The sequence below is a fragment of the Sturnira hondurensis genome, unplaced genomic scaffold (assembly GCF_014824575.4).
Source record: "Sturnira hondurensis isolate 20B ecotype Veracruz unplaced genomic scaffold, ASM1482457v3 Scaffold0010128, whole genome shotgun sequence".
Lineage (NCBI taxonomy): Eukaryota > Metazoa > Chordata > Mammalia > Chiroptera > Phyllostomidae > Sturnira > Sturnira hondurensis.
In genome coordinates, this window is record NW_028082759.1 from 16,069,115 (window position 1) to 16,141,203 (window position 72,089).

At 41.7% G+C, this 72,089-nt stretch overlaps 1 pseudogene; it reads left to right on the plus strand.

The window, feature by feature from the left end:
* The first annotated feature begins 29,136 nt into the window (after nt 1-29,136).
* On the plus strand, nt 29,137-46,075 carry LOC118995332 (V-type proton ATPase subunit D-like; annotated as a pseudogene).
* Nucleotides 46,076-72,089: the final 26,014 nt, after the last annotated feature.

Here is a 72,089-nt window from a genome sequence, read left to right on the forward strand (position 1 = left end):
ATGGGCGTGAGCCCTGGTCACTCGGTGAGGCAGCGTCGGTCAGAGCGCCCTGCTGTGAAGTCGGGGCGCTCCAACCCCCCAACTTTCCACGCTGCACTCCTGGGCCGGAGCCCTGGGGGTGGAGGCTTCTCTCCACCTCCTTGAGGGCGGGGTATCCACACACGTTATTTGGAAACCTTCTGCGTGGGAGAACTGTCTTTTCTATGTATTTGTTTACTTATTTATTCATTTATATTAGTGTGGAGTTATGAATATTTATTTTATTCTTTGAATTATAATCCCTACTACTTTGTGAATTTTGTTTCTCAAATTGTTCCAGCTTTGGCCACTGGAAAGTCAATTGGCTCCTGTGTCTTATGTATGTTTCAGGGAGGCCACATTGAGTTTTAGTAGTCCATGACATTTCTCTTTTCATGCAATAACCACGTAAAATAGTTACAGAGAAGAGGATTATGTGGTCAGGGCAGCAATAGGTAGCTTGACCAGGTAGCGACATCTATTTTCTATCCTTGTTTTCATTTTTGACTTAACATTTGGTTAATTATGCGGTCTCAAGAAAAACAAGCTTATGTTTCACAGTTTATTTTAATATATATTTGCCAATTACTTCATGCTCTAAGTAATTTTTTAACCTTCTCAATGTTGGGATGTGTTTAACCTGGGGATGTGGTTGGGGAAGGACCCCCCTCCCCCTCTGCAATTCCCTAGTCTTCCACTGAGAGTTGACTTTTGCTTGATGATAATGTGTTTAAAATGTGGTCTCTTCTGTAGAGAGAGAGGATGTGTGGTCTTTATTTATTTCTGCAACCTGCTTTCTTGTCATTCTTCCCCTTTTGTCCTTGGCACAGTGAGGGGGGAGCACTCCGCCAGGGCAGGGATTCTGTCCCTGTCTCCAGTCATGGCCTGCCCCGCCCCCCCACCCTGCCACCCCCCCTACAGCTCCCCTTCAGCCCAGAGAGGGAAGTCCTTTCCAACCTGGCGTCACCTGGGGAAAGGCTCAGACATTCTTTGGTGAATTTTTCCTCCTTGGGGACGCCATCAAATTGGAGACAGTCTGCTGGTGTGGAGTACAGTGTCTTTTTAGGCTTCACAGAGAAATTGGTACTATGATTTTTAAAGCAGTTACCACTATGTTTTATTTGGTATTAGAATTTCAGTTCGTAATATAAATACTGCCCAAAGACACAAAACGCAGCATCATAAAAGGAAGTGAGAGATAGAGGTAGAGTTGCAGTCACTTTGTGCTTTTATTGAAAGTAGGACCCATTTTACAATTTTATATTGTAAAATACTGATTTAGTATTCATTTATTTTGCTGTTGCCAATGTAATCACTTAAAATGAAACTTTTTATTAGCTGGGATTTATAATCTATGTAACTAGAAAGCATTGCCAACTTCTTTTATATGTTACTGTTGATTTCTTTATCTTTTTTACTGCCAGTGACAAGGAATCGAGCAGAGCTCAAATCAATGACACAAAGCACCATTACCTCGCTTAGTAACATGGTGGGGGGCGGGACGGAAAGACATGACGAAATTGCTGTCAGAGAAACACTGTCTTACAGTCACTGCATTAACCCAGCGGACGCCCCCCCAGGTAAACTCCTGTTCATCTGGATAGTGTAGCTCCCTGTGATGACTTGTCTGGAGAGGTTTTTCCTGGAAGACCCCACTGGCATTTTCTTCGTCTTGTATCCAATGAAAGGTGAGGAATGACAGAGCAGGTTGCCATGAGACTGTTCAGAAAAAGGTGCGAATTTCCATTCTGAAACGACAGTGCTTATGAAGGGTTGATAAGGTTTCAGGGGATTGTGGTATTAGCTTTTCTCATTACTGTCTTGGTACATGCACAGCTCATGTGTCAACTCTTCTTGCTGGAGACATTAAAAAGGCTTGTGCGGCGCCCGATTGGAGGGGAAGAGACTCCCACCGCGGGGAGACTGGTCTGAAATTTCAGCACTTCGAGGAGTTAGATCGTGCGCCCTGGAGGGGAAGCTGAGGCAGGGGGCCGGATGTTAAACGCCCGGGTGTGCCTTCTGGACGGATGCGTTTGGCGTCGGTCACAGGGAAGCCTTGTAATTTTCGGCGTCTACAAGCTGGATGAGATCCTCCATCTGTGGCTGGTGGGAGGTTCCAGAAGGGCGTGCTTCTAATGGAGGTACTTACACGGGGCTGTCATGCTTCTGCCCCGACCACCTGCCAAGGCCATGGAGCTGAGGAAGTTGGAAATGGGCTATGGGATCTAGAGGTTTCTATTGTGCAAATTATTTTGCTAAAATTGGGTGTTCTGATGTGTTTTCTACCTCATTGCATTATGAATAAGCCTAAATAAAGCACCTGTGAAGTAACATTATTTTTATTTTTCCTCTGTGGTCAGCTAGGTATTTTTAAGCTTTTAGTTATCCATGTTGTTTGCTTCTTAAACTTACACAGTCTGTGTGCGTATTTGTCACCACACATGAAACCGCTTACTGGGTGTTATAAGTTGTGAAGTCATTTAAACTCATCAAATCACGCCAACAATGTCCAAATCATTGGTTGATTTTTAAATAGTGTCCATGCGAAGTTTTGTTGGAGGAGGTTGTCAATAGCTATGATGCTCCTTTCTCAATGGTGACACGGGGAATCGCCTCAGACTTTCCCAGTGACCTCCCCCCCTCCAGGGCCCCCTTGCCGGCACTGCCACACAGCGGGAGGGCAGCAGGCGCCATGGCCTTGGTTCAGAGCAGGATACGCATGTGGCTGTCAGTGATTCCCACAGTGCCTGGACCAGGGAGCCTCCAGGTCAGCACTCTGTCCACAACCTCTCCCCCAGGGCTGCCTGCCCCGCTGTCCACTCCCATACCCTGTCTGTGTTGTACGGCTCTGCGTTGGTGACAGCCACTGCCCATGACTGCACTGTCCTGCCACCCTGCAGTGCACGAGGCATACATGTAGGTGGCCGTCAGGGACACATGCTCACCAACACTGCACCCAGTCCCAGTCCCAGCCTCCACCGCCACTTCTCCACGGCGGTGTTGCTAGGTGACTCCTGATAAGAAGATACACGTAGAATTCAAGAGTTGAATTAGTATTTTAACAAGCAGTGCAGAAAAATGTCAGCATTGTAGACTGGTACTTATATAATACCGTCAATTTTTAAATAGCTAGAAAAGAACTGTCTTCTGTCTGGATCTGTAAAATTAGTAAAAGCAGGAAAAAATACTGTTAGACTAATGTATCTTTGTGGAGTGACAAGTTGTATGTAAGGCGTATTTTTTCTTTTCGGGCCATGGGTCGGATGTATGTATAGGACACACATGATAACAAGAAGGTTTGCCTTAGAAACTTCCCATAGTGACTTTGGGATCACAACGTTAGTGGCAGAATCACACACGAGTGCACCTGCAGCGTGAGTGGCGAGCTTGCAAGGTGGTGAGCTACATGTGGCGAGGAGAGTGAGGGTGCGAGGGAGAGTCCTTTATGATTTCGGTCCATGTTAGTCGTGCTAATTCTACGAAGCCCCTGGTACCCCACTGTACTGAAAATACGATCGTGTGTATTAGCTGTTGCCCCATATCTGAAAGGTTAATCTCACTAGATCACTACTCATGTTTTGGGCAGTGAAATATTTATGTTCTGAATCAATCAATCAATAATATGGTGGATCAAGGTGTTGTTCAGATTATGGATGAAGCTGATACAATAGGAACAGAAATTTATGTGTGCATACATAGTGAACAAATGTGAAACGTATTATTTTATAATTAATTGGTAAGTGACAGCACTATGAGTAAGTGGTTTGATGATACATTCTTTTTTTTTAAAGATTTCATTTATTTATCTTTTAGAGGGGAAGGAGAGAAGGAGAGAAGGAGAGAAGTATCAATGTATGGTTGCCTCTCCTGAGTCCCCTGCTGGAAACTGGCCTGCAACCCAGGCATGTGCCCTGACTGGGAATCGAACCGAGATAGTGTGGTTTGCAGGCCCATGCTCAATCCACTGAGCTACACCAGCCAGGGCTATACATTCTTTTTTTAAAATTTGTTTTTGTGTTATATGGGTTTTAGAAAATGCATAAGGTCATAAATCCACTATTATAGTAATATACAGAATAGTTTAATCATCCTAAAAATCCTATGTACCTTATCTATTTATCCCTCTCTGTCCCCTTCTGAACTCCTGACAACCACTGATTTTTAAAAATATCTCTAGCTCTGCCTTTTCCAGAATATCAAATAATTGAAGTCATATAGTATGTAGCCTTTTGGGTGGCTTCTTCCCCTTCGCGTATGCACTCACTGTGTTTTTAGCAGTTTATGGCTCCCGTAGCTTTCCTCTAGGTAGACTGTTCTTGGCTGTGATTTTCTGTATTTATAGATCCTGGGGCAGTGATTTGCCCTGAAACCTCATTTCTCTGATCAGCCTAAGAATAGTTGTTGATCTCTAGTTTTTAAAGCCTTTTCCTTGCTCTAAGCCTGTGTGCCACGACTTGTAGGCTCTTTAGATACAGGAGCTAAACCCAAAATTTCTGGCATTTTTCTTGCCTTAGATTCTTATTTTTTTAGGAAATAATTTATCTCTTGTTCTTCATAGACCAGTGATGCTCCTTGACCAGCTGTCCACCATGCCCTTCCTCTCTCCGCACTCCGCATTGACTGCTTACCAACCAGACCCTAGCGCCTTCGGGTGCCGAGCCCGCCTTAGTGAGAAAGTCGTAGGGAGGCTGGGAGAAAGCCAGTAACTTGCTACAGTTTCTAGTCTTGCTAATAATGCTTATTTTCTATCACTTTAATGTTTTTCAGAGTATACAAAGGATTCTAAATTTTTGTTTATCATAATGCCAGTGTAGCAAAATATGGTGTCTAAAAATTAAACTTCCATAAGCGAGGCATAAAAAAATGAAACTGGAAATGAAAAGCTGAGAACAGGGGAGAGGAAGCCAGGTCAGTAAAAATGGTCTCTCCATGGTGCTTCAGTCCTTCCTCTGACATAAATATTGCTAATATGGAAGATATCCAATTTCATTGAAAATGCCATTGCTTTAGAAGTGGTTAGCAAGACAAAAAGGAGAAATATGTCATTCCAGCTGAAACTGACTTGCAAGTCAAGTACGGTCTTCCTTTAGTAATTCGATAAAGTACAATATTAAATTCTTATTGTGAATGCTTATTTTCTCATGGGAAGTTTGTTTTCATTATGTTTTCTTTTGTTTTATTGTTACATTTGTTATGTTTAAAGTTGTAGTGCCAATGGTACCCACCTTAAATGAAGACTTACATCCTAATTTATAAAGATTCATTCTCACTGAACCTATGGATTCTTTGCTCTCTTGCAAAGTCTTCCATCCAATCTGATTTTTCATCTTTGATTTGCTTTATATGTCTCAAATTTAATTAACTCATACACGGGAAATGTGATCTAATCTAACCACAGCCATCTAGTACCTATTTGCCTCTTATCCTGGGTGTTTCTGGTGAAACACCAGAAAAGTGATTTTCATGAAAATCACTTTCTTGGAAGATGACTCACTCCATGTTGAATGGAGTTGTACAGACCCTGGCTGTACAGAGATTTCTTCACATGATGACTGAAAGCTGTGGCCTCCCGATCATTAGCTATGCAGAGCGAGGGTCTGTTCACAGCTGGGCAACCACTGGCGAGGAGCCCAGCCTACCTGTGGGAGTAACATCAACAGCAGGAGGGTGACTCATTGGCAGCGGGGAACTCTTGACGGACAGGCGGAGTGCAGGTCCTTTTTCTCTGATTGGAAGCAGAAGTTCTGACCTAAATCCCCTAATTTATCCCTGTAGGATAATCTCTGAAAACACAGCCTCAACACCCCCTGCTTCCCTAACAACCCCTTTTACACCAATTCCCAGTCCCACCACAGTCCTGTCGAAAACCTGCCCCTGGGGGAGGGAGGTAGAGGAGGGGAGGAAGATATAGGGGGCATAAATGGTGATGGATGGAGACTTGACTTGGGTGATGAATGCACAGTACAGTGTACAGATGATGGGTTGTAGAATTGAGCACCTGAAACCTGTATAGTTTTGTTAACCAGTGTCACCCCAATAAATTCAATACAAAAGAAAATCTGCCAAGCTTTAAGACTGTCTCACATGCACCTAAGAATCACAGCAATGATACTGTGCATTTTTAAAAGCACTTTTTAGCTCACAAATTCAGTGAGAATTATGAGATTGATTTCTCTGAATCCTCTAAGGTCTTTAGATAAATGAGCTCATAGGCACCCTCTCCAGTCTCATTAATTTTATATTCACAACCGAAAAAGAAACCATGGTCCGGCTTCTGACACCTTTATGAGAAGTACATTAGGATCAGGTTCAGTCTAGACAGAATTGAATTTTGGTTTAAGGCGAAAATTGTTTTTCGAGTTTATTAATGCCTTGATTCCTCAGTGCTCAATGTATGTGCCCTCAGCATGTATAGAGTCAAATGTAACTTTGCGTTTCGGCCCTGTTTCCATCACTGTTTTGTGATTGGTGTATGTCCTGTTGATTCTACCCTGAAAATGTATCTGATCCACCTCCGTCTCTCAGTTCCCTCTGATACTCAGCCTCCTTGGAACTGTGGTCATCGCTCTTCTGGAATTTTGTCGAGGGTCAAGGATGAGAAACCGTACTGGATTTTGTCCTATGAGAAGACGCAGACACTTAGCTCTGTGGAATTGACATGAATAAACTGTGAAAATAATGTGCGCTTAAAGAAAAGATGTACTTCTCTGTAAATTGAACCTGAACTTACTTGTCACTGAGGTGCCAGAAGTTGTCCTCTTCTTCCTTCCTGTGCTGTGACTAGAAAGCTGGGGAGTCTTATTTAATAAACATGAGCTCCTCTGAGGAGCGCCGTGAGCTGTGGGCTCCTGCTGCCGGCTGCGCGCCTGGCTCTGCGCCCCCAGGGCCCAGCTCTTCTGCTTTGCCCCCATTGGCACTGTCTGCCCCGGGACCCAAGACATCATATAGTTTTAATGGTGTTCTAACTTTCTTTTTATACTTTCTGCTTTCCTTCTCTAAAGTTTTTTTAAAATTATCCTCATCCGAGGGTATGTTTATTAATTTTAGAGAGTGGGGAAGAAGAGAGAGAAACACATCAATTCGTTGCCATACGCACCCCAACCAGGTTATGTTCCCTGACCAGGGACTGAACCCACAGCCTTTTGGTGTGTGGGCTTTGCTCCGCCCAACTGAGCCACCTGGCCGGGACCCTTCTTTCCTTCTTTTCCTTTATTTGTTCATTTTTAGCTTACTATAGTCAAAGTCTACTTCGATTCTTTTTTTAGGTTTTATTTATTTATCTTTAGAGAGGAAGGGAAGGAGAGAAGGAGAGAAATATCAATGTATGGTTGCTTCTTGTGTGTCCCCTGCTGGGAACTAGCCTGCAACCCAGGCATGTGCCCTGACTGGGAATTGAACCACGATAGTGTGGTTTGCAGGCCCGCACTCAATCCACTGAGCTACACCAGCCAGGGTACTTCGATTCTTTAAAAGCCAACTATAGCCTCCTGATCTCTTTCTTAGATGGAACGTGGCGCAGTCTCTCATGGTTTCAGCCACCACTTTTTGTTCCGTGAACACGGAACATAGGGAAAGAGGGAGGGATGACACACCGAAATAGACGTCGGTGTGAGTATTGGTATAATATGATGATGATAATAGAATTGCTGGGAATCCCAGATGAATCAGCATAGAAAGAAAAGGTTCCTGCTATGATAGTAAACATATCGCTAAGGCATCATTTTCTTTTTTTTTTTGCAGCCTTCTTTGGTCTGTATTGTTGATGGTTTTAAATGTTATAGATTCACATAAATCCCAAATGAGGTGGAGTTCGTATTCCAAAAGTTTGTTTGTAAATGACTTGCTTGGGAACTTCAGAAGTTAAACACTTTCCAATGTGTAGTGCTTGGTTAGCCCACCAAATACCCTTGAATACATTATAATAAATCTGTCACAATTTCAATAATGTCAGTTTTGATAACTGGCATTAACAAAATTGTTTCTGGGAAAAAATTCTGAATTTCATCTTAAGATGCCAGGGACAGTCGGCTGTGATCCTGTTAGTTACTGAGTAGGGATGGGCTATTGCAGTGGTCACCTAGGAATAGGGCATAGTAACTCTGCTTGTGCATATAGGAAGTTACCTTTCCTGTTCACATAACCTAAAATAAGTTGGTAATTCAGCTTACTTCTCCGGAGCTGCACTAGTTCTCATACTCATGGGGGTGAGCAAGTTTGAATGCCCTGAATTCAGACCTTCCATCATCTTTTTGTGTGTATGAAAAGATCTCTCATTCAATATTAAAGTCATATGTTGCCTGGAGAAAAATTTACATGATGGAGAGGTCAGGGAATTGCAATTTGTGAAAAGCTGCAGATTCATGAAAAATGATACAGAAAAAAAACATAACCCTGTCTATCCCTAGAAGGCAAACTGTGTGGAAATTTTTTTCTACAATGAGATTTTGAACCAAGTGATGGTGATGAGTTTTATACTTGCCTTGTCAGAATCACCAGAGTCTTTTTCAGTCTATTTACCTGTTTGAATTCTTTTTTTTTTAAAGATTTTATTCATTTATCTTCAGAGGGGAAGGGAAGGAGAGAGGGAGAGAAACATCAATGTATGGTTGCCTCTCATGTGTCCCCCGCTGGAAACTGGCCTGCAACCCAGGCATGTGCCCTGACTGGGAATCGAACCTCGATCGTGTGGTTCGCAGGCCTGTGCTCAATGCACTGAGCTACACCCAGCCAGGGCCTGTTTGAATTCTTATAGCTCCTCCTTCTACCCTAACGCTTAACCCAGCTGAGAATCTCCATTGTGACATCTCTAACACGGGGCAGAGGGCACCATATTGCTGGGGAATACTAGATGGGAGCGAGCTCTCTAAATACTGGGTTATCAGAGAAGGGTAGTGAGATGACAAAGATCTATTTTTTTAAATGTTCACATTTCCACATCTGTGCTCTAAGTCCTTATGTATCATGCCAATTTTTAAAAATAATAAAGCAGGAAGAAGGATCTGAAAACAAGTAACGAGTCCCCAAAGAAATCATCACCTGTTGGTTTTACCTGTGAGCAGTGTGTCTTTGGACAACTATTCTCTGTGTTTGGAGAAAAAAACAATAAGAAGGATGTGTATGTGTTTGAGGCTGATGGTTCAATTATAAGCAGACCCAAAGGAAGGTTAAAAACAGCGAGAATTCATGGAGTCCCTAAACTAGACCAGAATCTACACATACACACACTTCACACACACACATTTCACGCTGTTATGTGCTGCCATGACTGCACGCCATTTTCTGCAGATGAGCACAGTGAGGCTCACTTTAAACAATTTGCTCGAGGCATGTCTAATGTAGTGGGAAGACCGAGCTAGGAACAGAATCCTGTTTTTAGATGCGCCCAGTGCTTGGTTTAATGCTCTGCGATCACCATCCTTAACTCTTTGAACAGTTTGAAGTGGGCCTCACCTTTTCATTTTGCACTAGATCTTAAGAATTACTTGGCCAGTCTCTCTCATAGGCTATGCCAGTGTCTCCCATGGAGGTCCCTAAAGACATACACGGAGACTCCTAGGCCCAGAAAGACAGACTAAGAGGAGAGGGAGGTAGCTCCAGGGGCTTGGATCGTAGGGACTTTGTGTTCTGGAATCAGGATATTAGGCCTGGGGGACATGCCTCCCTCCAAAGGAGTATTGTTACCTCGTTTCGGGTGCCAATGTAGCCTGATGCTTTATATCAGGTTTCTGTTGCTGTGTAACAAATTACTAATGACTTAGTGGATTAAGTCAACACACATTATTATAATATAGTTTCTGTGGGTCAGAAACCGGGGCATGGCTTGGGTTGGGTCCTCTGCTCATTGTTACCAAGGAGCTGGCAGGCCTGTATCTGGACCTCAGGGTTCTCTTCTGAGCTCATGTAGTTGTTGGCAGAATTCAGTTCCTTGGGATTGTAGAACTGAGGCCCTAAAGACTGTACTAGACTTGGTCTCCAAGAGGTCCCTGCAGTTCCTTGACATGTGACTTCTTCTTCAAAGCCAGTAGGTGGAGCTTATCTGTAATCACTATAGTCCTGGGAGTGCATTCTGTTACCTTTGCCACATTCTATTGACTAGAAGCAAGTTACAAGTGGAGCAATTTACACAAAGCTCTTACCACTAGGAGGTGAGGAATATTTGGGGTCATTATAGGGTCTGCCCACCAAATATAAACGTCCACTGTTGTAGAACACTGCTTAGGGGGGCCTCTTTCTCAGATTTCTAGGCCACCAAGCTTTAGATGTATATCTACCAGGTGTAAGGAAAGCAAAGTAGATACTCATTCTTGTCTATACTTCTAGCAATTTTTTTACATTGCTATTTGGTATTTTTGGAATAAGTCAGATTAAAAGTAGCTTTGGACTGAGTTCCAGTCATTATTCATGATCGTCGTCAAACCCAGGCCAGAATCTGTTTGCCCCAGTTCACTAGTAACTGGCAGATCTGAGTTTGTGTGGCTCTGAACTTCCTTCTCTTCCCTGGGATATATTCGGGTCTACTGGCTATGAAATGTATGTGTTTTAGGGGGGGGCCCAGTTTGAATACGACAATACAAAATAATAATTTATAAGATTAGATGCACGTGGAATATTTAGAATGGGAGAAGTTACAACAAATTACTCAAACCTCAGAGACCCAGCTCTCTTTTTTCCTGAGGTCTCTATGTAGTTTGCCACAAATGCTTATCTATAGAAATGCTTTCTAATTGCAGCCTCATTGCCTCTCATTCACCTGGAATATTCTGTAGCTCCTGGCAACTTCAAGGACCAAATGATGGTTCTCAAGCTTCATTAGCTTCCCAGGAAAACTGCCTTTGCTTCTCACTGTATTCTTACTATTCAACAAATGGTTGAGGGGCCAAGAGCAGCGCCACCTGAGGGAGCTTGTTAAAATGCAGAATCTCATGCCCCATCTACACCTTCTGAAGCAAATCCTGCATTTTAGCGAGATCCTGGGTAATTTATAAGCCCATTAGTGTTTGAGAAGCACCACAGTATACCACACACCAAGCGGTGTTGCTTCTCTAGGGCCTATTCCAAACTTATTTATTTATTTATTTTGGCCAGAGAAAGTCCACTAGACCTTAGCCCACAGCTGGTAAGAATCTTGACAAGAGCCCTGGCTGGTGTAGCTCAGTGGATTGAGCTCGGGCCTTCGAACCACACAATCACATTTCGATTCCCAGTCAGGACACATTCCTGGGTTGCAGGCCAGTTCCCAGCAGAGGACTCAGGAGAGGCAATCACACATTGATATTTCTCTCCTTCTCTCCTTCCCTTCCCCTCTAAAGATAAGTAAATAAATTCTTTTAAAAAAAAAGAATCTTGACAAGAAATAGCAAGAGCACGTCAAACTGCTTTAAATTAATACAAGTCTCCAGGGTCAGACAAATTATATCCTTGGGGCACAGAAAACAATTTGTAGCTGTGATCAGAGAAGCTCTGACAGTAACCTGTGAAGAATCACAGGGAACTGGAGAGGTGCCTGCCTTTCCAAAGAAACAAAAAGATAAATTCTGAAAACTACCAGGTAGTGAGTCTGACAGCAATTTCCTACAAGATTCTGGAAGGAGTTGCTAAACAGGTAACTTGTCACCTTTTAGAAAGAAAATGATAATCACCAGAATTCATGCCAAATTAACTTTGTTTTTTTTCCTTATAATGTGTTTCTAAGACAGAGAGGCCCAGGTAAAACTGTACGCATGATGGTTTTGATTTTAGGTATTTACACATCTTCAAATGACCTTCTTGCGGGCCAAATGCAGAAATGTGACCAATAAGAGCCAAATGAACTCATGGTTGGTCCGATGATGCTCTCCTTCAAGCCGAATCACAAGTAGTAAGAGGAAAGGTGTTCATGGTGGGTCCCTACATCAATCAGGATTCAGTTGTAAAGCAGAGCCCCGGCAGTAACATGAAATAGGGGACTGATTGTGTAATTGCGGAAGCTGGTTTAAAGTGTTTATGTATGGCTGCTGCTTTTGCTGGGGCTGAAGTCAGCACAGCAGAACACCAGGAAGGAGAGGTGGATGTGAAGGGGGATTGCAGGGACAAACTGCAACAAGGATGGTCTGGATCCTGCTTCAGCCTCCAAGTGTCCGGTTCTAATGATGCAGATATCTGGCAGGAGAAGCCGAGGCCCAGAGCTGCACCTGATGTGGGAGCTGGAGAAGCTGAAGGAGTGTGGCTCTTCCAGGTGCTATGCGCCAGCGAGGACAGCTGCAGAGTCACAACTGATCTGTTTGTAGTTGCTCGGAAGCCTGTGGCCCACTGGCAACCTTTGAAGTATAAACATGGCTGCTGTTTCTTGTTGCTTTTCAGTCTTGCCTCAATTTCTCTTGTGACCAATCTTAGCTCAGAGCCATCAGAGAAAGAAATTCTGGGAAATGTAGTTCCCTCTTAGATGAATCAACACAGTTCTAAGCAAATAAGGTCTGTTCTTGGTCTTGCCCTATTAATTGTTTTTAATAATGCAGAGCTCTGAATGAATGAGAAGACGTGCTGGATGGCAGCTTTCAAAGGAAAAAAATCTCAATACACTGAATTCTCATCCTTCAAGTACCATATTAAATGGGAGAGTCCTCCTCGACCATGCTCAGTGACCTCTCTTACCCTATCTATTGCCAGACCTTGCTCTGTTTTTCCATGGTACTTGTTAGCATCCGTTGTACATTGGGATCGATTTATTTATGCTTTGCCTCCTCCACCAGAATGCATGTCCCGCCACAGCAAGGCCATTGCCCATTTTGCTTAATTCCCAGCACCCTAGAACTGAGTGGCACATAAAATGCACTCAGTAAATATTTGTTGAATGAATATACAGTAAAATTTAATACTAAATGTAACATAGTGAGGAATAAAAGCTCAACTCTGGGAATATAGTGGAAGATCTCTAAATTAAGAATAATTCATGAGGGGGAATAAGTGTGGGGCTTATGCTGATATCAAACAAAAATTTCTAATCCAATTAGAAAGTTAACACATGTTTTATTTATATTAGTGGAAACAAACCCGGTAATATTAACATCATATGCTATGTGGAGGGATGAGAGGTACTATCGGTTTAGAGGACCAGGAGCTACCACATCAACGGGCTGAAGATGAAAAGTTATAGGCCCATATCAACTGATGCAGGAAAAGCATTTGGCAAAATTTGCTACTCATTGATGAGAAAAACGGTAACCAAACTATGAATAGGAAGACTTGCTCAACCTGATAAAGAACACCTGCAAAAACCCTATAGTTAACCTTATTTCTAATGGCGAGAAGCCATTATGTATGCAAGTCTCAAATACATAAGATGTAGGGTTTATTTCAAATACATAAGATAAAGGGTTTATTTAAAAAAAGACAAACAGAAAGTGCAGAAGGCAAAAGTTATAAGTGACTGGCAACCAAGTTATAGATGAAATGGTTAATTAAAAAATAGAGGGGACTGTATTTTGCTGTGTATAAGGCACACCATTGTTTCTGCGCACGTTATACACAGGATTGTTATGCCCATAGTATGCAATCATTGTACCCATGTATAAGGCATGTCCTTACTTTTCCCTAAAAAACTTGGGCAAAAAGTGTGCATTACACACGGCAAAATATGGTAGTTACGAGGGACTTATCATTGAGTAAATGCTTTTGAAGAGGTTGTAACTGGAGCACTTATAATCCCTGCCCTCAAGTAGTTCAAAGGTACCTTGCTCAGTGTGGTGCCCAGTGGTCAAGCAAGAACAAACTGACCAAGTTACGTTGCAGCAGATTTTAACCCAGATTAAAAGAAGAATTTTATGATTATTCAAGGTCTCCAAATATGACTAATCTGCCTTTGGAGGGATAAGAGCACTTGTCACTGATCTTCAAGTACAGGCTAAGAGAATGTCACCGTGAAGAGCAGTTGGGTGAGGATGAGCCTGAAGGCATCTTCATCTTGCATGCAGTGATCACAGGGGTCGCACCCAGCTCCACTGCCATCGCGTTGGTCCAGGTGGCTGCAGGCAGGCCTCAGAAGCTAGTCATTTTCTTATGGTGTCCAGATGGCGAGTTTCTCTCAGATCATCTTGGGATGACACACTCCAGATAGGAAGGGGGAAGTAATCGTTGAGCACGGTGAGGAATGGGTTGAAGAAAAGCCCCTGAGATTGTACGTGTGCACACGTACTCTTCTTTCTTCGTAAAAAAAGAGAACACAAAACACTAAAAAGTTACAAAAAAGCCCAAAATGAAGACATGAACCAAAACCCACAGAGGTTTTCTTCTAGCTATTATCAGCTCAGTTTTAAATACTGTCTGGTATCACGATGCATGAGGCCACCTCCAGCGGGGACGATTAACTTCTTCTGCAGGGCAGGCATCCACCACTGTTATCCTGTAGGACCAGATGTCTCTCACTCTCTGGAAACCCAGGTCAATTTCGGTTTCTGGGGAAGCAGCACAAACAGGCATTTGGATCCCTGCCCTCCCATTTGCTACCCCTGGCAAAAGAATATTTGCTTGCCCGTGTGTTTCCTCTTCACACATCTCTGCTCTGTGATGCTCTGAGAGTGATGGGACCTCAGGAATTCGGAAACGAATATGAAATGGAGGTATCTTCTGTCCTGTCTGCTGGCCAGCAAGTGTATGTACATCAGAGCTCAGGCAAATTTTAGCTCTTCCTGTAAAAAAATAGTTTAGTCAGTAGATCTGAGATGAAGACATATTTCAGCATATCTAATATAGTGAGAGTAACAGTGTATGTTTGTGGGCATACGTGTGTGTAGCTGATGGGATTTTTAATAGTAAACAACATGTAGTCCGTTAGAGAGCTCTGCCACCTTGAAGTACAGATGTATACGTACTAAGTGATAGCCTGTCGTTTGTAGGCTCTGTGTTCCTCTGTGATGGTTTGCATGCAATAGTAAATGCAAATAAGGTAATCTCTTAGTAGGAGGCCCTGACCTTCGGATTTGATGTCTACCGTCAAACCACGCTATTGTTTTGGTTTCTTTGCTGATATTAATTATTGTCAAGTTAATGTTATGGTGCATGACAAAGAGCAAGAGGTAGCACAGATCTGTTTCTTACTGAGAATTTGCAGGCCTAATAGCCTAGTGTGTCTGGTTCACCTCTTTCTTGTGTCTGGTCTGGGAAGAGGCCCTCAGTTTTCTCTCCAGCATCCATTGCTAAGAGGGCCCAGCCCCTGGATTAGGGCCCTACGAGCAAAGGACTAGGTCTTTGAGGCATCAGCTTCCATGGTATCGGTTTGCTCTCAGAGTTCATCCGCACACTTCTCTGACCTCCTTGGGCCATTCCCTTTTATTGTTTGTGAACGCATAGGGTCTCTTTTCATAGGCCTTGTGCTCCTTTCCTCCTGGGGACTGTGTTGTGTTTATTTGTTCATCCCTTCCTGCTCTGTGAAGGTGTTTTGCATTTGCTTTTGCTCCTCTCTGCTATTACCCACACCTGACCCTAGACCCTTTGCCTCTTCATCCACCTATGAGTATCAGCACATTATTTAAGAGTCACCTGAAATGGCATAGCCTCTGAAAACAGATGGTTCAGTTGGAATTAATCACATCTTTCACTGTATTCCCACTCCACTTTGCTTGGGTCTCTTTTGTGGCTATTTCCTCCTGTTGCATATTTCACTGATTTATGTCTCACACCCACCACAGACACACACAGACACACACAGACACACACACACACACACACACTCTGTCATAAGCTCCTTAAAGATGGCCATCCTACTTATCACAGCACAAAGACAAGTATGTGCTGCACACATTGCAGACGCCTCATAAATGTAAGTGGAATGATTCATCTCAGGGTGTTTCGACAGGGTCAGAATTGTCTGTTATATGAGGGCTCACGCATTTCTCTCCCCAACCTGAACCTCCCCCTCTCCTCTCTTCACTTGTATTCCGCATTATCTGCTTCTCCCCAGTTGGATTTCTAGGTGGAATCTCAAACCCAGCCTGACCAGAAAACTCTCCATTCCCTGCCCCCCCCCCCAGGAGTAGTCCCTTCAGTGAAAGCACCGCTTCCAATGCTGCTCAGACCAAACCTNATTTGCTTTTGCTCCTCTCTGCTATTACCCACACCTGACCCTAGACCCTTTGCCTCTTCATCCACCTATGAGTATCAGCACATTATTTAAGAGTCACCTGAAATGGCATAGCCTCTGAAAACAGATGGTTCAGTTGGAATTAATCACATCTTTCACTGTATTCCCACTCCACTTTGCTTGGGTCTCTTTTGTAGCTATTTCCTCCTGTTGCATATTTCACTGATTTATGTCTCACACCCACCACAGACACACACAGACACACACAGACACACACACACAGACACACACACACACACACACTCTGTCATAAGCTCCTTAAAGATGGCCATCCTACTTATCACAGCACAAAGACAAGTATGTGCTGCACACATTGCAGACGCCTCATGAATGTAAGTGGAATGATTCATCTCAGGGTGTTTCGACAGGGTCAGAATTGTCTGTTATATGAGGGCTCACACATTTCTCTCCCCAACCTGAACCTCCCCCTCTCCTCTCTTCACTTGTATTCCCCATTATCTGCTTCTCCCCAGTTGGATTTCTAGGTGGAATCTCAAACCCAGCCTGACCAGAAAACTCTCCATTCCCCGCCACCCCCCCAGGAGTAGTCCCTTCAGTGAAAGCACCGCTTCCAATGCTGCTCAGACCGAACCTGAGAGGGAGCATGGAGCTCCCTCTTCTGCACACTCCGGCTCAGATCCATTCATGCATCCTGCCAGTTCCCCTCCAAACATACCCCAAACCTCAGTCATTGTCACCATCTTCTTATCCGTAGCCCTGTCACCGCCACGTCCTCCCTGGATTAGTGCCACCGTCATGCTTACCTGAACTACAGCCACGGGCTCCTTGGCAGTCTCTGGCCTGCCGTTACTGCTGCTCTCCCGTCAGTTCTCACGCAGGCTCCAGACGGAATGCCCGTGGCCTGCAGCGGACCACACCATTCTCCCTTACAGTTCCCTGGGGGCTGCTACTTACAATTAAATGTCCGTTTCTGACCACATTATCCAGAGGCCCACAGACTCTGATCCCTGAGGAACCTGTGGCTTTTCTTCTTTCTCCCCTTCGTTCACTTTGCTTCAGGGACATTGAGCCCCTCCTAGCCCTCAAACATGGCAAGTTTCAGTTTGGAGCTTCACGCTGTGATTTTCTTCCAGCGCCCCAAGAAGCCTCCCCTGACTGACCACCTTGGTGCATGAGCACCTTCAGTCACCCTCTCTCCTGATTTCATCTTCTTTCGAGCCCTTCCTTGGTGCAGGGCACTTTTGTTCCTCCACATCCCAACTAGAGCGTGGTCTTTAACGTCTGAAAGGGCACCTGCCTTAACAAGTGTCCATTGGCCAACTGCTGGATGGACTAATGCTATCTTGTTGGCAACCCCTCCCTGGTCCTCCAGGTGGTTGGTTCCTTTTCCTGGAGCTGAGGGTTTTTGCCATCTTGTAGTTTTCTCCGCACTGCACAGCTGTTTCCTCATGCTTCGCAGGGAGCCCCTTGGAAGTGGGGCCCATGTTCGTCTCATCACTGCTTCTCAGAGGACCTGGTCCAGGGTAGCACCAAATGGATGAGCGTGTGTGCTTTCCCTTGGCTTCTGTAACCACTTTTTCTTCCCTGATGTTTTTCCTAATGGAATTTCTGGTTCGTTATAGGGAACTTAAACTCCCATTAGAGCCTTTTAAAACCGAGATTGGGGAATTGATGAGGCCTATAATTGGTAGAAGAAACTCTGACCTAAGGTACTTGCCTAATGAAAGAATATGGTAGGAGGGCAGTGGGAATAGTTTCACTTAATAGAGGAGATGAAGATTTGATGCTCGTGGTACCAGCTTATTAGGCAGGAAAACCAATGCTATTCATTCACCGAAGAAATGTCCTGTCAGAAAGTTCGCCCACTCTGTGGGCTGAGAGCCTGGCATAGGGCCCTCACAAAGGACGGCCTTTTTAGTTAGGTTAATATGGTCAAATACAGGTTGATCTTTATCATAAAATTTTAATTTATATAACTTCATATTCTAAACCGCACATTGCTATGGGACCTCGGTGGCTGGCTTCACTTCCAACCAAGGAGATGCTTCAGGTTCCTTGGAAAATCCTCAAGAAACAAGCTGAGTTTCTAAAAACAAACAAACAAACAAACAAACAAACAAACACTGTTATTAGTGTTCTCCAAGCATGAGTTGGTCTGTTTGCAGTGTCTCCACTGTAGTTCACCGACACTGCCGTTCTGCCAGACTTTGTAGGTGGAGCCCAAAGAGCTAAAACAGTGACACTGTACTTTATCTGTTTCCCACGTTCTGTGAACCCCTCCCCAACCCAAGCCCCCTCCCCTCCAGACCGCGGCTCGGCCCCCTGGCGATGACTTGTGATCCCAAAGAAAGACGAGTGTCTCCCCCCGGTCCTCCCCTTCTGTGCTACAAGGGACCCCACTCCTCGGCCCCCACATCAAAGCCCCTACTCCATTCGTGCTTTAAAAAATAAAAAAAATAGATTAACGAAGCAAAACATAGATTTGCCACGAGTAATAGTGCCTCAGTGTGTGGATCCAAAAGTATCTGCACTTTTACAATGAAAAAACTCCCAGAGAGAACAGTATCTTAAGAGTAAAAAATCATCGGTAGTGGAACGTGAGACACAACATTAACCCGCATCGTAGTCTGAGATACCCATCATGCACTTCATGTGTATTCTAATGATGATATAGACAGTTATTGGAGTTAAAAGGGGGTCATATGCAGCTTGTAGTTTACTAAAATATCGGGTTTACTTATTAAGGTCTAGCTTCAGTTTGGGGCCCAGAAAAGTATTGCAAAATGCCCTGCAGAGCGTCATGGGAACCTCTCTGGCCTTCTCACTTCAGCGGGTCCCTCTGGCCGACGTTGCCATGGAAATGCACACAAACTTGGTAGATCCCTTAGAGTCAACAAATCCAAAAGGTACTCATTTTTTCCCTTTCTTTGAGATGTGGTCTCTTCTTTATTTGCTGTCTTGCTTGCACACATTACTAAACAATCAAGTACTTAAGCCAGAAGGAGGTCATTTTAGAAACATTATTTTCCCTCCACTTCCACATGTATCCAGTCACCAAAATGTATACACCCCACCTCTTATCCTCCCTCCCACTCTTCTAGTGTAGCTTTGGTCTCCAGCATCTTTACCATAAATCAGATGAAGTAGCCTCCCCTTGGATACCTGTAAGTATCCAGTGCCGTCCTCCACTGATCATCCCTCCTGGGTACTTCTAACAAGTTCCTAAGACCGGAATCCCGCCATCGTTCCCCATTGCCTGTAGAATGAGTTCCAAACGAAGGCAAGTGTTATCCTTGACCATCATGCCTTGTCTCTTCATGACACAGCTATGCCTCCTGACATGCACCCATGAGATTCTATGCTCCAGCCCCCTTGAGCCCCTGGCTATTCTTTAAGAACTCATGTTTTCTTGACCCTTGATCTGCTTCTGGATATGTTGCTCTCATTACTTGAAATGCTCCTCCAACCCGAGGCCATTCCTACTGATCTGTCGAGATTCTATGCAGATTTCATATCCTCTGTGAGGCCTTTCTGACTGCTGAGGTCTCTAGGCAGAGTGTGCTTCTCCCTGCTGTGTGTAGCAATCAGACTCAATGTACACTTTTATCATAAAATGTGTTGCCTTTTTGACAAATGCCCAAGCCTTTGCTCTCTCCGTTAGACTGTGAAGAGATTGAGGGCTGAGTCTGTGTCATTTATTATCGCTTGTTTTATATCAAATGATACATCTACATGGCATCTGGTAGACACTCAATAAATATTAAAAGAATAATAACCGCAGTTAAATGAATTGATCTCTTATTAAATGCCAGGCTGGTTTTAACCACTTTAACTTAATTTACTTTTTTAAAATCCCTACAGCAATGTTTTGAGGTAAATGACAGAGTCATTGCTTTTAGTGCCTTGTGTCACTCTCCTCGGTGACTCAACCCCGATCAGTCACTGCTGTGGCAGATAGTGTTTTGCAAGCTCAGACTCATGCTGCGTGTCTCACCTCAAACACACTGTGTGTCCACTTGCTTTCTGTCTCAGGCCTTCTCCAAAGCTGTAGGAAGCCACTGGATCCATCTGTGAGTCTGCGGACAAGAGTGAAGATGATTTGATATTTTCAGGGCAACTCTTGGTCAAAGAGCACAAGAGCTTGTGTGTTCATTCTCCAGCTGGTCCTCCTTCACATCAGCAGTTCTGAGAGGCCTTCTGTGTCCTGATGTCAGAGGTCCTGATGACTCAGGCTACCACCCCTTGTAGAAGCAGCTTTGATACTTTACCCTAACATAGCTCAGTCTCATTCTTGCCGTGCCTCATTCCTTCTGGAGGCAGCTTCCAAGTCAACTATTTACACACACAATTTCACCAGGTTCTGTTTCTGGGAAACCAAAATCAGGGCATGTGCTTGTATTATCCCCAGTGGATCAGAAACAGAGGCAGAGAAAAGGCTAAAAGTGTTGTGTGACATCTTGCCCCTGGAGACTGAGGGAGTCTGGGTTTGATCTCAGTCTGTCTGCAGAACCCATTTTCTTCACTATCACGTTATACTAAAGAAAGATTATAACACAGGTAGGGGTCTCAATTGCATGACAGAAGCTACCTGCCCTCATTGTGTTTAAGACTTGTATTTGACAGATTACAATTTGTGTTCCTCCTCCAGGTTTGGAACACAAGGGTAGATCACCTCTTTGAATTTCCCTGCTCTAAATAAATTTCTAATTTTAAGTTATGAAGTGTTCGTTCCAGAGGAAGAACAAGATAGAAGAATGACCGGGGAGACATTAAAGCATTGTAACTTCCCATTCTTAAAAGCTCTATTTTTAAGACTCCACAGTGGAGGCCTCTGAATAGGGGCAATGTGGGAAGAAGAATGAGCATTAGATCATCATCGGAGAGACCAATGTCAGCTAAACTACCAATTGGTTCCATGACTTTGACTTTCGGTGACTCTAGTCTCCAGTTTGGGTCTCAGTTACCTGATGTGTAGAGTAGAGCTTATTCTACATGTGCAGAAAGAACATAGAGAGTAAATCTAATGTGTCAAATAAGTAGGAAGTGGATATTTCTGCTTTCTCTTAGGTTCAGTAAATCACTTAAGAATCTGCTGAAATCTCCATATATCTCCACTGTCTTTCCTTCTCCCCCCAAATGCACATGCACAAGCATATCCATGATTTTTCATGGACCTTCTAGGTTTAAGAACCCATGGACATGATTTCTACATTGCATCCCAACTCTAGGCTTCTATGGTTTTAGGTAAAGAAGCCCTCATTGAATTCTTTCTGCTTAAGATTTTTCTATGAGAAAAGAATTTTTGCCATCTGCTAACTATCAGACTCACTATGAATGAGTTGTTTAATAAAGAGTCAGGTGATTTTTAAATAGACAAGTGAGAAGAAGCAAATGTATATATTTTACTTGCGTATTATGCTGTTATTATTCCATGTTTGGATATCTTTTTAAGCCATGGCAATGGATTATATAAATGATTGACTGATGGGCTATACCCTTTAAATAATGTTTGCTCTACAATATAAATAAAATTAAGAGCATTTGAAATATGGTTAATTAAATGGGTTGTTATTAACATATATATATACACACATATTTGAAATATATCACATTTATATTTCATATTTCCACTACCATTTATCCCCTTATACTCCCCTCCCCTCTGTAATCACCATGTTGCCCACATCTGTGAATATGTATTTCTGTTGCTGATTCCAGTGTCTATAGTTAGGATGTCTATGCAGATGTTAGACTGTTCTGTACTTTTCTATAGGATGCTATATTGATTTAATATCTCTATTTTCTTTAGAGAAAAATATCTTAAATGAGATATTTTTGAGAATCTAATGGGATGGAAAAAACCATCATACCAACTTCAACGAACTAAATATTTATTGAAAAAAATAAAGCCCTCCTTAGCAGGAAAACAATAATAGTTTTGATTTGTATCACATTCTTACTCTATTTTCATAAAACCAGTACCTTTCACTGGCAGTTCCCTGCACATCTTTATGACTTGAAATCCTACCTTACAAAAGAGAGATAACAGTGATTAAAAACGATGCCCAGTTTGAATCCAGGTCACATAAATAAAAGAAGGGTGTTGGCATACTATGCTGTTGTACTGGCTTAGCTAATGCTTCTCTTCAGGACTATGGGAATTCTGATAGCATTAGCAATAAGAGTCCAGTACAGTTTTCTAAATGTAACCAAAAGAAATTGATTTTGAAAATTCTGTTTTGAACCAAACTGGCCCTTGGTGACTGCTTGGAGGAGGGTGAGGAGATCCGTCTATTCCAACCTCAGGGACCGCCTGCCATCTGTCTGCTGGTGCTCTTCCTCCAAACACAAAGTGATCAGTCTAGGCTTACATTCTGTTCTGTGTTTGAAGAGAGTGTTTTGGTGCAACCCATCACTCAGTGAGCCTACGGATTCAGGACATACTTCGGTGACAGTGACTCGTGTTATAATTCACAGCATTGCAGACCCAGGCTTCAGCCCTCTTCCTCCTATATTACCTTGGCTCACAAGCTCCTTGTAGACTTCACTTGCCTTGCTTGTCCCTCAGGACACATGGTTAGTTATTTCAACATTTCCATGTTCTTGCTAATCTGTAATGTTGGATTACCCCATTATCAGCTTTCTTTACCATCTGGCAACCAAGCTTTGTGGCAGAGAGCCATGGAAACTTCTAGACTGACGCCTGTGTAGCATGATGTTCTCTCTTCAGCCATGTTCGCAGTGTGGCTTAAACTCCTATTTATATATGATAACGTTCTAGAATATTGCTGAGAGTCATGGCAACAATTCTTTTTTATTATTTTCAAATGCTTGGTTAGTCACCCACCTCTAGAGTGGATGACTTCCTCTCCTTTGTTGAGAACACATGCTTGCTTTACGGAGTTAGTAGTCCCCTATGGCCTTTCTGACCAAGTGTAGCCTCTTAGCTTCCTATTCAAGAGCCTGTGTGCTCTGGCCCCAACCTCCGTGCTCCTGTGTATGCACCCAAAGGTCTCCAGTTCCTTAAGTTTCCTGAGGAGCTCTTGTTTCACAGTAGATTCCTTTTTAAAAATGTATTTAAAATTTAAAATTTTATTTTTATTGTTGTTCAATTACCGTTGTCCCACCTTTTTCCTTATTGCTCACCGTTGCCCCACTCCACGGCCCCCTGCCACAGTCAATGCCCACCCTGTTGTCCCTGCCCATGAGTCCTCTATTCATGTTCCTTGAAGTGCCCCTTCCCCTTCTTTTCTCATTTTTTCCTTCCCCATCCCCTCTGGCGACTGTCAGTTTGTTCTTTATTTCCATTTCTCCAGTCCTTTTTTGTTTACTTGTTTGTTTTGTTGATTAAGTTCGACTTATAGGTGAGATCATACAGTAGTTGTCTTTCGCCACCAGGCTTATTTCACTTAGCATAATGCTCTCCGGTTCCATTCATGCTATCATGAAAGGTAGGAGTTCCTTCTTTTTGTTGCATAGTATTCCATTGTGTAAATGTCCTATAGTTTTTTTATCCACTCATTTACTGATGGGCACTTAGGCTGTTTCTAGCACTTAACTATAATAAATAATGCTGCTATGAACATAGGGGTGCATAGATTCTTTTGAATTGGTGTTTCAGGGTTCTTAGGATATAATCCCAGCAGTGGAATCATTGAACCAAAAGCCAGTTCCACCTTTAGTTTTTTGAGGAAATTCCATACTGTTTCCACAGTGGCTGTACCAGTCTTCATTCCCACCAACAGTGTACTAGGGTTCTCTTTTCTCTACAACCTCACCAGCACTTGTTTGTTGATTTGTTAATGATGGCCATTCTGACCAGTGTGAAATGGTATCTCATTATGGTTTTAATTTTGCTGAGCATCCTTTCATACATCTCTGGGCCCTTTGTATGTCCTTCTTGGAGAAGTGTCTGTTCAGGTCCTTTGCCCATTTTTTAATTGTGTTGTTTGTCTTCCTGGAATGGAGTCATGTGAGTGCTTTGTATATTTTGGAGATCAAACCCTTGTCTGAGGTATCACTGGCAAATATGTTTTCCCACACAGTTGGTTTCCTTTTAATTTTGTTGATGTTTTCTTAGCCATGCAGAAGGCTTTTTAATTTGATATAGTTCCATTTGTTTATTCTTTCCTTTATATCCCTTGCCCTGTATCATTGAAAATATTGCTGTGTGGAATATCTGAAATTTTCTCGCCTATGTTCTCCTCTAGGATTTTTATGGTGTCACATCTTATATATAAGCCTTTTGTCCATCTTGAGTTTATTTTGATGTATGGTGTAAGTTGGTGGTGTAGTTTCATTTTTTCCATATACTTGTCCAAAGCTCCCAATACCATTTGTTTAAGAGGCTAATTTTATTCCATTTTATGTTCCTGCCTCCTTTGTGAAATATTAGTTGTCCATAGTGACATGGGTTTATTTCTGAGCTCTCTATTCTGTTCCATTGGCCTATGTGTCTGTTTTTATGTCAGTACCAGACTGTTTTGACTACAGTGGCCTTGTAATATAGTTTGATGTCAGGTATTATGATCCCTCCTACTTTGTTCTTCTTTCTAAAAATTGCTATGACTATTTGGGGTCATTTATGGTTCCATATAAATTTTTGAAATATTCGTTCTGTATCTGTGAAATATGTCATTGGCATTTAGATAGGAATTTTGTTGAATCTACAGATTGCTTTGGGTAGTCTGGACATGTTAATGATGTTGAGTCTTCTAATCCATGAACATGGTGTATGTTTCCATTTGTTTGTGTCTTCCTTAACTTTCTTTTTTTTTAATATTTTTATTTATTTATCTTTAGAGGGGAAGGGAAGGAGAGAGGGAAAGAAATATCAATGTATGGTTGCCTCTGCCAAGGACACACAATGTATCATGTGTCCCCTGCCAGGAACTGGCCTGCAACCCAGGCATGTGCCCTGACTGGGAATCGAACTGCGATCCTCTGGTTCGCAGGCCGGTGCTCAATCCACTGAGCTACACCAGCCAGGCCCGTCCGTCTTCCTTAACTTTCTTCAGTGTTCTGTAGTCTTCTGAGTAAAGGTCTTTTACCTCCTTGGTTAAGTTTATTCCTAAGTATTTTATTTGTCTTGTTGCTATACTAAGTGGTATTTTCCCCCTAATTTCTGTTTCTGATATATCATTGTTAGTGTACAACAAATACCATTGATTTCTGAATATTGACTTTGTATCTCTCTGTTTTGCCTAATTCTCTTATTAGGTGGAGTAGTTTTATTCTGATCATCGTCCATGGTGGGAGGTGGCCAGGTGGGAATACAGAGGATGGGTCTGACTTTTGAGGGCTTGCATAATAAAGAAACCCTCAGAGATTTGGGCTGTCTCTCAAGGAACTTTCATAAAAAACAGTGGTCCTCTGGATTCTAATATGCCCCTAGAAGAATCGCTGGTTTGCTCTCTGTTCTTGTCAAAATAAGGTGGTTATGTTTACAGGGCAGCATCCCCACATCATCAGAGCACCAACTAAGTTATTTTTTTTGTTTGTTTGAAGGTGACCAAAAAATCAACAGCTTCTTTGATGTCTGCCCAGTGTGGTGCTATGCCAGCTATTTTCTGACAGTTGCCTTGAATTTTTCATTTCTGTAGAAAGTAAGAAATGACCTCTGAGGGTTTTAGTATCTGTTTGATGTGTGTGTTCTTTCATACACCTTTCAACAACCATTTTAAAAGGGTCAGAATGAACACAATGATTTCAGTAAGAAAAGAGATTTTATTGTTGCTTTTGGTTTATTTGTAAGTTTTTATTTACGAAGTACAGATGAAATGCTGTTTATAGCTTGGATGTAAATTATATATTATATTGCATATACATGCATAATTTTGTCTGACACATTAAATAGGGAAAGAAAATGTCTTGAGGATATGATAAAGCTTTTTTAAGAAAAAATGTATTCTCTCATAAATTAAGTAATAAAATTAGCATTTGTCCTAACATTTTGAACTTGAAATAAAACATCTTAAAATTGGACAAGCTCAAAGAGTTTTAAAGAGCAGATTATAGCATTTAGGAAGCTGTCAATGAATATGTTTAATCATTAATTTCCTCCAGAAATTTGTTTCCTCTTGTAAGAGCTGGAATAATTTTATCTGTCTTGACTGCTTGCTTTTTTCCCCCTCATTTCTGCCCCTCCCATTTTGAATGTTCCTTTTACTAAGCAAAATTTGTTATTGTCTTTGGAAAGTTTCCTAGCTGCAAACAGTATAAGCATAACCACTGGATCTTAGTTAAAATGGGTCTGGCACTACTTTTACCCTGGAGGTATAGCTGGCAGTTTGATTTGTGGTTGCTAGTTTCCCATTTCCTCATGATAGTCTTTATTCTTCCTTTCAAAAAGCAAAGGGTCAAGCTGAATGTATTTATGGTTTCTGGGTTCTTTCTTCAGATGGGATATTATGTTGCGTTGCAGTTCTCAAGCTCAGTTTCCCTTGGCAAGCACATGTCAATTTTTTCGGTGGAAGTCTTCCATCTGCGTTTGCCGGGGCATTATCTTGGTGCTTTGTAATGTATTCTGTTGTTTGTTTCTTGATGTTACATCTTGTTATTGAGGGCTCAATCCAAAAAGGAGGGGTGTTCATATACACTGAGGTACAGTTTCTGTTAAACCTATTTCTGTAAAACCTATAGATTGGACAATTTCTGTGAAATCTATCATTTTTATTTCATAAGTGAAATGTATTAGTAAGTTTTATAAAATTATGAAAGGCTTTCATCATTGCTGACAAGTTAATATATTTGGCAAAAGACTTAGAATATATTTAATTATAAGCTTTTAACCAAAATTCACAGTATTATGTAAGTGTCTATTAAGAATGTAGCTGCAAGCAGGTAGAAATGTATGCTTAGAGAATTTGAATGACTTTTCCGAGGGGACACAGCTAGAGGCTAAGATATTCTTGTTCTGATGTTCTTTCCTCTGGCTCACACCTCTTCAGATGTATGCCCCCCCTCCCCCATATACACTGCATTCAACTCGAATGATTAAAGAGAACATCTTGTTCTCCCTGTGTCTTAGAACAGTTTGCTGCAGTGAATTAGGTCTAGGCTAACCAGACAAGGAAAATGATGGAAAAATGTGGGCTCGCTTGTTGCAAAGTGCTTCCGTGGGATCCCTCCAGTACTGGCAATGTGCTGTAAGCCAGCTTCCCCCACAGGAGGGGTAGCTCAGGGCAAGTAATTTAATTCTTGAGTAAACCTACCTCATCAAATTATGGTGTCTTTCAGAGTTACACTGAGATTTTAAATCACTGAGATGACCTACCTTCTCAAGGTTCGTCTGCGCCTGAACAAAGTCTGTGTGTATGTGTTGGAGGGTGGGTGGGTGGGTGGGGAGAAGACAGCTGGAGAACGGAAGTGTGGGTGATCGTGGATTTCTTTTGCTCAACTCTCATACCAACCAGAGTGTTTTCAGGCTCTAAAATGCTTCCAGAAACCCAGGGGTCACAGAATAAGGGCCAGGGAAGCTCACACAGAAATATGGACTCTATCAGAACAAACAAATGAAAAAAGTGTGGGTGTGCATGTATGCACTTTGTGTGTTGTTACAGACCATGCTTTCTGCATGGAACCCTAATCGGTATTAACCCCTAACCCTCCTTGACCCTTCAAGGGTCAAGTTTTGTGACACATTTTTGTTTAATATTCAGTTGTGTTAGGTTTTCTAGACAATCAGAAATGGTCGTTTTTTGGTTTATAAGCTGCCTTGGGCCAGCCTCCATGTCTACACAGTCGGCTTAGTGATGTTCTCAAAGATTTTGAAATGGTTTATGCTGTACCCTTGGCTAAGACTGTTTTCTTCTCTGAATGATCTGATTCATATTTGAAAGGATAAAAAGTCAGCGCTACCCCATTATCCTAACAGGGAATCCATAATGCAGTTCACTTAACATGATATCTGACAAAACAGGCCGGATAATCTTTCCCCCTCTGTCAATGTGTGAAAAACAAGAAAACAACAAATGCCACAGGTGTTTGGTCAGCTTGACAAAGACTTTCAGGTGAGTTTTCCTAAGATGGAAGAGGCTTCAAAAACCTTTCACAACCCCGATTACTGTGACATTCAGTGGGAACCTTTTTAAACAAATATAAATATAAGATGAATTGAAAATAGATGACCCAGTCACCTGCAGACATTGTTGTGAGTGCCGACAGGGGCACGTTTCTCCATCCTGACCAGGAGCAGTCACGATACGTTTGTTTGGAAAGGCTTTCACGGTCATGGTTTTAAACACAGTTTATGATGTTACCCACCTTCGCTGTTTCCAAAGTGGGAAACCAACATGCAGAAGTATCCAGAGGCTTACGTGCAGAACTCCAATCAGGTTTTCATCTTGTGGAGGGACTGAGAACCCTGCTCCCCAGGCCAGGAGATGAAACGGGGAGTGCTGTAGAGCAAATACAGTGAAAAATGTTCAAGAAGATTTGGGTGCTTTTTTAGCCAATGGCAAAAAGTCACTTCTTTTTGTGACAAGGTATTCATTCATGAAAAACATGTTTTCTCGTATTGCGTTTTTCACAAGATGCTAGATGCTGTGTCCTGGCCCAGGAGGAGCTTCCGGTGTGTGTGGGTGCGTGCGCACGTTGCAAGATGGGGGTGTACAAATAAATAAGACAGGGCAAGACAGCACGATCGATGCTGCATCAGGGGTCTACACGGGGGATGAGGGCTACTCTGAAAGGTAATCATGTCGTCTGCAACCTAAGGAAGGAGCACAGCTCAGGCTTGTGAGAGGGGCCGTGGTGGGCAGTGGCGTCCCCAGATGTGGCCGCACCCTTGGTTGGCCAAAGACAGAAGAGAGAGCATGTGGTAGGCAGGGGACATTTTCTCTCACAAAAACTTATACTTTCAATGGTTTTTGCACCCGCATTATTACAAGGACAGTTGGAATAATGAAAATGATTAAGACTCACTTTTATTGTTTTACGATGAACAGTTATTATACATCGGGCTTCTTTATGGCAGGACTACCTCATTTTTTTTTGAGTCAGCCGTTGAAAAATCTTTCTGCGTAATTGACCGCTGCTCGACAATGTCTGGGCTCTTCGGCGTCCTTTCGTCTCTGGAGCTGACTGGGAAAGCTTTTGCAGATGTCGACGTGAACTTCAGGCGCACTGCTGGTCCTTCATGCACATGGCCAGTTTGCACAAAACGATGACCTTTCAAATAACACGTAGAGCTGTGTTTTTCTACCACGTTCTCTGGCTGTACATTCTTCTCTGCGTGTCTCTTTTGTGAGTTGAAAGACATTGTCTTTTTCACATGTGACATGGCAGAGAAGCTCTTAAAATGATTTATTGATGCTTCTTAATATGATGGCATATTCCAGGTTTAGTATGATGACGTAAGAATTTCCAGCATTTCCCCACTTTGCTTGTTAGAGTTGAGCTCAGCAGATCTTGCCGGGTCTGGCGTGCAGACCGGCTCACTGGCTGTTGACTGTGGGATTTTACAAAATGCTCAAAGCCTGGTCCAACGCTGAAGTGTTCTGACTCACTATATCTGGAGGTGAGCCAGATATTTGCATTCTTAAAAGGACACAGGTGATTTAGATACCTAACTGGGGCTTAAAATTACCTATCTCTAGACACTATACCCAATCGATAAAGGAAGATCTTGTAAGGTGTATCGTGGCCACATAACACTGCTTGTATGTACCAAATTTGGGGATGATGAAGGCCACTAGGACTTGTCTTCAACCCTTTCCTGCATTTTCTAAGACCTGGATCTAAGGCTTCACGTTATTCCTGTTATATCTAACCTTGGCCGTTTGTGGCTCTCATTCTATTGGATAGAATCCCATATTGTTTTCAATCTCATATGCCTTATTCAGATCACCTTTAAGGATTCATTCACTCAGGGTAGGCATTGCAGAGTGACAAATACAGTGAGAGTTTCAGATCCAGGCCTGTTCTTTATTTACCACTAGACTTTTTTGGTGAGTGTTATGAAACGCTCTCACTTTTCCATATTTGACATCTTTGTTATTTTGCCTAATGCTTTGCGTTGCCTGCCCTTTCTAAGTTATAAGAACACATGCCTGTAAGTTGGAAGCCGAGAGAGAACAGACCTCAGAATGGTATGTGATAAGAGCGGAGCCTCTGGCCCAGCCCTGAAGTGAAGCACGTTGTCTAGCCTTTGGCAAGCATCTCATAAAACGATATTGCTGCAGCTTTGTTAGGCTGGTTTGGGCTGCAAGTGTCTTATCGTGTCTTAAACCACAAGGGGGTTCATTATCTGACATAGCAAAAACTCCAGAGGTAGGGCAGCCCTGAGTTTAGTTCGTCCAACAACAGTTTCCTAATGTCATCAAAATCCTGCTTCACGTTTACCTTTTTACCCGGCCACCCCAGCACCTCCTTTCAGGCTGACTTCCTGCAAGGTCCAGGATGGGTGCTGCAGTTTTATCACCACTTGCAGACATGACCACCTCCGAGAGTAGAAGAGGGGCCCCTTCTTCTGCATCTCTTTTTAAAATCCTCTCCATCAGCCTGAGCTAAGTCACATGGCCTAGGATAAGGCGATCCCTAGCAAAGGGGACTGGACAAATTCTGATTCACTCCCTGGACTAGTGCTGGGGCTGGCCCCAGACACAGGGCTGCCCTCACCAAAACCAGTGAAGCATTTGATGCCTGGAGAAAACTGGGGTTTAACGAGGAAGACCTGAGCAAAATTTGGATTCTGTGAGCAAAGAAGAGGTCATGTGTGGGGAGTAACTTCTCCCAGTGTACATTGTACTATGAATTCAACGATCTTTTTTCCTTCAGACAGTAGATATTACTATAATGCCACTGAACAAGTTACCCCAAATTATTGTGAGATGCTGAGCATAGTGGCTGGCTACTAAAGATCAAGGAACCATTTTACAGGGCAAAGGTAATAGGATAAACTCTTCCACTAACCGCAGGGTAACACTTTATTTCTCTGTAAAAGCAAGTTCATTAAAGCTGCATTTTTTCAAATAATTTCCACGTGGCTCCAGATTAATCTCCTCATTGTGTTGTTGGCTTTATGGACAAATGCTCCATGTTTGATGAGAAGGGAGGGCCTTCAGCTCTTACAAGCCATAGCTCCTTCATGTCTAATTTTCTCCCTTTGTCTGACAGTCTCACACCAGCTCTTTCAGCAGCTCATATTATAGCCTTGCAATTGGGAAGTAATGGGGAAAGAAAAAGGACTAATTGAGATCACTGCCAGAGAAGAAGCTCTCTGGGAGAGAACATATACTGTAATCTCCGAAGAGATGGATAACTAAACACAAAAATTTGTTTGAAAAGTTCATGAAAAGTCAATGTAATATTATTTCTAATTGATCCCAGGGAAGCGTAGACTCAGGAAAGTGCCAGAAATTGGTATAGACATAAAATATAGTCTGAGGAATTCATACACTGTGAATTACTCAGCGCCTTTCGGAAAAAAAATTAAGAGAAAATCGGTGGCTATTCCTTGATTTCAGTGCTAATTTGAAGGAGAGACTGACAGGTGCATGAGAACACACGGACTAGAAATGTGCGCCATCCACAGAAGAAAGAGAAATCAGGACCGGGAATAAGAGTTTCCACTTATTGTGACCTGTCTATGTGTCAGGAATGTATCTGCGTTGTTGCACTGAATCCTTGCAAACCCTCTGGGGCAGTTGCAGTTGGGGCAGGTCTGATGATGAGGAGCTACGCAATTTGGAATTGTAATGTGCGTGGCACATAGAAGATATTTTTAGTCTTTTTTTTTGCATGTGTCAGTCCGCTGTTGGGCATATCTGCTCCCCTTAGTTCTGAAGGGGGTGTACAAAAGCCCCATGCATGGGTCAGAGTTTAGCTATATGAGAATTATTAAGTAATTTTATTTGATGCATGTTCTCAAAACCTCATTGTATTTAATAAATTCAGTAAAGCAGAAAAGAGTTACAAAATCAAATGCACGAGCCTTTCACCTTGAGACTGAATCCTTTCATATTGCAGACATATATATATTTTTAAGTTGGTAAGAATGTATGCACATCTTCAATATGTAATAGAAGAACCCCCAGGATCACTTCAATAACTTTGAAGTTTAACATTTTTTTTTTTTTTGGTTTTGGAAAAGGATACATTTTGCTGATTAACATAGAACTGAATTTAAAATACTGTTCCAATAATTTTAAAGTATGGATATGGCATAACTGAAAAAAAAAGATACAACATTATAATAAATATTGGTGTGGGCAGGAAGGGGGTGTAGAAGGAACGAAAAGGCAGGTCTGTAGCTCAAAGTGCACTTGGCTTATTCACACACAAAGGCACTGTTTGAGTTCCAAGCAATTATTTTTACTGCTTGTCAGCACTCAGGGCCACCAGTGCTTCAGCCCAAATAAAGAAGCTCATTAGTAACAGAGGTCCTGGAGAACAGCATGACTCATTTACTTGAGAAATCGAAGGCAAAAGAAACCCCTGGCTAATAATATTTCGGAGTTATTTTTGAGAAGAGAAGAGATGCAGAGGAATTACTAAAAGTATAAAGGGCAATTCTGAATGAAAAATTCATTCCAGATCAGCCAGTGTGGGAATGAACACAGTCTCCACGTGCACCAGTAGTGATGACCTCACTTGGAAACGGACTGCTGTTATTCTTCTTATTTTTCAATTGCTGAAGGTGGCAATCAGTCACCAAGGTAATGCCTTCCTAGTGTTTTCTTAGGAATCAGTAAGACTCGGATTGAACATTTGCAAAAAAAAAAAAGGAGCCAAGGCGAGGGCAGAGGACAGTTATCCTTGGGATTCCAGCCAGGTGGGAGGGAGCCATCTTCAGAGTTCTCCGTTAACATTTCACACAATAAGCACCCTACGTTTTTTTGGTAGCAATTTGCAAAAATAGGAAATGATACTGACAAAGTTCACACATATATATTTTTTTGTCATAGATGTATTGACATAAAGCTCATCTCATTTTTTCCCTGGGTGGGACAATTTATTGAAAAATGTTTCATTTCCTCTTTGAGAGGCATATTCTACTGTGGATGAGCCTTCAACAGTAAAATTCATCCTGAAAACAAATTTGTGAAAGATGTGAGGTTTTTCTCTCTTTGAAAAGATCTCTATTCCCAAGAGTCCCTTGATCCCAGCAAGCCTCAAATATAATAAAAAAGAGACAGGGAGAGATGGGAATCGATATGCAAATTTGTCTTGAGGGGCTGTCCTGGGCTGACCTGTCTTCATCTTCGTTGTACTGGCTTCACTGCTGAGGCTGGGATGATAATCAGCAGGTTGACAACAAATCCATTTTGGCTTCCCTCCGAAGTAGGTCTCTAGTGTAAGTAGCCAGACAGTCTCAAGCCAGCCACCAAATGACACTGGCTATGACAAAGAGAATGACAAAGACAAACTGCATTATTGTGCCCACCCCCAATGTACAGTTCAACGTTTAACCTTGAAATAAGTAAGCATTTGAAATAAAAATTGGTGCCACTTTTAGAGCAAGATATACACAGTTGAGTCTGATTGTTGTAAGTAGGGGTGCTGTGGGTGTTTGGTAACCATCTCATCTCAGTAAAGCATTTATTCTGACTAGAGTCCCGATTCAGACATTTCCAGCGTAAAGGCTCAGTGGCATGTCCTGAGGCTCTGAGCTCTCCTCTGCACCGAGCTGTGTCCCCTGGGCTGCAGTGTGCCAGGAATCATTTACTCTCTTCTGAACTGCATCTGAAGAAGTGAGCCCGGTGCCCAAGATCAAGGGAGACAGATGCTTGGGTACTGGATTCTAGTAACTGTCCAGCTACACGTGCTGTTCCTTCCCTTTCTTGTAGGAAAAAAAATAAAATAAAATTTGCTTGTCTTCGAAGACCTCTCAGCATGTACAGACCAATAAGGAAGACACATCTGGTCCTCCTTTGCTGGGAAATTTGGAGGAGGTGGAGTCTCTGCTGTCAGGCAGTTGGTAACTGATAACGTGGAGCACGATGTTATCTGAGGGACTGCGGAGGATCTGTGAGACCCCCGTGCAGCTCTTGGTGCCTGACAGCTGCGTCTGTGACTCTTCCAAGGGCAGGAGAAGGACTCATTAAGTCCAGGATTTCCCCAACTAGGGGCTTAACATCAAACGGTCCAGCTGTGGAAGGGCAAACCCTCCTTTTCCTCCAGTGGCCAGCAGGGTGTTTGCGTATGACACATGCAGGCAGATTGTTCGAAGCCTCAGGGATGAGGGGTGGGGGCAGAAATCTGGCTGTGATCCTTGGATCTAGACAAGTAACAGCTGGAAAAGGCCTACAGATGGGGAAACTGAGGACACACGTGGTGTGTGGACTGTCTGTCAGTGAGAGTTAGTGCAGATTTTCAGATGACTGGACCAGCCTCTTGGATCAGAATGTCCTTGCCCAGGCCACCATTCCCCACCTGCAAGGCAGCTCGGGCCTCCTACATCTCTGCTCTCCACATGGAACAATTTCATTTTCTTTTTCAGCCGCATATGATGTGATTCACTGATCTTTGCCTTATGTGGCTGGCTTTCATTTCACAGCTCTGAAAAATGTCTATTTTCCTAAGCAGGTCTTAGAAGAAACCTCAACTTAGATGTCAGTAGGCTTGTGGTGTTTGTGTTTTAGCATTTTCCAATATGTTATAAAGCAGGCCCCCAGATAGGAATAAAACAGAATTCTACATCCTAAAAAACATTAGGTAGTTTAAAGTGGATTTTTTTCTGAAAAGCAGACACGTCTTTGTGAGTCTTGGCTGCTATAACAAAGTACTATCAATGGGGCAGCTTATAAACACAAGACATTTACGTCTTGCAGTTCTGTAGGCTGGGAGCCTGAGATGAGGACGCCAGGGTGGCTGGCTCTGGTGAGGGCCCACTTCTGGTTTCAGATTGGTGACTTCTCCTTGTGTCTTTACATTGTGTCCTCACGCTGCACAAGGAGAGGGAGCTAGCTCTTCGGGCTTCTTAGAAAGGCACTAATCTCCTTCACCAGGGTTCTACCCTTATGACCTCATGACCTCCCACAGTTCCTGCCTCCTAATACCATCCCATTGGGAATTAGATGTCAACCTATAAATTTTGAAGGGACACAAACATTCAGTCCATAATGGAATGTGTATGGGATATGAGAGGCTTTGGGAGGAATAATTTAAAAAAAGAACTTTCAAAGTACATGAAAAAATTATTTGTGTTAAATTCCTTAATTTGGCATCCATGCTCATCACCTGACCAAGGAATTACTCCTTATTCACTGCTTTCCCTGAAAGGCCCCAACAGTCCGCTCCAACCCATCTCCCCAGGGCCCTTCATGAATGTATCCCTCAGCCTATCCCCTGTGTCTCTGCTGCTCTCAGGCCTGTTCCCTTTGCTCCCTATGGATCTGAGGCCCAGCTGAGCTCTGTGTCCCTTCTGCTTGGCGAGGCCTCCTCTGCCCCCCTCGGGGGCTTCATCCTCCCCTGTCACCTGCTGTGTGAGACGCCTGGCTGCCCTGACTCTGCATCTGCCCTACACAGCCATGCCCACTGGGATCACACGGTGGCACACAGACAGCAAGATCTTTGTCTTTTTTTACACCATTTTTATATTGAATTGTGTCCTTTTTTAAAAAACAGGACTCTTTGTTTTGGCAATGTCAGTCGAAATGAGTTTGGATATTCTTGAGTGATGCAATCATGAGTGACAAATGTTCTTTTTCTCATACTTCTGTATTTTCCCAAAACATTGCAGTTAGTATTTATAATGGTAACAACAAGCCCTTATTATTCCGTGACCACCATGTAGAGTAGATATTCTTCCCCTCGTGATCCATGTCAGATGATTTATTTTAACCCTACCCATGTCTGTTTGACTCCACAGCCAAAGCTCGTAACCATTCATTGTCCTTCTAATTATCAGGAAAAAGCTTTATTTATTTTCCACCATTTTGAGAGCATTGGTAATCCTTTTTGTATATATATTAATTATGAGATTATTTCCATTTCTTTATCCAGGATTCATGGCAGATTGTATTTTGCCCACACCAGGATCATCCCACATGTTTTTCGCATGTGACTAACATGGTGAATATGGAATCTGCTACTTTCCCTTGAATCTCTAAGTAGGGGTTTGGGACCGCTCCAACTAGTGGATCACGTGTGTGTGTGTGCGTGTGTGTGTGCAAGCACACACAATGTGCTGAGTTTTTGAACGATTTGATTGTAAGTTGCAGGTGTCATGGTTCTTCACTTCATAATGCTGCAATGGTATTTTGTAAGAGCAAGGATATTCTGTTGTGTATCTGTAGTGCACTCACCAAATTCAGAAAATGGACTATTCATATTTGTTTAATCTGTAATCCTTATTCCAATTTCACTCATTATCCCAACAATGTCCTTTAAAGCATTTTTCCCTTCTGGAATGAGGTCCAGTCCTGAGTCACGTTCTATGTTTAATCTTCTGGTCTTCGTACCCCGGTCCTGCCCTTCTTCACCGCTGTAGCGCCTTCATGATCGTCAGCACTTGCACCGTATGCACACGGTTTGATCTGGGGCCTGGAGGCCACCAATGTCAGGTCACACGGTCATAGGACTTTCATTAAAGGTTGTGCCCAGATCAAAATCTGTTTTGAAATCTTTCCTTAATTGTTTGGATATCTTTGTGATTGATCTCCAAGTTATTTTTATTGTATTGGAGCAGTTGTCTAAAAGGAACAATATTTAGTCAATTTTGATGAATAGTTTATATATATATTTAAGAAGAATATGTTTTCTTTTTTGTTTGCCACTGGATTCTATCATTTTATCATTTATATATTATTAAATATAGGTTGCATATTTTTATAATTTGTATTCAAATATTTGGCATACCATTAATTTTTGTTTGCTTGTTATATTAAAAACTCAAAGAAATTCTTAAAATATGTTAAGTGTGTTAAAATCTTCCACTAAGATGGGGTGAGGGGAAATATTTTATTTTGTCCTTGTAATCCTGTCATTTTTATTTTATATAGCATTGCTAACACAGTTTAAGAATTGTTCACTGTTGTACTTTCAGGTGAAGTGCATGTTTATCATTGGGTAGAGACTCTTTGTCCCCAGTCATTTTTCTCGGCTTAAAATGCGTTTTGTGTGATGTTGGGGAGCAATGTGGCTACACCACTCTCTTTCCCTTCATATAACTGCGTTTACTCTTCTCACCCATCCTTTTATGTCTGGTGCTCCAGTGTACACTTGTGTCTTTTAAAGCCCATACTATTAAATTTAGTTGGTTGTTTTTTATCAGGTTGGACACTTATTTTTTTAATTGAGACATTTAAGTCTATTTTTATATATTGTTTCTTGTAATACATTTGAAATTTCTACTGCTTTTATTTTGTGCTTCCTGTTTGTATTTTTTCCTTTTCTATTTGTTTTTCTCCTTTTTTATGCTTTGTCTATTAGAAGGAAGGTTTCTGAATATGAATTCAAATTCTTTAATAGAAGGAAGAATATCATTTAGTTTATTTTTTCTCCTTGATTCAGTTTTTGGTAAGTTGAGTTGTTCAAGGAATATGCCTATTTCATAAAAGTTATTGAATTAATTGGCATATTTTTATTTTTATTTAATGTCTCTAGAATCTCTAGCAATATTTATTATTTTGTCACTAATTTTCTTAATTTCTCTTTTTTTCTGAGTAGTTTGCTAAGGGTTTATCAATTTCATTAAATTTTTGAAAGAACCATTTTGTGTTTCTTTTAAGTCTTTTTCTATTATTTGTCTATTTAATGTTTCCTTATTTTCTGTTCTGATTTTTAATATATTTTTCCTTCTCCTTACTTAGAGTTTAATTTGCTCTTTCTTTTTCAGGTTCTTAAGTCAAAAGCTGACCTTTTATTTTCTAGTAGGGGCATTTAAAACTCTTAATCTCTTTCTAAATCCCTACTTCAGCAATGTCCCATAATATTGCTGTTTAGTCTTATTGTTACATAGTTTGAAACATTTTCTCATTCCTCTTTCATTGTATTTCTTAGGCCCAAGGGTTATTTAGAAATGGGTTATTTAATTTTCAGTGATTTATTTTCTGACATATCTAATTGCTGATCTTTAATGTCTTTCCAGAAAATTCGGAAAGAGAACATTCTCTGGGAGATTTCAGTCTTTGAAATATATTGAGGTTTATTTTGTGTCTAGATTAGGTTGACTCCTCCAGGTTTTTGGAAAGACCATGGGTGCTGCCTTGTAGTGTTCTGTAATTGTCAAGTAGGTCAAGGAGGTTGGGTGACATGTTAAGCTTATCTTTTTCTTTGCTGACTTTTTTGTCCTCTTATTTACATTAATTACTGAGAGGGTATTAAAAGTCATCAGTGATTATGGATTTGATTATTTCTCCCTCTGGTTCTATCAGTGTTGACTTTATGCACTTTGAATCTCTATCATTAGGTACACGCCTATTTAAGGTTGCCACATGATCCTGATGAATGGACCCGCTTATCATTTCGAAGTACCCATCTTTATTTCTGGGAATATATTTAGTTCCGAAGTCTACTTTGCCACATATTAATACAACCATACTAGCTTTCTTATCTTTCTGTTTACATTGTATAACTTTTCTCATCTTATTTTTATTTTTTTCTTTAAATATAAGTTGAGCCTTGTTGTATATAGTTGGATCTGGCTTTTTAATTCAGTCTCACAAAATGGGCTGTACGTATTATTGGTCAGCAAACTTTTAGTCCAAGGGTCGGCACACCTTTTCTGTGGAGGGCCAGATGGTAAACGTTTTAGGCATTGTCAGTCACCTGGGCTCTGTCACAAGTACTGAACCTGTGTCACGGGGGCACAAAAGCAGCCAAAGACAATATGTAAATGCCCTGAGAAGGCTATTTTTCAATAAATATTTAAAAACAAATGGACAAGATTTGGCCCGTGGGTTACAGTTTCTCAACCGCTTGTTTAGTCTGTGTGTGTGTTTTTTAACTTCCTCCCTGCTTACATTGCATTTAATAGTTGACATTGTTTAAGTTTGCCTTCATCTTATTTTTTTTCATTAATCTCTTACTTTGGTTTATCCTTGTTGTTCCTTTCCTGACTACTTTAGGCTACTTTACTGAATTGGGTATTTTTACTATTCTGTTTGTTTCCTTTCTTGGCTTCTTAGTTCTTTTGCTTTTTTTACATTTACGTAGTTGTTTGCTCTAGGATTAGCACTTTCTTACTCTTAACTTATTAAAGTCTAACTTAGGGTCAAAATCATTATGTGAACACCTGACCGTTTAGTGTTCCTTTAGCGATCCTTTACGCTATCCCTCCATGTTGTTTGCTTCTCACTTCTAGGTTTTGTTTCCCACTTCCAAAATGTTATACCTTTCGACAGTAGAATTCCATTCACTTACCCCTTATTGATTGTGTTGTTGTTCACACATCCTTGATTTCTCATGTTTTACAAACTCTACCTTACAATGCTATTATGATTGCTTTTTTAAAGAAATACTCATCTTTTACAGGAATAAGGAGAATTCTTATATAATCCACTATTTACTTTTTTTCAGTGTCTTTCATTTTGTAGATTTGTCTTTTCACGTGGTATGATTTCCCTTCTTTCTTTAATATTTCTTATATTTTAGGTTTGCTCCAATATTTTTCATAATAAAGTGCCTTTATTTTAACTTATTTTTGAAGTATATTTTTACTAGATACAAATTTTTAAATAACATTTCTTTTTTTCTTTCAACATGCCAAAGATGCTGTTCCATTGTGGTCTGGACTGCCTTGTCCAGATGAGAAGTCGGCCGTTGTTTTATCGTTGTTTCGTTGTTTCCTGCAGTGGTCTGCCCTTGACTCTGACTGCTCTCTTTTGTTTTCAGCAGTTTGGCTATGATGTGCATTGGTGTAGGTTGCTTTAATTGTATGTTTTGGGGGGAGTGTCCTCTTCTTCTTAACTCTGTAAGTTTATTTTTTGCCTCAACAAAATGATTCTATTTTTAGCCATTATTTATTTTAATACTTTTATGTTCTCTTTTCTTTCTGAGACTCCTGTTACATATGTATTTGATTATTTGATATTGCCATACAGGTCTCTGGAACTTTATTCATTTTTCTTCAAACATTTTATCTTTCTGTTCCTCAGACTACTTAATTTCTACTGATTTCTCTTCAGCTTTGTTGACTCTTCTACCATCTCAAAATTACTATTAAGTGCATCCAGTGAATTTTGAATAATAATAATTTATTATTCTTTTCAGTTCTAAATTTTCTATTGGCCTTTTTAAAAAGCTTGCCTTTCTCTTCTGAGATTCCCTATCTGTTCTTTTATTAAAGTGATACTTTCCTTTAATTTTCTGAACATATTTTCCAGCTTCTTTAAATGCATGTTTGTAGCTGCTTTGAAGTCATTATCTGATAACTGCAACAGATGTGTCTTCTCTAGATCAGTTTATTTTGATGTGTTTCATTTCTGTGTGTCACATTTTCTGTTTTCTTAGTACACTTTTCAATTAATGTACTCTGACATTGTAAAGAAGTTACAGTATTAGGAGGTGTTAAATAGCTCTTTCATTTTGACTGGTGTGAACAATAATGTCTTGTCACACTTGACCTCTAATATTTCTGTTTCATTCTCAACCAGTAGCAGTGCCTCCCTAAAAAGCCTTGTGTATTCTTGCTCTGCACATACAGGGAATACTGCTCAGACTTTGGAGACTTGCCTTTTGCACAACTCCTTCCTTTCCGCCTCCTTGCCTTGCACATTCCGTCTGCTGTGGCTTCCTTGAACTCTAATCTTGACCTCTACGTGCAGCAGGACCATGTGCTTTGCTTGGATGGCAGCTTGCTTTATGGGGGTTGAAAAATTATTTCTAAAGAGAGAGTTGGGGAAGTTGGGGGGGCTTTCCCTCTACTCAAAAGTGCAGTTTGTGCTACATGTTGTATAATGCCCCCAGAGTATTTGCCTTATATATTTCGCCCAACTTTATGGCTGTTCATAGTGAGTGGACTAATCTAGGACCGGTTAATCCACTGTACCCAGAAAAAGGAGTTTTGTGGTGTGTGCCTCTTGGCGAAATCTCTTTTGATACATTTATTTCACTTCTGCTTCAAATTACAGTTTGGGAATACAGGTCTCAACAGACAGTTCTTTTTCTCAATGTTTGGAATGCACTATTCACCAGTCTTCTGGTATCCACTGTAGTTTTGGGAAACTGCTGCTGATTTACCTGGATTTGCTGGTTGGTAACCCCACTTCCTGGAGTCAAACCCCAGAGTCTCAGCTTTCTTTGTGGAAGTCAGAAAAGTAAAATCAGGGAAGTAGTACAGAATAGCAAAGGCAGCTAGTCAAAAATGTGGATTTAGTGGAAGAGCAGCTGATACCGAAGGAAGCTCTGCATCCTGAGGGTACCCCAGAAAAGTCGTACTGTGATGCAAGGGGACTGACCACTGGTATCCTTCTTATTAGTCATTATTGGGCCATGGATCCTCCCCAGGGGGAGTATGGGAATTAACTGAAGACAAGTATCAAGAGAAGGGGTGATCTGGGTGCACTGTCTGGTAAAGATGGTATGGGAAGGGCTCCACAGTATGTACTAATAGGGTCCATCAGCTGTTCCTGGCTGCTCTGAAGTCCTCTTTGTCTTTGATAGTTTACAGCTTTACTCTTGTTCCTGGGTGTAAACTTTGTTTTACTCATCCTACTTGGAAAACATGGTGTTTCCTGTATCTCAAGTTTCAGTTCTGGAAGATTGGCTAGCCCATTATTGGTCTCGGTGGTGCCTCTTCCAGGTGGCATAATTTAAAGAGAGTTAATTTCCTTAGATTTTTTGCCCTTGCTGCTTCTCTCCCCTCATCCTAGGCCTGGCCCTGGCCTCTCCTTTGGTTGCTCTTATTTCTGCTTCAGGAAATCTGGTCACATGTTAGAACTTTCCATTCTGTCCTTCAACTCATGTGTTTCATCACTTTTTTTTCCTTGACACCTTTTATGTAATTGTTCAAGTGTGTCTTTCCATTTATTAACTCACTATGAAGTGGCACTGAGTTTTCTATTCAGTGCATCTACAAAGATGGTCATGTTATTTATTTGTTTCTTCTAGAAGTTACCTTTGATCTTTGAACATTCCAGTTGGTTTTAATATCCTACTTTTCCTTAGGTTTTTAGTTCCCTCTTTCATATACTTACATATTATAAATAGCATATTTATTTTACATTGCGCATCTGAAAATTACAGAGTTTTAAGTCCTTGGTAGTCTAGTTCTGCTATTTGTTGCTTCCTTGGACTCTCTTTTATGAAGGTCCATGTTCTCATACATCTTTGTATCTTGTGTCTTCTTCAGTAAATGCCTCTGTTTTTCATAGTACATGACATTTGGTCTGTCCAGAAAGTATCCACCCATGTAATATGAAAAATAGAGACATTTGTTGAAGAAGACACAATCTACAACAAGAACAATCTACACATAGGACAATGACGCCTCTATCCCCTTCAAAGTAGGCAACTTGGGACCTCACACAGTTCTCCCAATCACCAGCTACACCATCATATTTTCCTGAATCTCACCAACAGACTGAAATCTCTTTCCTTTCAAAGGTGATTTTCGTTTTGGGAAAAGGCAGAAGTTTCAGGGCACCAAATCTGGGCTGTAGAGAGGCTGAGTCACCTGGGAGATTTGATGTTTCGCCAGAAATCTCTGCATGAGAGTGGATGCATGAGTGGGCATGTCGTCATACCGAAGCTGCCAATCACCACTTACCCATAGCTGCAGCCTTCTGAACTGTCCAAATAAGTTGCCACAGAGGAATGTTCAAGCTTAATGAAATATATGATGAAGACTCGTTGCTCTACTCACTCAGTCATTTTGAATGGGATGGCCACACAGTCCACATGCTCACTCAATGGTGTCTACTGCCCCCACTGACTAGTACCGTGAGTTCAGCATCGTTCCCTCATGTGCAGTGCAGTCCATTGTCCTTGTCTGCCCGGGAACATTGACGTTGCACAAGCCATTCTTGTTACATTAACAATGGCCGGACTTTTTCTTTTTCGGACTTTTATCTATTGAGATATGGGTTCTGGTACTTCACTAAACCAGTAAAAAGTACTTACCAACACAGAATTTTCTCTGACGTTTTCAAGGTTGATTTTCTTTTGCATTAATAGACTTTTTGGGGCCCTGGCTGGCGTAGCTCAGTGGATTGAGCACAGGCCTGCGAACCAGAGGATCGCGGTTCAGTTCCCAGTCAGGGCACATGCCTGGGTTGCAGGCCGGTTCCCTGCAGGCCAGTTTCCAGCAGGGGACACACGAAAGGCAACCATACATTGATGTTTCTCTCCCTCTCTCCTTCCCCTCTAAAGATAAATAAATAAAAAAAATCTTTAAAAAAATAGACTTTTTGGAATCTTATTGTGATGATTTTCAATGCGGATATTTCTATTTGTTTGAGGATTTTATTAGTTATTGTGGTTGTTTTTGGTGTTGGTTGATACTGGTTGTTTTAGCCAGAAACAAAATCCTGTATTTCTACTAAAATATTCGTCTGGAACCTTTCCAGGTCAACTTATATAAAAAGCCAAAACACCCTAGGGCACCTTGTAAGTGAATACCTGAGAACTAAGAAATCCGAGAATTCACAGTGGAATTGAGATCAGAGTTGTACTTTAATAATAGCAGAAAGTCTCCCAGGGTTTTGAGGAAACAGTAGCTACTCCCTTATTGATCTTTTAACTTGGTAACTCTCATAGGCATTTACAAGGCTACACACCGGAGCTGAAGCAGGTCAGCTCTGTCTTTTCCCAAGTGATGGCATTTGTCATCGCTTGGGGAGGATGCAGCACCGTGCAAACAAGTAACTTTTCCAAGAGCCCCTGAAGGGGACCTTCTGTTTTAAGTCCTCAAGGGTTAGTTCATTAAATTCAGTAACGCTACAGGCAGTAAACCTTATAGAGATAGTGAAACCCTCAATAATAATTGTAACAGACTAAAACAGTGGTAAAATTGATAAGAATATCTTTCAGGGAACCTATGGAAATGAATTAGGTCAAGCAAGGATTAAGAAAGCCTTTCATTTAAGCAAATATATCATTGAGGCAGGTTTCTTAAACTTTAATATGTCTACAGATCTCCTGAGGTTCATATTAAAATAAAGATGCTGACTCTGTGGGTCTAGGATAGTGCCTAGAATTCTGTATTTATTAAAAAAGATTTTATTTATTTTTTTAGTGGGAAGAGGAGGGAGGGAGAGAGAGAGAGGGACATTGATGTGAGAAAGAAACATTGGTCAGTTGCCTCTTGCACATGTCTCCCCACCAGGGCCGGCCCGCAACCCAGGCACATGCCCTCCCCAGGGGTCAAACTGCCCCCTTTTGCTCTGTGGGGTGATGCTCAACCTACTGAGCCACACGGGTCAGGGCTGGAATTCTCTATTTCTAACAGCCTTCTGGGCAATGGTGCTGCTGCCAGTGCATGGGCCACCCTTTGAGAATAAAGTGTCCAGACTCTGACTTTGGTGACAGAATGGGATAGAAGACGAGAAAATGTACAATAAACTATTTAACAGTCAACTCGGAGAATAGTGCTGGAAGAGTATGCGTGTTTGAATGCAAATGGCATGACACATATAATTTGCTTTAAACTCTTAGGAGCTACTACCACTCTAAATTTAAAGCATAGTGTGTTTATAGTTCTAATGAGTACATGAAAAATAGCAAAAACACACACAGAATAGAAGCTTTTAATGAAACACGCATTCAGAACAAAATGGGGGACTTCACAGTAAGAGTTGTGTTTAAGGAGTAAGACACGGGCCATAGTGACAGGTATCACTCACCTGGAACTGCAGAGACCCTCTCGAGCCACCGGAGGGTCACTGGGGTGGGGTTGGGAGCAGCTGCCTGCCTTCAGGTCCTGTCTTTGCTGACTGGCTCTGGGGCTCAGGTGACTTCCGCTAACCAAGCTGGGCGTCAGTTCCCTAATAGTGCACCCAGCAAGGACGTTTCTTACGAGTATTAAATGTGTCATTCAGCAACCCAGAACAATATCTGATGCATAGTTGGCAATATTAAATTTTTATTTTTATCACTGCAATAATATCTAAGACAATTCAGTTTAGAGATTAAAAAAATTGTTTTCAAGAAGTAGAACTTGAGTCTATTTTATGGCTAAATCGCCTATAGGAAAGTACTTTGATTATATGAAAAATAAAAAACAGAGACTGAAAACATGATTAAGAAAACAAAATTACTGGTGAAAGTAGAGTCTATTATTGAGATGAGAACGTTTTTTATCAATGACGTGAAAAGTCTGATCATTAAAAAATGAGAGAGCAGACAACCAGCAGACAACCAGGGACCATGGCAGCCACGCACGGTCCCTGGCCAGAGCCCACACCCAGCGGTCCTCATCGGAATGTCGGCAAAGATGGACAGGCCACATCTGTCTGATGATGGCTCTATGAGAGGACAGATTGAAACCTCCTGAAGGAAAAACCCGAGACTCCACTCATCGATTTCGACAGGCCCTGGAGAAGGTTATAGAGCCTAAAAATATCGGTGGGTGAAGTGATGAGAGAAGCTACCTTTTCACTTGCTGAGGTCAAGTTCACGGCAGGGGACTTCAGTACCTGTTATCCAGAATGTGGATAAAGCCCAAGTGAAGATTCCAGTGAGGAAAGGCAGCGTAGCAGGTGTTACTCTGACAGCATCTGGGCACCAGCATGGAAGAAATGAGTTGTGATCTGACCGGTTACGGCTGAATTAAAGAGGGGTCACGCTGTAGCAGTGGCGCTTCCGGTGGTGGAACTGGCCTCGCTGCAGACTTCCTTCGTTACTGCACGAGGCTACTGAGATAACCCTCAGGCTGTCAGTGCCATTGAACGTGTCCCCATTCCCCGGGTCCAATGTGCCCTGGCTTATATCACCATAGAGATGGACGAGAGAGAGCTAGAGGGGTTGTACAGGTTAAAGAAGGTACAGGAGAAGAAAAAGACTCTCCAGGAACAGTCTGAGAGGCACCTGGACCACTGGAGGGCAGCTGGAGAGGTGCCTGCCCATCTTCTGGCTGAAGGGCAGGATGAGGATCTTTGAATCATCTTTCCTCTCTGGTCCTTTCAGAAGCCCTAACGTGACACCGTTTTAGTTCACAGTGTGTAGGTTTGGCTTGTGTGGTTGTTTATTGTTCTGGCCTAAGAACTTCGCTGGCTATAAGATTTCCCTGGATGTCCATTTATGGGGCTACCTTTGCAGAATCCTAATTCAGCAACCATGTATCACAGAGGTTTAGAGAATCCACCCAGGAACTTGGAGAACTGTATTCTGCAGATTTCCTCGGCTCCATCTATACCTTTGTTCCGAGTGATTGGCTTACCGAGCACACTAGGAAGGTCTCCTCTGGAGCCAGCAGCCACCTGGCCGAGTACTGAGGGAGCGCCCTCTACCCCCACCCACTCACACACCTGGGCGCTGCTGTCTGAGACGGCGGCCGTTGGCCCTGAGTCTCCCTGGTGCGGTCCCTCGCCTGCTTGGTGAAAGCCCTCGCTTATTTTCCTTGCCGGGCTGGGCTCTGTTCTGTCTGGCATGGAGCAATTTTGCCAGTTTGATTGTGACTATGGTATAAACAGTAAAATGATTTCAAACGAAAAAATTGAGTAAAAATGTGTAGAAATTAATTATTTCTCATATTCAATTGTTGATATGCTTTAACCATGGCCTGTGGCTTTGGTGTCATTATTTTATGTGTCCCTTTCCTCTGGCATAGGTTTAGCACGCATTTCAAAGTGCCTGAGCCTTGATTATTGCCTTTGCAATTTTTCATTATTCATGCTTGCTGTAGGTATAATTCTAATTCAGAAAAGAAAGTGTTTTCTGTCTCACTGTGCGCAAAGATAAATAGGTGTTTATTGTGCTTATTTTTCATGTATATTCTCTTTCCAAACTTTAAATGCAGACAATTATAAGAACTTATACTTCTAAACCTTTGTTTTGTGTTTTTCTTTTCTGAAATAATTGTTTCATAAAATAAACAAGGGAAAAGTAAAAAAAGAATCCAACTCATAGCAGTTTTAGTATTTGTAAAAGGAAATATTTCAAAGTCAGGTCCAATGTTTACAGATGATGTTTCTGGCTAGTATAGCTCAAAAAGTAAAAATTTCTTAACATATGCAAATATACAAATGTGTCTGTATATGTTAAATATACAAATATGCTTTAAAATAGAATATACATTTTATTGTAGATTCCCTTATTTTAAAGCTTTGGTGTGCCTTCTTCCTTTATTTTTTAGAAGATTTAACTTATTTATTTATTTATAGACAGAGGGGGAAGGAGGGAGAAAGAGAGGGACAGAAACATCCACGTGTGATTGTCTCTCATGTGTCCCCTACTTGGGACCTGGCCCACAACTGAGGCATGTGTCCTGACTGGGGATCAAACTGGTTATCCTTTGGTTTGTAGGCGGATGCTCAATCCACTGAGCCACACCAACCAGGGCAGATTCCCTTTTATTGAACAAAGCTAACAATGAATAAGTGATTTGAGGAGAAATATCATGTGTTGAAAATATGGAAAATGGCCCCGTTTTAGGGAAAACACCCCTGTTCTGCCTGCACGTACTTTTCTGAGTCATCATACCTGTAGATGGTGAGGAACAGCATTTGCAGGTTGAAATTGGCTTTCATTTCCTCATGATTACTTTTAAAATCAGGGATTATTTTCGAAATCTATTCATGTTTTTCAAGTAGTACAGACAGGTGGGTGGGGGTCCCAATGCCACTTAAAAAGGCTAACTGCGGAAGTGTAACAGGCACAGGAAAAAGTGAGCAAATCTAAAGTTTACAGCTTGATACATTTTTGTGAGCCAAACACACCTGCCTGAAGACCCAGGTGCCAAGCTTAGGAAAGAATCGTATTAATACCTCAAAATCTCCCCTCACGTCTTCTCCTGGTCACTTACACCAAACAAGAGCTCCCCCTGATCTGATGTAAATGCTGTCCCATGTGATAGTATGCACTGTTTGCTCGTGATCTTTTACCCGAAACATTGCTTATGATATTTATCCATGTTGTTGATGAAACTGTGGTTTGTTCATCCTTGTTAACATATAGTATTTTCTTGTTTGAATAGATCTTACTTTTCTTAATCAGCTCTTCCGTTAATGGGTATCGGGACTGTTTCTAGCTGATCTCTACTGTGAAGGATGTCACTGTAAACATTCTTGTATGTGAGGTTGGCGACCATTGTTGTAGGCCTGCATCGTGGCTATAAACCTAGGGACAGAATTTGCCCAGCTGTACGGCGCACTTATGTCCAACTTAAGAGACTGCCAAACTGTTTGCTCAGGTTCTGCCAACTTCCCCCATCTGCCCCCTCCAGCAGGGAATGGCAGTACCTTCGCTCTGTGACCTTGCACGGAGTCTTGGGAGTATATGTTCCTTTTATTTAGCCACATTTGTCTGCAGGTAGTGATGTCTCGTTGTGATTTCCATTTGCATTTCCAAAGGACTAATAAAGTTGAGGAAATCTGAATATGTTTATTGAAAATTTGAATGCCCTCTTTTGTGAAATTTTTATTTATGTCTTTTGCCCATTTTTCTATTGAGTTGTGTGTCTTGTTTTTATTGATTTGTAGAAGTTTATTGAAATATTCTGAATGATAATTATCATATATATATATATATATATATATATATATATCAAAGATATATATATCTTTTTGCGTTCAGTGGTTTTTCATTCTCTACTTGGCATCTTCTGATGAACGGAAGTCCTTAATTTAAATGTGGTCAAACTTACCATTTTTCCCCTTTATGGTTCCTACTTCTTCTATGCTGTTTAAGAAAGCATTGCCTATCCCAACGGGAAGGACAGTACCTTCCAAGAGCTCCATTGTTTTATCACCCACATTTCGATACACGGCCCTCTGTAGGAGAGAGATTGCCCTACCCCCATGGCTCTGCATCATCAAAGTGGCTGTAATTTACTTGCCTAATTAATTGTCACAATTTGGGTGGGTTTGTTCTGGATTCCATGTTTCATTCCATATCTGTTTGTTTTTGTACTGATTACTCACTTTGTTAATTACGAAACTTTATAATAACTTTGATATGGTAATTGAAGACCTCTGGCTCTGTTCTTCATTAATGTCACCTCGGCTAATCTTGGCCCTTTGCGTTTCAGTGTAAATGTTAGCTTGTTAACTTAAAACCAACTGCTGGGATTTCAGTTGTAACTACACTGAACATATGAATCAATCTGAGGAGAACTGACATCTTTGTAATATTGAATCTTCCTATATGAGCATGACATATCCCATTTATTTATTGGCTTTGCATTTATTTATTGGCTTTTTCCCCCCTTTAAATAATGTTTTATAGGTTTCTGGTGTAGTGGTCATGAACATCATTTACTACATTTATGCTGGAGTATTTGAGATTTTTCAATTTAATTTTAAATTCATATTTTCTATTTTTAATTTGTTGTTATACAGTAATGCCACTGATTTTTGTATGGTGAGCCTAAATTCAGTAACCTTACTAGATTTATAATAAAATGACTAATTCCCCTGTGGAATAATTTTTTATTATTTTAATTTAAAATATGTTGTTGATTAAAATGGATTTAAAATTATTGGACTTTTTATTTTTAAATATTAACTAAATAATATTAATTTATGTTCTTATTATTTTAGTATGTGCTAGAAATATTGGAATTATTCCTTCTTCTGTGTCCTCATGCATGATACTCTTCAGTAAACAAGTCTGGCAGCGGGGTCTTTAGCTTCCTCATCTGTGAAATGAGGACAGTGGACTAGACAAGCTTTAGTTCCTTCTTATCAGGGCTGGGTGACTCAGATGACTTTTGGGGGAGTGGTTGGGCATTAGAATTTTTTCTTCTTTCCTCTACTCTTCCCCTCATGGCACTGTGACTCTGGGGACAGTGGGCCTCCTGTCATCTCATTTTGGGGGAGAGTAATATTTTCTTGGAGAATCTGGAGTTCTCTTCAGTCTCTGTCCTGAAAGTGGCAGGCAGTCCTAATGCTCCTGTCCCCATGTTCATCTGGGGGTTTATTTAACTCAAGGGAGGGGAAGTGAGGCCTTGATATTCGCCCTCTTTCTCCTCTGTCTTTGTATCCACGCAGCTTTAAAGCCCAAGGTAGTTTTTTGTATTTTTTACATTGTCCCCTGTGCTTTCTCCATTGTTAGAATCACAAAACTGCATGACCTAATAAGTCTCTAGGTCTGACTTCTACTATGTTATGGCAACTGAGTTTGTGGTTTTCAAAGTCCCTTTCTCCCTAAGGAAAGCCTGATATTCAAACCCATTGTTTTACTATGGATCCAGAATTCTCCTGAATGTCAAATTCTAGACGCCTCCTCCTACTTTATTTATCTGTGTTCTCACTGAAGAAAGTGCTACCTCCATCAGAGAGGCAAGTTCAAACACAGAGAAATGCAAAAGCCTTACCTGTGGATATATTTCCAAATACTGACATCCTTGTCATAGGATGGCCCATACTTCTCTCATATTTCTTTGTGGCCTTTTTCCTATCTGACATATTAGTTTGTTCAAATGTGACGATAAGAACTTGTTATGCAATTTCTGTCATAGGACATGACAAGATATTTATGCCACATGAGTTAGCTCTAGCTTTGTTAATAGGTATTTAACACATAGCAGGTGGGTGTGTACTTATTAGGAACTTCCTTCCTACGTGCTAAACATTGAATTAAGTGCTGAATGGGCAGGGGCGAGGTGAGAGGTGAAAGCTACAATAACAGCCCTTGAGGAACTTAAAATATAGTTGGGGAGACATGACAGCACAATGCTACCCAGGAAGACAATATAAATTATAGGCATTAGCTGTAATTGCTATACAAGGTCAGAGGATCATAAATCAACCAGGCCCAAAGAACCTGGGGATCACTTTGTGCGGAAGTTGGCGTTAAAGCTTTGACAGGGTGGTAAATTTGGAAGGTGTTGAAAAACACTGAACCGCAACCAGGAGGAATAGACAAGGAGACTGGAACTGGGAGGGACAACATGGTGGGGGCCATTAGCACTCTGCCAGACTCAGTGGGACAGATTATATTGAGGACAATGTAAAATTCATGGAATGATCAGGAAACTTAAAAAAACAACAATGGCGCATCCAGTAGACATATCGCACAACTTCCAGCTGCTTCTCTCATGGGTCTCTTAAAACTCAAATTATAAAAACTAATACTATAGGTTGTAAAATTGGAAAAGTTTTGACCCCTTGAGGGAAGAGATGTTAGATACCAAGGTGATTTATGAAATAGATCACGTTGTAGACATTCCCTAATAGGAGCTTGATAACTTTTACATTCATACTGAAACAGGGGTGCAATATTTGGAGATTAAAACAGATTTTTGGGTCCACTAGGAATATCCACGGGGAGGTAGGTGTGGGGTGGTAGCCTGTTTTCCCCTCTCATTGCTGTGCTTCATGGATACTCAGTGAGAGTGTAATGTGTGTCTTGTGAAGTCTGGGGGTGGTTGTCTAAAATACTGGACTGGTTCCTGAGGGATCTAAAGACCAAGAGACGAGCTGCTGGGCAGTTGACAGTAGAGCAATGTAGAGATGCTGTATTGGGTGTCTCCTCTTTTCCCCATGGTTTGTCAGAGTTCCCTGTGGAATGGCTGTGGACCCTGCATGTGAGGACACTGTCACGAGGCAGTCACGGTCCTATCCCATTAGGCTGCCCAGGGACCCAACTGGTCTCGGCAGATGGAAGCTGGAGGTGTCACTTGGAGCTGTGGCTGCAGTAAGTGATAAAGTGAGACAGTACAACTTATATGAAAGGCAATACAGACTGGAAGTCCCCAGTGATTGGGGAAGAAGGAACAAAGACTGGCTGTGAATCGACTTTGGATATATTCCCACTCCAATTACCTCTTCTTTTCCTACCTGCCTTCTTTCACCCCACTCCCATGTTCCAGAGGCTTGGAACTAGGGTTAACTGGTCGGAGAAGAAAGACCTGGGGGAAATATGGGGTGCCCTTCATTGGCTGTTGGTTTCTTCATTGACTTGCTGCAGAGCCCAACTCTGGAGGGGGGCGGTAATTTAACCTTTAAATCAGTTTTTATATGTAGCTGGGTATTCTAATTTCTAAATTGAGAATATGTTTGGTAACTTAATGTAACTATAAGATTTTTTTTAAAGCTCCAAGTGATCAGGGTATTTAGATAAAGGCCTAGTTCTTACTGGCTGAACAGATGCTACATTAATTTCCTGGAGTTGCTGTAACAAATGAACACAGAGTGGCTTAGAACAAGAGGCATTTATTTTCTCACTGTTTTGAGGCTAAAAGTCTAAAATACAGGTGTCAACAGGGCCACATTCTCTCTGAAAGCTCTAGCAGATAATCTATTCCATTGACTTCCCCTTAGCTTCTGGGGTTGCCGCAGTCCTTGGCTTGTGACGCATCACTCTCATCTCTGCCTGCCTAGTCACATCAGCTTTCTCTGTGTCTTTCTTCACGTGACACTCTCCTATGGATAGTTATATTTGTGTCTCATCTTATAGGGACACATATCATGTTGGATTAAGAGTCTACCCTTCCCCATAGCATGTCATCTTAACTTCATTACATCTGGAAATACTTCCAGATAAGATCACCTTCACAGATACTCGGTGGTACTTCATGTCGTCCAAGGGACACAGTTAACCCACAACAGATGGGATTCTGCTTGGCAAACCCCCTGGGGTTAGGGGCTGTTGTTGGTTAGGGGCTGTTGTTGGGGTTAGGGGCTGTTGTTGGGGTTAGGGGCTGTTGTTGGTGTGAGCCAAGCTCCCTTCCTATTTCTTTCTTTTTTTTTTTATAATTATAAATTCTTTTTTTTAGGATTTTATTTATTTATTTATCTTTAGAGGGGAAGGAGAGAGGGAGAGAAACATCAATGTATGGTTGCCTTTTGTGCGTCCCCTGCTGGGAGTTGGCCTGCAGAGAACTGGACTACAACCCAGGCATGTGCCCTGACTGGGAATCGAACCGCGATCCTCTGGTTCGCAGGCCAGCGCTCAATCCACTGAGCTACACCAGCCAGGGCCTCCCTTCCTATTTCTAGTCACATGTCATACTCTTTCCAAGTACACAGCAGAGTTTGGAGTCTAAAGCAGTGTTTCTTAATCATTTCTATTAAGGATGCAACTACTAGAGATACCTCTTTTTATTTCATCCACTTTCCTCCAGGAGATGCTACCAGTGTTTCTTTTTTTAACATAAGCTGACAATTTTGATGGGGGGTTGAGGAGAAGCACAGTGGGCACTGCAGGTCAGCCCTTTGGCCATCTGGTCTCCGTGTTTTTGTGTCCTTCCAGTTCTTCAAATGCACTGTCCCAGCTTCTTAGAAAGATCCATCCCTACTTACCAACCTGTCAGAGTTAGTTTTTCCAAGTCCTCTTCTAGTGAATTTTTTTAACACTGAACAAGACTGATTGTCAAGCCGGTGCATACTAGTTCAGCTGTCCTGATTAATTTTTTTAAAGATAATTTTTAAATCCTCCTTTCCTGACTGCATAATGTTCTTTCAGTATTTTCTGTTGCTTTAGCACATTGTACATTATTTAATGATGGTATTTTCACCAATTCCTTGACATAGTTGTCTACAGATGTTTCTTCCACTGAACTGTTTCTCTTGCGTCATTTTTCTTTACTACATTTTCTCTAAAGTCGGTTATGGACCCCAGCTTGCAGTAGTGGGCCACAGGTGTTTTCTGAATTGGATTGAGTGTTCACAAAAGTAGAAAAGGGTCAGCTACTTTGAGTAATTCTTGAGGTAGACCATGGCTTCCTGGAGGGCTTCTTTGAACTAAAATCCTCAGCAAGATGGACAGGGGACAGTGTAGGGAACTGGCTGGCAGCTTACTCATGTTCCCGCTACTCAATCTTCTTTCCTCACTCCCCCAAAGTCCTCTATTTCCTTCATCATTAGAGTAAGGTTACTCAATATGCAAATTAGGTGATGTCTAGCATGAAATTTATTGGGGTGATATTGGTTAATAAAATTATACAGGTTTCAGGTAAAAGGAAATAGGGTCAAATATATGTCAGGAGATTTGATTTTGGGTGGCAAACACACAATGCAATATACACATGACGCATTTTTTACAAAGGAGAATGACGGTAAACAGGAGTAATAATGATGTTGATAATTGTACTAGCTAACATTCATTAGTTCTATGTCCTTTATATGTATTTATCTCATTTATTTATCCTATCGGCTCTGTGGAGTAGAAATAATTATCATTCTGATATTCCAGATGAAAAATGAAGCCTTACAGAGTTTAATTTACTTGTTCAAGTTTACACAGTTAGTAAGATATGGTGATTGCCTTTGTATGACTATTCTTATAATGATTGTTACAGCCAATTAGTCAATGTTGCTTTCAACTGTTAATGTTTCTTCAAATAATGTTCTTAAAGGGTGACTTTAAATTTCTCACCTATCAGTGTGATGGTCCTTTCTGGAAAGCTATTGCTCAGTCTTGAATTTCCTATCCGCCAATCTGCACATTCAGATAATGATGCAATAAAATCTTTTATGGGATACTCCTCAAGATTGTTATATGCCAAGGGAGGGAATAAGATATGTTTTCATAACTTTTGACTTCTCTAAAGCACTTTTCTCCTCATTGCAGCAAGGAAAAGCTCTAAAATTGTATCTCACAAGGAGGGTAATCTGCAATTATTTACAGAGTCATCTCACAATATCTCATCGTATCACTTTTGTGGAAAAACGGAATAGTAAAACAACCAAACTTTCATGAATATTTTAAAACCCACACTGTCGGGGGGAGGGAGGAGAGTAAGTTTGGATAATTGCAAATTCCGTTTCAGTCAGTTGTGTGCCAAGTAAGTGCTCTATCTCGACATGCCTTCATCTTATCTGTTCACGTGATGGAAGCTAATGCCTGTCCTTGCTCAAATGGGAGTCTTGCTTCCAGGGGGAAAAGCGAGAGGAGCAAAGAGAACTGGGCGGAGTGCCTGTCCCAACCAGCCAGGTTCTTGGTGGCAGGGGCGCGGGGACTTGTGGGGGAGTTAGTTGGCATTTAAGCAAATGGTTCCCAAGGCAGCTGCTGAATATTTTGTTGAACGATTTTCTTTTCTGACCTTTATTACTAAGGAATCTTCCTTAGGAAGCACTTAAAGAGTAAAAAAGAAAGGTTGTTTATATTAATCTCTTTTCTTCTTGCCCACAGAACCCAAAGAAATGGTGTCATCTGGCAAGAGATCTGCACGTTTTTATGACAAATCAGACCAAGGTAATACTTACTGTGAATTGATACTTTTCTAGTCTGTTTAACCCTGAAACATTAACCTTATTGGCTTTCCTTGATTACTGGCTTTAGTTATTGAACGGCCCATCAAAAAAGTAAAACACCAACTGAAAAGTAGAGGGAATGGTTATAATGATTACCACATTCTGAAGTAACAGGAAAATTTAAAGTTTACTTTAGCTTATCAACGCTGTGGATAATGGTTAGTTTTTGATGCTATTCTTTTATTTATGTTAATATATGAATAGGATATCAACTAGAAGATTGTATTATCTTTGGAAATAACTCCAATTAGTTTATCATATTTACAAGGATAGACAATAAGAGAATTAGATTCCTCAGGGTGCAGTCATAAGAATATTTTTTAAACATTGGTCAGATGGTTTTACATATTATTTTTTGAATATGGCAAAAAAATTTCAGTATAAATTTCTTTAAAACTTTGTTGAGCTTATGAGGACGCTGTCATATAAAACATATTTTCTTGGGAAAGACTGAATTATGTCATACAGTTTTTAAATAGCATGCCTGATTATGCTTCCCAGTTGTAGATATAGTTGCTAAATTTTCTAATTTCTATGTGATTTACTTACATATGTTGGCTTAAAAATATGAACACTCATGCAAATATCTTGATGTATATGTGTAAACAAAGTATAAGATATAGACACATGATGTGTGGATACTTCATGAATAAATGTACCATCTGAAAGAGTTTTTTCATAGAAGTTTCTAGAAGGATAGAACTGTGATGGGAACTGGAGCCATGTATTCAATGTTATCTGTTTACATAGCTACAAGAGATGATGTTACTATATGCATTTATATGTATAATAAATGTATGTAAATGTGCATTAGACTGCATGTTGATTGAAACTGATTGGATTTCACTTTTGACAAATTACGGAAGTCCTAAAACCAAATGAGCCTTGAAACAAAGGTAGCACTTACATTTAATGGACATCAGCAAAGAAACGTGTTTCTGAACTTGAATTTGCAGTTGAGCAAAAATAAATTGTTAAGTTAAATGACAAATTAGGTGTTTCTGCTTATTTCTGATTTTAGTTCATTCTTCAAAGGAAATGTAAACCCCTTAAGGAGGCAGCTTCTTTCCCCTAAAGGCAATTTGGAATTGTAGGCACTCTATTCAAGGTTTGTCTATACTAAAATGTTAACTGAATCTATGAAATATTTTTAAATGTCTAATGACACCAACGGAGGGCTGCCTGTGCAGAGCACTGTTAACCAGGACTCGCCATAGACAGTGCAATGAGCGTGATCCCTGCGTGGTGTGGAAGGTGTTGTAACAGAGCTCTGTGATGTAGACCCAGGGGCACAAGTGTCAGGCAAGTGCTTGCTGAGGGAGAATTGGTGGATGAGGATGCATTAAGGAGAGAAGCACACTGAATGAGATGAACTCAGTGAGGAGGACCAAGGACCCAGGGCCTTTAGAATACAAGAAGAAAGGGAGGGAGCACAGCTATCCAGGATGCATTCATGTGAAATTATTATGTCAGAGGGGTGCATACAAATATGTTCAGTTTCATCAGGCTTTTTGTTTAAGATCTGGAAACACTTTGAATTGAACTTAGGAAAGAGAGTTGGGGTGGAAGTGGGATGTTTCCATTGACACGATGGGATTCCCAGCATTGTGTGTGCAGAGTAAAAGTTGTGTTTCCTCTCAACAGGAGAGTAAAGGAGCAGTGTGGCATCTTGCCAGAACCCAGGGGCTCTGGTCTGATAAAGCTCCCAAAGGGATTGTGCTCTGGGACGTGCGGGTTGTGTGTGCATTAGGAGCAGGGTGTGTGGGAGGGGCTTGGGATGGGAGGAATGGTGTTGATGTTGTCGTCTCTCTGGACTGGTCCTTTGGCTTCCTTGAAATAGGTGTTTGCAGTCTTACAAACAGTTCCTGTCAATAAGTCAGTGAATTCTAATGTACTGATGCTCGGTCTCTAGTATCTTGGATGGAATATATACGTTTAAACTTCAGTGTTGAAATTGTACACCATTGAGATGTATTAGTGAAGGTGCTATTTTCAGATGAATGGGACTGGTCAGCTTTCTCAGCTGCATGTGCTGACAAGGACTAACTGGCAATAGAGTTCCGAGAACCATCTATTGGCTTACCAGGCACTTTGGTGTGTACGGGTACCTGGAAGTTCTATATTCGACCCTTTAAAAAGAGGCACTTAAATAACTCTTCACATAGTGTTTTGCTATATGAAGTTATTCATGTTGACTAGTCACAGTATTCTTAATTTTCTCACCCAGAGAGAGGCAAGTTTAACTAGTCAGGTTAAAATATCCTTCTATATATCTAGTATGATTACGTTAAAAAATAGAGATGGTTATTCTGTTCCATTTTTATATAGGTTTATATGTCCTGGAAATATATTGAGTTTCAATTAAGAAAATGTCATGTCTGCAATTTATTTTTATTATGTAGGAATATTAAGTTTTATTCTCACATATATCTGACTTTTTCTGTAGGAAATTATAATTGTAATATCAATCCTTAATTGATATTAAGAATTCAGCAGTTCTTTTGAAGTACTCTAGGTTGAAATCTACATGTAGTATAATCACAATTTGAGAACTGAAAATAAATTGTCCTAAGGCTAATGTATGGGGTTACTTATGTTCAAGAGCATTAAACATAAGTTATAAAGATATTGTTTAGAGGCTTGTTTCACTGTGATTTATTATTACTGGCTGGATAAAGTGTTGTTATGGTAATAATACCTGTTGAGATCGAAAAGGATAAAAATCTGATATTTTAAGGGCTCACCACGAATTATGTTTTACATTATGTATTGTGTACCTACTAATAACAATGGGAAGTAAAGCATCAAAACTTGCAGGTTGATTAAGACATAACTTAATGTCCATGAATTTAATGAGAATTACAAACATTTCTACGGCGTGTGATAAAAGGAGTGATATAATTGTCACATTGCCTGGATTAGATTCCATGGATGCTATATGCAATACTTTACAGAAACACGGCTACAATATCAGGCAAAATATGCCCCCAAAGAGAATTTAAACTGAAAGTCAGAGAGCAAAACATTGAATATTCTCATGGAGACGTGATTAAAAGGTAATTTTTAAGGAGGAATTTGCATGAGTGTGATTACGAAAATGTTTATGAATTTGCCTTTCTGTTTTTTATGATTTTTGCTATTTGCAAATGTGTTCTTTATTCTTAACTCTTCTGAGTACTAGGTTCTGTAGGATAGTCAAGTTCTTAAATCTTAATAAGAAAATCCTAAGACTATAAGCCATAGCATTATCTATGATCATCTCCTGCTAATATTCAAGTTTTCCCACTTGTTTTCTTACCTTGTTTTTCTCCAACTCCATTGCAGACCCTGGACGTTCTTATTATTTCCTTATCCTGAAAACTCCACTCTGATCGCCCAGTCTTCCTTCCCCCTTATTCCAAAGTCTACGCAACCTGAAAACTTCTCTTGACAGAACCTCCTGAGTTTCTCATTATTCTACATCAGTTTCTCTTCTCTAACCCACATGCACTCAGGTCACCCGGGACCTGCCACACTGATTTGCACATGTTGCTCTGTAATAGTTCTCATGTGTGCATGTGTACATATATGTACGTGTATAATTTCACTTTATAAAGGTACACATACGGATAAGAGATTTATTTTCCCTTCACCATGATTGTCAAGAAGATCCTTTTTCTGTTGTCCTGGTTTGCTCCCACTTGTGAATGAAGGAGAGAAATTGAGATGAATGAGCTCCTTCCAGCTCTGGGGTTTCCACTGGAGGAATATTTTAATGACTAATAGATTCCTTGGTACTATGAGAGTTATAATGTAGCTATAGTTTGTATTCTTTATGACCACCTTGGGAATATACTTTCCCTTGATTGCATCTTTCAGTGAGAATAAAGTCAAAATTCAAATATGCTAACTTATAAAGCAAACAATTTTTAACTGTTGAAACGCACCCCCTTCACCAGAGGGAGATGGCCTGATTGCCCCACCCACTGGGGCGGTGCCCCTTTGCACATGTTGTCGGAGGAATATCTGACCTGAGCTACTCAGCCAGGGCCCTTGTGCTCAAGCGCAGATGCTGCCTCAGGAGGATATCGTGTATCTTCCACCAGAATCAATGGGAAAAGCATCGTGCATTGTGATTTCCTCCCTCGTCCATTTATTCATTCACTCACCAATTCAGTGTTTCCTAGGGTACGTTCACACGTTTGTAGATATGAAGCCTGAAATTACGTATTTCCAACTCTATATAGTTGAGTCTCTTTAGGCGAGGACCCTGGAAGTACCTGAATTTTAGTTGTGGGGGTTGGGAGGGGACTATGGTTGTTGGGAAGTTGAGATGAAACTGGGACTAACGTGGTTGGGGCAGGACCTTTGGGAATTGGGGTTCTCAGGTAACTGGCAATTCCTAGGAGAGGACTGAGGACTCGGAGCGAATTGGTTCTTCTAAGGCTTTAGCCCTTGTGTCTGGTCCTACTTCTCCAGTGTGGCAGTACTAAGGTACTTTGGAAGGGAAACAAGGTGTTGCAGGCAGAGTGGTGTGGGCAGAGGTAAATAATTTGTAATGTGGGATGTCCATTAGCCTCGGCAAACGTGTATCTATGATACATAGGTTCCCTCCTTTCTCCAGGGAGCCACATTTTAAATGCATTTGGTACTTTTGAAATGACGCCACTAGGTGTCAGCAGCAACCTCCTAGGGTTCCTGTGGTCTTAATTGGTGAAAACAAAACACAATTGCTACTTTATTGGAACACTTCATCTGAGAATAGTAAGTACTTATTTTGAAAGTAGAAGGCGTATTTTTGAGATCTGAGGAGAAAGATTGCAAGCATAAAAGATTTTGAAATTGTTTTCCAAACTAGGGTTTCTGTTTACATGCAGCAAGTTACTTTTACTGCCAGTATTCTGCCCAGCGAATGATGTGGCCTGGGAACCGAGCACGAGGCTGAGGAATTTGTCAGAAATTATACCCGAGGCCAGAGTGCTAACCTTCTGTGTCAGTGCTTTATGATTCATTTATGCCACGACTGCAGGAGTATTGTGCTTTGGGTTTGTTTCATTGTTTTTTTTTTTTTTTGTAGAAGAAGCATATTTGGTGCTTAGTCTATCAGAAGATGGTGCGGCATCAATTTTTTACCATCCGCATCTATACGCTGTGGTTTTAGAAACGCCTGAACTTCCCTGGATATGTGCTCTGTTGTTTCAAAATACTCAGAACATTTTGAAAGATTCTAGAGATGGTTATGGATGCTTGCTCACCAGCTGACAAAGAAAACAATGTAAAAGTTTAAAACAAGGATATGTTTTCATGAATACACACAATTGTTTACCCCTTAAAACATCAGTAAAAGTATCTCATATTTTTTTTACCCCAGAAATTAATAAGAACATTATAGTATTGGCCAAGGTTCAACCGAAACTAGTAATGTTACCTCTGGCTGGTGTGGCTCAGTGGATTGAGGGCCGGCCTGCAAACCAAAGGGTCACCGGTTTGATTCCCAGTCAGGGCACATGTCTGGGCTGTGGGCCAGGTCTCCAGTAGGGGGTACTGGAGAGGCAACCACACTTTGATGTTTCTCTCCCTTTCTTTCTCCTTCCCTTGCCCTCTTTTTAAAAACAAATGAACAAATAAATAAATAAACAAACTAGTAATGTTATCTTCAAATAACATAGTTAATATCCAGTCAAATCAGATTCACATTAGCAGGAAGATTCAGACCAATCTGTTGGATTTTAAGCATCAGCTAGAACTCAGTCTCAGGTGATTGGCTATGAATGGACCAAGCACCAAACATATTTTAAAGTAATTATTAAAATGTTAGACTTGTTCCCATTTCTCTCCCTTGAAGAATTCTGCCTTCAACGAATTGAACAAATAGGAAAAGCTAGGAAAAAGAATTAAGAAAATATTTTCTTCCCTGAAATCAGTTTTGCCGAGAAAAATACTAATATAAATGTTATACACCTCTTGCTTTTAAGATTTTTTAAAGAGATTTTATGTATTTATTTTTAGAGAGAAGGGAAGGGAGGGAGAAAGAGGGAGAGAAACATCAATGTGTGGTTGCCTCTCCAGTGCCCCCTGCTGTGGGTCTGGTCCTCAGCCCAGGCATGCGCCCTGACTGGGAATCCAACTGGCAATCCTTTGGTTCATGGGCTGGCCCTCAGTCCACTGAGCCACACTAGCCAGGGCAGCTTTTAGGATTAAAAAAAGTGTTTTAGTTGCTGCAGTATGGAAGGAGCTAACTCATCTAGTACATCGGCTAAAGAAATAATTTCATACTGAAATTCATAACATTGTGAACTTCACGGTATTACATTAGGGCATTTTTTGTGCATTTCTATTTTAGAACTGCTACTAAAAATAACTTAGGAGATTTCCTCTTGTCTGTGGCTGAGTCGTGTCTGTAGGTGATGAGGCAAACCTTTGGAATCATGCCGCAGATGCTTGACCCATGTAGTCTCTTCTTGGGGAGCAGGTGCAGCGTGGGAGTTCGGCTCATAAATGGAAGGCACGTCATCAGCCAGATGTTCAGTTCAGGCACTTTCAACACTGAACCTGGTGCAGAAGCACACAGCCTGCTTGGTCTATAACAGTCCACTCTACGCCCCCAGTACTTAACCCCCTATAGGGGGTCAGGGCTGGGATGCAATCGGGAAATATGTCTTTAGTCTGGTCCTTTATCATGTCCAAATAGTTAAATAACACAGATGTTCATGAAGTATTTTGAATTAGAGACAATGCCAATTTTAAGCAAACTGTTTTTAGCTTCACGTTGAGAATCAGCTCCCACTTCCATACGCACCAGTGAGTTTCTCTTCCACGTTCATTGGTCTGTGCAGGGACGCTGATTAAGTTAAAATGTGAAGAGGGTCAGTTCCCCCAGCGCTGTTCCAGAAACTTCAGTGCCTCAGCCTGACTTTGAAAGGCCACTTCCCCACGGCTGCATCCCAGGTGCCTCTCTACAAAGTGTGCTTCCCCGACACCTAGCACTGCCGAATTCCATGAGTATCTCAAACATACATATACACTAAAGTGTAGAAGGTTTCGCGGCTCACTAATTTTAGGAAATGCTGGGCTAAACCAAGTTAAACAGGTTTCTTTGCGTCAGGATTTTCAGCAACTAACATTCGAATGTGCATCATAAAACTCTGCAAGGAAGGTGTAAAATTCAGCTGTTTCCAAAATCACCTGGTCAGTTAGTCATGAAATAAAAGGTTCCTGCCCACTGTGCAAAAAATAAGTTTGCTGTCTGATCTAATTGGTTGGCCATAGATCAGAGATTAGAAACTCATACAGGACAGGAGAAGGACTTTGGGGGTCATTTACTGCCATGATAATTTACTTGCTTCCCATTGTGAAACCACGTTTGATTTTTCTTATGAATTTATTAAAATCGCTATAAATTTGATAGATCAATATTCTGTCATTAGACTTCATGAAACTCATGGTAGACATGTTTCACTTTGTTTTCGGAGTTTAGTTTGGGAAACTTCCTTTCTTCAGGAAGTTGTCCACTCACCTTCTGTGTGATAATGACAAATTATGGCCAATAGTAATAGAAAATATTGATTGACTCCTTATTTGACGCCAGGCACTGTTATCAACACAGCAGTAAGCATTTGTTTCCACTGTTGTCTCTGTTTCTGTTTTGTCACGATAAGACTGTGCAACAAACACCCTGTGAGTGAAACCCATTGGCACGAATCTGCAAATGATCTGAGTGGTTACACGGATCTCAGCTGGGTGTGCTCCTCTTATCTGCAGTCAGCTGCGAAGTCCCCTATGGGCTGGTTTTGCTGAGCTTGCTGAGTGCTCATGTGTCTGTGACTTTGGCTGGGACAAATTGGCTGACTTGGCTTTGCTCTATAGGTTCCCCCTTCCCCCTCAATCAAAACCGAACTTGTCCTTCTGATGGTATCAGAGTGCTGGGAGAAAAGGAGCAGAAATGCTTAAGGGTTCTTGAGGCCTCAGCTTAGAACTGGCACAGAGTCACTTCTCCCACATTCTGCTGACCAAAGCAAATCTCCAGGCTGGCCTGGAATCAAAGGGTAGGAAATAGACTCTACCACTGTGTGGAAGGGGCTGCAAAATCCCATTCCAATCGGTTGAATACAGGGGCAGGGAGAATTGGAATTGTTTCTGCCATCCGTCTTCCAGAATCTCCATTCTACCTGTGAGAAATCGGAAAGGCAATGAGATGAAACAGCTGGCCACTGAGGTGCACCTGTGACCTGTACCTGGCTTACCGTGGAAGTTCATTTCCCAGGCCCCTGTGTTCTTTTCGAGCCCCTGGAGATGTGGACAGTAGCGTATTTTCTTGGCTACATTAGTTTCCTTTCCTCAGTCCTGCCTGATGTTCTGAACAATTTGATTCACTGAAATTATCCTACTAACAGAAGATATCCCTCTGAAAATACTTGGGGGCCCTGTTCTCACAGCAGCACCTGGCTTCTGCTGACTTGCAAGCGAACTCTGGCTGTGGAGCGGATTTCACACCCTTAAAAAAGGAAAGGAGTAACTTCAAGGTGAAAGGGCCTTTCTTGTCTCTTGGGTGTGTTTCCTTGAAAGCTTGTTCATTGATTTTTCTGATAACAACTGAGCTTGCAGGCTACAAAGGAAAAAGAAACAAACAGGATTAGGGAAATAATATCAATGATCACCAAGATTATTCATCAGCCTTACCTCACTGTAGTTAATTGCAGGACTGTGAGGTGACAAGCGCCCTGTGTCCCATCCGAGTTCTCAGTACCGAGTTCCTGGAATTCAGGGGAACAAAAGGGAGAGTAAACACTTGCATTTCCAAGCAAGGGGCCATTCCCGTTAAAAGTGATGGTGCCCCGATTAATGTCGTTGTGTGTGGAGAGTGCCAAACGTGGGGTGAACAGAAGAAAACGTGGACCAACACCTGGTACAGTTAACACGGTACTGACTTGGATCTCTAAGCAAAGCCCCCATGCCTGAAATAACCTTCAGTGACATCGTCTTTAGTGGGAGACATCCTCCGAAATTTCGGTTTATGGAGGCCAGGAACCTGGGAGCCATCCCTGATTCCTCTTTTTCCCTTTAATCTCCTCACAATCAAGCACATTTCTCAAGATATCTTCCCTATCCCATAATTCCTCCCTCCCATTCTTTAGGCTCCAGAGTCAAATCACAGTTCTTCTCCCTGATATCTGGGTGACCCTAAATAAGTTTTCTGTTTTCTTTTGCCTCGATTTCTCACTTGTACGATGGGGAAAATAGTAATATTAAGTGAGAGAGTTGTTCCAAGTTTGTGGAGATTTGATGGAAATAAATTAGGGGAGTAGAAAGGGGACTAAGTTGATTTTAGTTTCTGAGGGCCGAGTATTTGTTTATTATTAGGGGAAAAGCCTTAATGGTTTAGTGTTTTTACAGGAGCAAATACCTTTTAAAATGCTATAGTAGGGAATAAAAAAACCAAGTTGTGATCTGTTATAATTCACAGGGAAAATAATATTTGTTTTCCTTTTGTTACATAATTATCAGCTATTGAAAAGAAAATAAGAAAGGACATTGATCCACCTTTATCACCCTTTAGGTCAATGGAAGCATTTATGTGTATGCTGAAGTAAACTAAGAAAAAGAAGGAGCCAAAGCAGCATCTTTAAGACATTTGTATTATCTGTTCAACCAGGACAGTAAGCGGGTATTTGCATCTTGTCTAGTTCAGCAGCTGCAGCATTGCTAACACAGGATTCAGACCTGGCTGTGAGTTTCAGACAATTGCCCAGAAATAGCTCTTATTTTTTGCTTAATAGCCAAAAGCCCTCTTATGAATCATATTACACATGGAGAGAACTGTGTAGCAGAGTGTGGAAGTTACATAGCCCTGAGTGCTCAAGCCCACCCTCATCACACGGAGAATATGTGATTGATAATAGTCATTCATTTTTTAAATAATTCTTATTGGCCTCCTAGTATGGGCTACCAACTCTGGATGCTGGGGATACAGGAGTCTACTAAACAGAAACCCTTGCCCTGCTGGATCTGACGTCCCAGTAAGAGGAGACAGATGCTAAACGAAGTACGCAATTGTGGAGGACTTCGGACAAGGTCTACGGAGAAAAGTGAAGCAGGAAAGGGAGACCAGGCATCTTATAATGGCACTAGGACCGTTTGTTTGAAAAGGAGGCCTGGAAGTCCTCACCGAGCTGTTTGAGTAAAGACCTGAAGAAGGTCACAGAGCCAGTGAGTTCAAAGGAATGGGATGATCTGACTTTCCTTTTACCGGGGTCACTGTGACCACTCTTGAAAACAGACAGGAGGGGAGGCCAGTCACTAGCCTATCGCAGTAATTTAGGCAAGAGATGGTAGCGAATAGGGCCAGGGAGGTGACAAGCGGCAGAGGTAAGGTTCAGTCTTAGTTCATGAGGCCTGTGTGAGGCCCGAGCTCTGTTCTGTAGACATGCCGGGATTTCAGGGGAAGACTGAGGGACAGGACCCAGAAATGAAAACTGAGAGAAAGTCACCAGGGAGTGAGTGGGAGAATCCTTAGAAAATGATGCCCCAGAAACCTAAAGCAATGTAAGTTTTAAGAAGGAGGGATGGATGCACAACACTGCAGAGAATTCGGCTCTGAGTGTGCCTGGAGGGGCTACATCTAATCTGACCGCTGGAAGGCTATCAGCAACAGTGCAGGGAAACCTTCATGGGTTTGCTGAAGCAGAAACAACACATTGACACTGGGAAGTGAGAAGACGAAGGCAGAGAATGTAGATTACTCATTCGTGAAGCTTGATAAACACAGACCAGTGGTTCCTATATTTATCACAGTCCACAGTAAGAAATGTATTTTATGCTATGAGCCACTGTGCACACACACACACACAACCCCCAATATGCAGTTTTTCATCACATAATTACTACTTTTTGTACGTGCCATGCATTCTGTATTTCATTTTCTTCTATACAGCTTCTTTTTTAAAATGCTTGCCACAATCCACTAAACTGATTTTGTAACCCACTCATGATTAGGAAAACATACTCTTGGGCAGCAGTCAAGACAATAGATTGTCCCCGAGCACCACTTCCCACCCTCCCTACGTGCCTGTCCGTTGCTATCTTGGCGCTTGGGGTGAAACTTTCAGAAACATGATCTCTCCCTTCCATATGGAATTTTTACCCTTCCATCTACAGTCACAAGTTGAAAATCAACAGAATATCTAATTCCAGCTGATTCCAATATCGTTTTAGTCTCAGTGTGCAGCCAACACTTTGGCTGGGCTTTGCTCACAGATGAGTGTTTCCGGCCAACTGAGCGATATGGACTCATTTTCCACTTTGATTTGATTCTCTCTCTCTGACGTGTGAGCTGGGGAACTGTGACCCATGGCTGAGTGTTAACTGCGCCAAGGAGCTTTGACATCACAGTTGCCATGTACAATGGATTATTCTTGAGCAGTGCTTTGTGTGTTTTGGGCAAATGGCATATTTTTTGGAAAGTCAGAAAACTTAGTGTATGTCCATGAAAACGATTTTTTGATGTTCTCTAAATCTATGCTAACATAATAGTAAAGCTTATAGGACAGTGGGAAAAATAAGCTTTACTTTAAGGAAATTTAAATAAGGGGACTGTGGGTATTAGGTCACCCCCACCAAGATGGGACTATGACTAAGTTGTGAAAAAGGAGAAGGTGAAGATCTTTGAGGGAAGAAGCTACTTAGTGGAGGGGTATGTTAGGGACAATGGTGGGGAGATTGCCCTTAAAAGGAGGAAGGTCCCCTCTCCTTTGAGGTCTGGTGGCTCTAGTCATAGCTAAATTTGTAGACTGAGGATGGGAGGAGGAGGAGGCTGTTTACTGATGTCTGTGGATTTTCTTCATGAATTGGAATCAAGATCTTTTGCCGACAGTGGGAGAGAGAGAGTTAGGAGGGTGTCTGAGGATAGCTCTGCAGTTGTGGAGTTTCGTTGGGTAGGAGGGGCCGGTCCAAGGCGAGGGCGTCAATGGATGGGAAGGCCTGGTACTTACCCATCAGCAGTCTCAAAGTCTGTCTTCTTTCTCCTCGGCTTAAAGCCAAGATCATGAATTGATGATTCACAACAGTTGGATAGGGCCCACAGATTTTTTTTTGTTTTCTATTAGTTTAATAAGACAGATTTAAAAATGAGTAGTCTTGTGTGCAAATTTTAGATTTCCAGGTTGAAAAAAACCGGTCGGAAGATCTGGGAATAATTCACAGGAACTGAGCAATGTCTGTTCCTTTTAATTTTATTTTTAAAATTGTATTTATTTATTTTTTTTAGAGAGAGAGGAAGGGAGGGAGAAACATCAATGTGTGGTTGCCTCTCACATGGCCTCCACTGGGGACCCCGGCCCTCAACCCACGCCTGTACCCTGACTGGGAATCGAACCAGCAAGTCTTTGGTTCACAGCCTGCACTCAATGCATTGAGCTACAACAGCCAGGGCTGTCTGTTCCTATTTTTAAAAGGCCTGTGTTCTCCTTTCAGCTCAGTCCCCCCAGTTACATGATATGCGTTTACCCATGGCCTTCCCATATGGTGCTGGTCTGGCCCCTGTGGGCCTGAGAATGTGAAGTCCCTGACTTGTCTTTGAAAGAAGGAGTAAAGGTAGGCTTACTTATTTAGCCTCAGCTGAGGGAAGTTGCTGCTCGGTGGACTTGTGGTTTTTAAGGTCTGGTAACCAGCACTGATGACTGACCTGTGGGTGATGATTCGTGTCGGCAAAACATAGGAGACAGGTTTATAAATAAACATGTGTTCCTGGCCCAACTAGATGATCTCAGGGCAGGACACCTCTTCCCTGTGTGTAAAGCCCTTCAGCAGCCTGAATTATTGCTCCATGCATTCTCTCAGGATTGTTAGTAAATACCTACCATGAGTTAAGAAAGAAGTCTGCTAGTTTCCGGATTTACAGAGATAAACAAGACATAGTTGCACACATACGCTTCCCTCTCTCATTCACAGAGCTTACAACCCAGAAGGAGAGATAGATAAGTTAACAATTAGGTGCTATAGCACCATCTTTGCCCCTCAGGATGTCCCCTTAACAGTAAATCTGGCCACCAAGAGTATTGTGGCCTGACCATTGAATCCAACTAACTGCAAAACATGGTGGTGTGGGTATTCATAGTCAGGACAATGGCTGTCGTGAATGCTAGGACCTGATCCTATTAGCCGGGCAAAGAGGAGTGGGGAGGGATGTTCAAACCAGGGGAATTGCATTTGCAGAGTTTGAAGATGTGAGAGTATGAGATTGGGGGGGGGGGTCAAGTGGGGGAAGCTGAAGGAAATTGCCAGTGACGATGACGTGGAGAACAGGAATGAACGCTAAGCAGTCAGGCCAAGAGAGTGAGAGGCCAGGTCGGGAATGATACGGTGAACCATCTTAATGGGTTTGGCTTTCATGGCATGTGCACACATAGGTGCCGCTGAACAGTTCTAATTTGAGAAGTGGCTTCACTAGGGTTCTAGTCAGGAAGCTCACTCAGGGAGCGGCAGAGTCAGGATTCGATTTCTAGCCCCGAGAATCTTCCTTTCACTGCTGGAACTTTCCCAGTCTCTTGTATGCTTCGGAGTCCGATACCCACGCACTCCACCCTCAGAGAGGAGGAGCAGGTTCTCTGTCAGAACCAGTTCTGAGAATGTTGATGACTGCAGCGTGCATTTTTTCAGGCGTCATGGGGCGTGTTGTGGGAGACCAAACTGCCCAGAAAACACATGCTATGTATCTACTGTGCCGTTGAACAGAAAACCCTGTGCACTGGGCCTGGTGCTGGTTTGTTTAATAGGAATCACTGCACTCACGGCTCATGGGAGCACATTTTACTTCTCTTCTCCTAAAGCTCTGTTCTCCCTAGCCTTCTTAGTAATCTGTTTAAGGCTAATGCTGTCATCTTTGCCCCTCAGGATGTCCCCTTAACAGTAAATCTGGCCACCAAGAGTATTGTGGCCTGACCATTGAATCCAACTAACTGCAAAACATAGCATTGTTATTGTAAGGTAGGTACTCATCTTTTTTAAAAGTGAAAACCATGTATCATTTTGAAATCTGAGATTTCAGATACGGATTTGCGTGAGAGCAAGTGGCTTTTTTGGGAAGGGCCATTGGCACCGATACTCACGAAACCTCTCCGATTTAATCTTGTCATCTCTGGATGTGGAACTGGGCTGTCACTTTTGTCACTTCTGTCACTACTTTTTGGCAGTAGAAGACATGACGGCTACCTGTGGAGTTAATTAAAGAATGGAAATGCCTTTGAAAGGCTCCCCACAAAAGCAGGAAAGAGAATAATAGGTACTGTAATAGGTGCTGTACCAAGTGTTTTCCCAGGCTCTCCCTTTGAATCTTCCTTTTGCAAGTAAGGGGACCGGTGCTAAAAGGGGCCAGGAACTTGTCCAAAATAACACAGCTAACAAGCTTCTGAGCATTACCAGACTCAAAACGTCAGTCCACCCGCGCACTTCAAAGTCCGATCAAACACGGGCAGGAGTTTGCAGCAAAGAAAGCAAGGGTTTATTCGTTGAGGAAATGGTGTCAAGTCCAGAGTCACAGGTGAGCTGGTGCTCAAAGACCTGGCCCCGGGATGGCCCACGCAGGGACAGACGATATATGGGAAGAATCATTAGTCACGGGGACTGAAGGAGTTGGGATCGTGGGCTCTACTGATCAGTCAGGGGCCGGACATCAAGTGGTTATCAGTGTGTCAGGTCCTGATGGCGCCCAAGGCGTGGGTCTGCCTGGTTTGGGGAGGGTGCCGGTCTCGCTTTCATGGGCCTGGGGCTGAAACACGACTGAAGCCCAGATGTTCTCTTTGGCTCGACAGAAACTCTGTTTCTGTGGTCAAGAGGCCCGAGGCTCTGTTCTTAAGACAGTGTGATGCTGACCAGAATCTGATATCCTAAGGGCTTCATGATCAAAGAAGTGGATGTGAGAGGGAGAAGGGGGCAGGCAAATCAGCGTGCTGAGTGAGGCCAGTTTGAATCAAAAGGAAAGAAAAGAGAAAAGGTCACGTTACAGACATGAACTTTCTACATGGTCACATGAACAGGCTTAAACACACATCTTTTTTATTCCATAGCAAGCGCTCTAGGTACACTAGTCTTCTGCACTGGGTAGAAATATAAACACTTCTCTGTAAAAAGACCTCCTTCTATGCCATCTACCTGTATATGGTGCCAGCAGCAAGATCAGTCACTTTGTGGGACAAAATCGGGGGAGAAAGCTATTTGCAAATATCAATCTTTATCCAAAAACACGTTATATTTTGTCAACCCTAAGTAAGCTTAAATGCCATGTTTCCATTTAATTATTTGGTGAAAAAATAGTCTCTATTTATACAGTCTGGAATAAGTAATTTAGCTTTATGTGTTATGACAAAGATGGTGTGAAGAAGAATAGATCATTTGAACAATGGCCCCATCAGTAAGATTTCTGTGAATTGCACACATGAAATAAATACTACCCAAGGCCCTAGCTGGAGTCTTTTAAGTCTACAGGTAACAGACAGTTTGCCATTAAAAGGATAATTTTAGTGAGAAACTGAAGCTTAAAGAGGCCCGAAGCTATGAAAGCACAGAATGGGTGACAGTCCATACATGGAGTTACAGGTCAGGACAACCTTGAATGGGCCAGGCTGTCTGTCTACAGAGCTCTTCAGCTTTGATGGTGGGGTTGCTGTGGGCGGGCTCTGAGTGTGAGTGCAGGCTTAGCTGATTTGGTGTAGACCATTTTCTGTTGAGCGAGCTTAATATTTAGTCTTTGTACGTGCTCACTTCTGGAAAACTCANTACAGGTAACAGACAGTTTGCCATTAAAAGGATAATTTTAGTGAGAAACTGAAGCTTAAAGAGGCCCGAAGCTATGAAAGCACAGAATGGGTGACAGTCCATACATGGAGTTACAGGTCAGGACAACCTTGAATGGGCCAGGCTGTCTGTCTACAGAGCTCTTCAGCTTTGACGGTGGGGTTGCTGTGGGCGGGCTCTCAGTGTGAGTGCAGGCTTAGCTGATTTGGTGTAGACCATTTTCTGTTGAGCGAGCTTAATATCTAGTCTTTGTACGTGCTCACGTCTGGAAAACTCACCGTCAACACACCCGCGTGTTTATTATGGTGGCCGTTTAGAAGGACCTGTCTCCCACAGTGCCACACCTTCAGGCTCTCCATTGTTAACTCTGTTTTCTGCACATCAGGGCAGAGGGACCCCCACCCCGAACTTTGGGAGCTTTGAATATAAGCTGTAGTTCATGAAAGTATCTGCTGGGAGAAATGGTTACTTTCCAGCTGGTGTTCAAAACAGGATCCACAATTTCACATATATCAGTGTATATTTTGTGAATGAGAAAGCAGAGCCCTTCCCCCCCTTGAAATCTCATTTTTTCCCTGGCTAGTCAATGCTTCTTGTTACCATTTTTCATTTTCGGGGTGTTTCTGATGATTTTTTTCAGCCTAATCACACCTAGAGGGCATGGCTGCGCTCAAGCATTACCCAATCTGTGTGGCATTCCTTCAAGGATGTCCTGGGCTCGACCTTGCTGGTTTCTGGGCCACACCGCACCCTTTCACTGTGCAGACCCTGGGTAGGAGCGGGTGACCATGACCCACTGTGGTATCGGAATGGCTGTGATTTGCTCTCCCCTTGTCTTGCGGCAGTCAGTGGGTGGGGTAACTGTGACACAGTGTGGCTGTCATCTGTGCAGGCTGTACTAACAACAGCACGCAGACCAGACGGGTCTTTCTCTGTGACTTTTTCTGTGACTTTGGTGGCTTGCTTAGGGCTTGCTTGTTCCCACCAGTTTT